This window comes from Physella acuta, unplaced genomic scaffold (assembly GCF_028476545.2).
Source record: "Physella acuta isolate Inbredline_101_S28 unplaced genomic scaffold, ASM2847654v3 ptg000585l, whole genome shotgun sequence".
Taxonomy (NCBI): Eukaryota; Metazoa; Mollusca; class Gastropoda; family Physidae; genus Physella; species Physella acuta.
The window spans coordinates 14357-86445 of NW_026732104.1; the positions used below are offsets into that span (position 1 = coordinate 14357).

At 38.0% G+C, this 72089-nt stretch overlaps 1 protein-coding gene across 1 annotated transcript; it reads right to left on the minus strand.

Moving 5' to 3' along the window:
- Positions 1–26501: 26501 nt before the first annotated feature.
- Positions 26502–28008, minus strand: LOC131947146 (uncharacterized). Its single transcript, XM_059308254.1, has 2 exons — positions 27974–28008; positions 26502–27714 (listed from the first exon to the last, which is right to left on the minus strand). Exons 1-2 carry the CDS (start codon positions 28006–28008, stop codon positions 26502–26504), a joined length of 1248 nt encoding a protein of 415 aa, XP_059164237.1.
- Between the last annotated feature and the right edge of the window lie 44081 nt (positions 28009–72089).

The following is a 72089-nucleotide window of genomic DNA, read 5'->3' on the forward strand; positions in this document are numbered from 1 at the left end:
ATGTGTCATAACATGGAACATGCAAACAATGTTATGTTTTGTTAGGAAAACAATAACATTAGACCTGATTCTATCTAGACAAGACGATGTATTGATTGTGTAAAATCAAGTTGCCATGTTTTGATTGTATCAGGTCAAGATGACGCATTCATCAACTTGTATTAACATTCTGTTAGGAAAATCGGTGATTAAAGTCTTAAAGTCTGAGACGCGTTAAAATAAAATCAAATGAGTTTATACGTTGGTTGCATAGAATTGTTACAAATTATCATTACTGAAGTCTTTTCGTCGATTCCATTATTTTCAAAAATAAATAAATAAATAATACCATATATAGATTAGGTTCATGCTACGGCTTAAAGATAAAATATTTATTCGTTTATAACTTAAGTGAAGACCTAGCTTAAATGTACGAGAATACACTGTATAGTCGCACTATGCAGCAATATGTTCGCTAAATATCTGAAGTAGACTCTAACCCGACTCAAACTTAATACTATCGCAAACATCAATGACACAATTATTGGTGGAACAGCTTCGAACCCAACACCTACGTAAATCTATGCTACTAACGAGGTCTAAAATAACCTCTAAATCCCCTAGTATTAACGCATTAAACAGTCACGAGCTTTGGCTAAAATAACCTCGTAAATTTAGCTACATCCCTAAATCTATGGCTAACGTCTGTTTTATACTCTCTTTCCACTGTCAACACGTAAGATAGCAATGTCCGCAAGTCACTTCTGCTTTCGTTTGTGGTAACCGTTATTAGGACGTGCCACTGACAAGGTCATTCTTGTGTCCGTCTATCTTCTATATATATAATTCTCTTCTTGGAGACGCTAGAAAACAAGCTGTAAACGCGCTCCCTACCACCCCCACCCCTACATGGTCTGGTGAGCTGTGGTTCACTCTAAATGTTTACAAACAGAGCCGGGTTTAGTGACGAATATTTGGGGCAGATAATTTAGTTTGAAACGATTTTAAACGAAGGGGGGGGGGGGGGGTAACTAAAAGGAGTTTACTTTAACGGAGGGGGGTGGGGGGGGGGGGGTTATCGCCCTTAACGAGCTACTTATAGTGTTTTAAAGAAATATTTTCAGTGGCGTATGATATGCCGCGGGTCAGCTCGTTTATAATATTCGGCGAAATAGTAGCAGTCAGTCTTGACAACGCCGATCTAGATACAGTAAATCCTATCCTCTGACAATCTCTCCCCACCCACAAACTCCTATGTATATATAAATAATATATATATATATATATAAATATATATATATATATATATATATATATATATATATATATATACGATTTACTTTGATCTATTTTACATATCAATGTGCGTCTAATAAATACAATTTACAAAATAAATTAGAGGGAAATAACTTTTTCAGAAGAGAGCTTTTCCCAGAATGAGGAAAAATCTAAAAAGGGAGATAAAAATAAAATGCATATTTCAAGTTGGGGTTGTCTGTACCGCAGTGAGTGACAATGGCGCCTACCAGATATTCATCTGCCGCACACATCTTTTCATTATCTGGCCTATTGTTAGTTTAAACTCTCATTTATGTAGGAAGGGAGGGGGTGTCATGCTGAGAAGATATTGAATGCATTGTGTCGAATAAGTCGACGCAAGTTTGACGTGATTTAATGTCTCGAGAAAGAAACAATAACATGAAGTCTTGACGCTTCAAAATGAATCAACATTACTCTTTAAGACGAGACGTTATACCTGGCAAGTGAAATAGAGTTAACGTTTCTCTGTCTTCGGAATATAAAGGGATATCTCTGTTAACACTGTGTCAAACCGCAATTGCTTGAACTGAATCAAGCCAGGTACCTATTTAAAATGGGTTGACTCAAGGAAATCAGTGGGACTCGTTCTAACGCGCGAAACTTTGGGTTAGTTATAATCAATCGTGTGCTCTACCACCAGTGTTTCTTCCAGACTTTTTTCTCCGAGGGGGGGGGGGGGCACTGGAAATTTTCGGGGGGGGGGGGGCGGTAGACTTCCTTCGGGGTGGGGGGGGGCGGACACTGTTAAAAATATATATTTTCTATATATAAATATATACATTCCATTTCGTTCGGGGGGGGGGGCGGTAGACTTTCTTCGGGGGGCAAAGCCCCCCCCCCCCCACCCCGCCCCGAAGAGATGCCTGGAAGAAACTCTGTTTACCACATATGAGTGTGTGTGCGCGCGTGTGTGTGTGTGTGTGTATGTGTGTGTGTCTTGGAAAAAAAAAATTTACTGCTATGTTCACTATTCGGGTCAATAAGAAGAGTATAACGTCAAAGTTTCGGTCACGCGGTGGAACTTATTTGACCAATCAAGACAAAAAAAAAGGTGACTGCATACAAATAATTCCCGTTGGTCACGCAGTGAGTGTATACGAAAGGGGCAATGAGATAGATGAACTCTACTACATCTTTTCTATGGGGCGCCAGCTTATACACATATTGTAAGCGCTACATTTTAGCTACAAGTTAATGTAGGCTTGTTTTGTTAACTTCTCCAATTTATAAGAAATCATCAGACGACTCATTAGATATTTGAAAATGATACCAAAGGGCAAAAAAATGTTTAAACTTATAAACTATCCGCAGAAATGATTCAGCTTCAAATACTAGCAGCCTCACCCAACACGTCTTCGGCTTAAAATATCTAAAATAAAACGTACAGGACTTAACAATAGAAAACATGGACCGCTGCCAATAGGATCGCAATTAAAAGAGAACCCTTTAATCGCAGAGAGAGGTGAAACGTCGGTGCAAGTCTGTAATTAAACAATCTTCTGATTTAAACTTTGGCTAGATTTTGATACGTCTGGTACAGGTACATATTGGCCAGCAGAAGATAGAGAAAATGTAAAAAAAAATCTATAGCCTACACCTTGTACAGGAGGCTTCTAATGTGAATATACACTGTGAAAGTGTAGACAAAATATTCATGAAAATGTAGACCAAAATGTACAAAAATAAAAGGTCGGAGTGGTCGAGTAGGTAAAGCTCATGGTTTCAAGGATAGAAAGCTTCAAAATCAAACAACTGCTGCCTTTTAGTTTGTTCTTGGTTGGATAAAGGCTATGGAAGCAAATCCAAAAAGAAAAGTAGGCTGAAATCGGAGTCAAAGGCCTCTATGGCGCATAACTTAATGCTTAATTGTGTCGGACGGGATCCCTTCCAACACTAAAATTAAGTACAAAGAAGTACAAAACTATACAAAAAAGAAAAAAGAAATGTACCAAAAATATATACAAAAATGTACACAAAAACGAACACAAAATAGCACGGTTCCTAGAGGCCCACCGAGGTGTTTTTCCTGTGGGTCTAGCAGGATTTTTTTTTCGGTAGACCAGCGAGCCAGCCAACACCTGCATACATAGTAGCCACACAGCAAAGTACACAGGCTGCACCACATATACACAAAGTCAGTGTTGTGAACAGAGGCGTAGCGAGGGGGGGGGGGGGGGGGGGCAGGGGGTGCGGACCGCACCGGGTGACACCATTTAGGGGGGGGGTGACACCAAGGCAAAAAAGAGTAAAATATATAGAGAAAAATAAGGGGCCGGGGTGCAAATCGAAAATTGAAAGTTTGTCCCCGGGAAGAGTCGCTACACCTCTGAGGGGGGGGGAGGGGTGACACCATTAAATGCCGCACCGGGTGACAACCGACCTCGCTACGCCACTGGTTGTGAATATCCTATAACCCTAAGATCTTTCAATGACGTGTGAATATCACATAGTCCTCAGATGTTTCATTGACGTGGTATCCCACATTGAGACAATGTGTTTGAAACATGCCCCAAATGAGTTCGTTCAGTCTAGGTTTGAAAATTGAAAGCATTAGATGGGATTCATTGAAATTTCTCTTTGGCAATTTGTAAATGGGTGCAGTTGCTATTCCGCAGCCGAGGGCTAATTAAGATAAATTTCTCGAGGGATTTGGCACATTTTTTACACACAGATAATTAATCAGTGTGGCATTTGTTTCTGCTTTGTTTTTAAATACTTGTAAATTGTTCTTAGCGTATTAAACAAACTGCTATAGATCGGTTTAGGAATGGAGAAAAATAAATGATTAATTTGAGATTCGAATCTTGTTTTTATGATATAAAAAAACAGAAAAAAAAACAGATTACAGTACCCTTATAATTCACTTTGCAATGCGATACTCGTATTGATTTCACGATATACACACTAACACATGAAGATATGTTTGCCCTATAGAATTGTTACAAGTTTCAACATAACAAAAAATATTTTGATTGAATGGCGTCTCTAAGTCTATACTTGTGTGATATGGTTAGTGTTACAGCTATAGCGAGGTAAAGATATACCTACATATTATAGAGTTTAGACATAAACATAACAGAATATGGCTAGCAGGACTCGATTCCACCACAACTAAAAGGCTATTGTTTGCACATATCGTATGTTATGTAAGTGTATATAAAATGGTTTACAACATAAGCTCACTAACGTCAACACTCTGAATTTTTTTTTTACTTCGTAAGCCCACTATCGTCCATACACTATGGTCAATACTCTGACGAAAAGGTTTACAACATAAGTCCACTAACACCCATACTCTGACAAGGTTTAAAACATAAGCCTACTATCGTCCATGCTCTGACAAATAGGTTTAAAAAATAAGCCCACTATCGTCCATACAATATGGTTTGCGTCATAAACCCACTATCCTCCATACTCTGAAAGAAAGGTTTACATACTCTTACAAAAGGGTTTACATCATAAGCCCACTATCTAATACTATAATGGGCCAAGTTCGCACATCTCTCTCTCTCTCTCTCTCTCTGTCCGCAAAAAATTTTCGCCGGACATCACGTCAGAAACGGCAGCGATATATGGAGAACTTTATACGGACTTTTGTTGAAAATAATATGCTAGATGTTTTAAATGTATAACCACAATTTTATTTAAAGAAGAAAAATATAAAATAAAGGCGTATTCGAATGTAGAGAAACAGTATTATTTATGCAACCGGAAAAGCATTAATATATGTGAAAAAGAACGCATAAAACTGTGACGTCACTATTGCTTATACATTAACTAATGACGTCATCTGCCGTGTTAAGAATGAAAAGAAATGAACTATTTCATTCAAATTTGATTTAGATCTACGTACACTATGAAATGTATACAATACAATTTTTCCGGCCTAAACTCATAAAATTTATTTTATGTATTTGGATTCTAGATCTAGAGATTCTAGATCTAGACTAAATCTAAATCTAAATCTACGCAATAACTAGATCTAGACGTAGACGCTAAGATCTAGATTTAGACTCTAACTTCTCTAAAATCAATTCCAAAAATAAATTTCTATATTAGGACTAAACTATTTCAAGACTTATTTATTTTATACAAAATCTTTGTTTGGAACTGGCTAATTTGGGATAAAAAATTAATTTGAAAGAATAGGGCATAGGCATATTCGCGTAAGTTAAGATTTTAAAATACGTGTTTCATTCTCCGTATTTTATAAGGTGCCTAAATAGCGGAGATGTTAGTGTACATTAAACCACGCAGGTGGTGCGGGTTCGAGACACAGCAAGTCAACTTGGTTAATGTATTCTTTTTTATTATGCTCGGGCTAAACTTAAAAAAAAAAATCTTTTAGGAATCTAGATCTAGATTGTCGGGTGTCCGATAGGGCACTTCCCGGCGCCGCAGGCGCTTCAAATTTGGCATGATCTTGCCTTGGTGCGACAGAACACGGGGGCCGGTTGGCCGAAAAGTCTACGATGTGGGGGTCAAAACTGACCTCGACTGACCGGTACCTTATATGAGCTATAAATCGAAAAAAAATGTCCACGGAGGAACCTCTTCATAACTCTTGAGGTCGTAGACCGACCTTCGGGCGAATTAATTAAGCATTCAAATTCTCAATGTTTTCGAAAGCCTAAGCGAAGCTGGGCAGCATGCCTAGTCGTCTATAGAAAAGGGCTCACATCTCAAGCCCACTATCGTCCATAGAAAAAGGTTTCCATCACAAGCCCACTATCGTCCATAGAAAAAGGTTTCCATCACAAGCCCACTATCGTCCATACCTAACAAAAATGTTTACAACATAAGCCCACTATCGTCCATACTTTAAACAGGTTTCATGTTCAACGAGCATTGATCGGGGTACATATTAAGTAACACACAACCGTATATTATTTCCATTATTGTGTAAGGATTAACGGACTAACTCCTCTCCACTAAACTAACAATACAGTCATGTAACATGTGGCATATTTTACACTGCATACACATAATACAGTCAGCATACATTTCAAAATAAAAATAACATTTGTTTTAAAGTATCACAATAATAAAATACCAATTTTTTTTTTCATTTTTTTTTTCATTTTGTATTTAATGGAGGTATTGGCATACTGTTACAAAATCATATTAAAACAACCTCTTATTGTGTAAATATATAACCTGTTTATAATTTCAACAACTGTTACCGGTGTAAGGTAAATTAGCAGTCTTTTCTACAGTAATCATTTCGCGGTCATTACATCTTTTTATTGCTAGCACGGAACTAAAAGATATTTTTGCGCTAAGCTTTTGAATCAGTGAACTGTATCAATAATGTAAGTCTGTTTAATGTATCAGCTTCTTATACTTATTTTTTAAACCACAGCTTCAGGATAAACTTTGTCATACATTCATCTCTATTTAAGTGCAGTATCGCTAAGGCATTTAATCAGAAGAGGTGTGGATTCATGACAGATATTTTAATTTAAAAAGGCTAAGCAAATACAGTTTATTTTACTTTGCTTTCTTCAAATGACGCGTTTGATGTATCGTATTTATATTTATATAAGCATGAAATTAACCGCATGTGTTTATAATTATACATTTGTTTTTGTGTAAACTTTAGCAGATGAAACTATTTAAAACTGGGCATATACAGTCCAAACGATCAAAAACATTGCCTCTTTCTACTTGTTTTTTCACATTTTTATCCCAACATTTGGTTTTAAATCAGTTACTTTTCTTATATAAGTTACTCCTTTTTTATCAGTTACTTCTCTGCATATCAGTTACTCCCCTCTCCATGCTCATATTAGTATATACATTTCTTCCCTTTATATTAGTTACTACCCTTATATCAGTTTTCCCTTACACCAATTACTTCCCTTAAATTATTTACAAACCTTTGTATCAGTTACTTCCCTTTCTATGAATTGATTACCTTTATATCAATTAATTCCCTTTATATTAGTTGCTTCCCTTTATATAAGTTACTTTCCTAATATTAATTACTCCCCTTTATATCAGTTTACTTCCTTTTATAACAATTAATTCAATTCCCTTCATAACAGTTACTTCCCCTTTCACGATCTTATCAATTTACTGTAATGAGTTACTTTCCATAACACGATCCGGTTATTTTACCGTAATGAGTTACTTTCGCATGTCGTGTACCTTTACATAATTATTTACTTTCGTGTTCAGCTTAAAGCACACACTCCATCCCACATTTATAAGCGAGCCCATTCTTCCAACTGAAGTTGTCCTATTCGTAACCTAAGCTACCTTAAATTTTCTACAACAAAAAGCTTACATCATTCCTACAAAAAAACCTGTTTAACCCCCTCCCTACAAGCTCACTCCAACCCTCACGTATAACCAAACGTAATTAGCCCTAATGATCATTAGGTGCACATCTCACTAATTAACGCATTAAATCTGTAACACCAAGTTTTTATTACCCATGATTCATCGTCTCTCTCGCCACAAACTTGCAGCATTGATTTCTCTAGCTCCGTCCTTACACCCTCAGACACAAGAACTCAGATTTAGAAAGTTTAAATAAAGCTGATTCATCTTCAGAAAATTTAAATAAAATTAATTTTATAGCAAATATTTTAAAAAATCAGCAAACCTGACGCAGAAATCGATTCACTTTAAAATAGTCAAACAAATAATTAAAATTGGAAAAAATAAAATTACATTTTTTTTTACAAATGAATGAATTACATTCCCTTTCTTTTAAATACTTGTAATTTAAAATACAATGTCACAAATTTAGGTTTCGTTTCTCATCATTGGTTTTTAAGCGACATCATAGTATTATAATGTTTGGTTTTATTTTGATGCATTTACTCTGTCATTAATTATTTCGAGGATTATTATTGAGGATTTTGTAAAATGTTTTGTAGTTTACGTATAATTTGATACATTTTAATATTGAAATAATATAGTACTTTAAGTTGATATTCAATTATTATACTATTTATATATATATATAATCGTATATAAGTAAAAGTAGCTACCAATCCCCCCCCCCTTCCCCCCCCCATCTCCCCCATCACTACAACCCGTCAAACCTTCTCATCGAATACTAGAAAAAAAGCCATGAAAAACAAATGACTAATGACCAAGGTCTTGCTCACCCGACCCACTGGTCATTGCTTCCTTTTCTAGAAAATTCCATGACCCGAGAAATAGCGGGTGGTGGGGAAGGGGTGGGGGTAACCATGCCATTTTAATTCCCATTCATCTCAAGAAAATGCCATCAAGGCTTAGATTCTCATCCAATGCAGCACGGCCAATTGCACTTTCTCTTTCTTCTACTTTCATTGCTTCTTTTTCTTCCATTCGTTTCATTCTTTTTATTTTGTTTTCGTTTCTTTCTTTCTCTACACATTTTGCGTTATTCCCCCTGAGTGTAACGTTTATTCTTAGTGTGGGATATTTAAATTGTGGCTTTTGTTCGTCGGCATTTAATTTGTTTTCGTTTCTTTTTTCCTACCACTGTTTTGGTTTGTCCGGTATTCTGCATTTAATTTTGTTTCGTTTGTTTTGTATAAATTTTTAAATTTAAATTGTGTAGTTGATTTTATTTTTTAACATTTAGAACTGAGATTGTTTCAAAGAAATATAGGTAACTAATCAAAAGTGTATGCATAATTATTACTTACAAATAGCCTTTGTTAAACTTTCCTATAGTAACTGTGAGTTTGTTTTACTTCTCGAAGTTTGTATTACTCTTACTGCTACTATTTTACTTATAAAAAGTTACTGCTACTATTTTACTTATCAAAGTTACTTTTACTATTTTACTTCTTAAAGTCCACGTTACTATTTTTCTTCTGAAAGTTAACGTTAATATTTTTTATCTCAAAGTTAACGTTTCTATTTTACTTCTTAAAGTCTACTTTACTATAACTCAGTGAGTTGAATCATTTTCATTTGAATCACTCAACAAATGTGTAATGACAACCTGCTTGCAAATGTCACTTAACATTAGAAGGTGCATAATGTGTATACCTGTTTCTAACTTTAAAATTACCTGTATATTTTATATTAATATACCAGCATCATTACAAGTAGGAATGCCCGTACAATATTCGCCTATTATTCTATTATCTTAACAATCGATCGGGTTGACAGAAATTTGAAACGTCCACGGGATGATTAGCTCAATGCACGCTAATGTTTGGATCGATGTGCGGTTGTATGACATGATTGTGTTATACAAACTAGTTGCATCTGCACTGTGCTTTTTATGCCAAAAGGCCTCGAATTTTTTTTATGTATTTTTTATTATAATGGTAAAAAATGGGAAAATGGTAGCTTAAAAAGAAATCTTAATTTGGATTTTTCAGGAGGTAGCTTGTAATGTATTACAATCTTTAGATTTGGTATCGGTCAAAGGAAATCCTATTATGCCACTCTAATGCAATAATTTAGATATAAATAGTTATACTCATAAACAAAGCAATATATATATATATATATATATATATATATATATATATATATATATATATATATTTATATATATATATATATATATATATATATATATATATATATATATATATATATATATATATATATATATATATATATATATATAATTTTATATATGTCTAAAAAAATAATATTTTATAATGACATGGAAAAAGTCAAATTAAATTTGCGAAAATTTTCCAGACACAACTTATAATTCCTCTAAAATATTTTAATGTAACTTCAACCTGGTTGAATATAATTACAGAAATCGATTTTCCATAAACTTCAATTTTTTTAAAAGCCGTGTATTCTTGAATGTGTGTGATAAATGAGACTTAGTTTCTTCTGGCGTCGAGAATTTATTTAAAATTCGCGCGACAATGTCTCAAAAATGACAAGTATTTTATTTAAATGACAGCTCTGTATCTTAAGAATGTCAAGTTTTTTTTTGTCAAAGAAAGACGCCTCAGTGTCTTCGAGTTGACAAGTGGTTACAGAAAATCTATTCCTCCCTGGGCAGGTGATTGTTCGACAAATCGATCAAGATAGTAAGATATCGATTTCAGGCGTCGTATGAAACGTGTCGTCTGTTACTCCGAAGACGTGATGGCGTTGCTATCAGGAGGTCGTTTTGACTCGGAGTAGCTGTTTTAACTCCACAGAGAATACGACAGCAACTTTAATTGCATCTTAAAGCACAGTACGGCTTCACACCAGATAGTCTATAGGGCAGAGGAAACAGAGTTCATCTGATCCTCTGATACCTTGACATTAGAAGAGATGTTAAGAGTTCAGGTATTTTTTAAGACGATACTATTGACCCCATCCAGAGATAGGTATCCATTAGAGCTGACAGCGCTCAGAAGCACGAGACAAAACTCGCCATTTGGGGATCAAACTCCACCCACGTTGACTGTAACTATATTTAAACCTGCTTCATCATCACCATCAGTCAACGTTGGAATCGGTGGTTGTGTTGGTATAGCTCAGGACTACTAATTAACTGGAGACAGCAACCCATCTAGGAGAGAAAACTTCTAAATTAAAAAAGAAAAAAACTGCTGTCATGCAGTTTGTTCTTGGTTGGACAAAGGCTATGGCAGTAAACCCAGAGAGAAAATCAGGCTGAAATAGGAGTCAACGGTCTATATGGTGCATAACAAGCTACACGTATTACTTGTGTGGGAGAAAATAGCTTCCAATTAAGAACGGAGAAGAAAGGGATCTCCCAAAGTTGGAATACAAGACCTCTCTCAACCAACACTTTCTCCATTGATCTTCTTCATGTTTCTTTTGGCCGTCTTAAGCTTTCTCATGTCCTGTCGTGGTGTACATCTGAGAGTAGCCCTAGCCAATGTGGCTGCTCTCATTCTTAGCATATGACCCTTAAATCTCTACCTTCTCTGTCTGGTAACTACAGTTTATGGGTCTTCTTCTTCTTAATCCCGTTAATGCCCAAGAAACATGGGGCAGATGAAGTAGAGTTCATTTGATTCCTTGACATCGGCATTTGAAGGGATAGTGTTGTCAGCACTATGTCCAGCCGCTTTTGCTTTCCTAACGTAAGTTAGGTACTCATCAGAGCTGAGTGGACTCAGGGACGTCCCACTAACTTGAACCCGGAATCAAACTCAAGACTCTCGGGTTACATTTTATTTGTGAATGGATGTAAAAAAACGGATTTAAACATTGATAAAAAAAATGTTTTGAAAATTTAACACAACTATAATTTTAAAAAGTAAATTAAACGACGAAATTTATTTGAGCCCAAAACCTATATGTTTATGTTCGTTTATAATAATACAAACATAATATGAACGAAAACGTTGCACTTCCCTTTCCAACCCTCATACAAATGTAATAAAAATATCGTATAAAACATCAACCTATCCTACAACGATGCCCAGTGGAATATCATACATCACAAGCGATCGAGTGGTTGACCGAGCCCTTCATTGGACCATGGAAATACATCACAGCGATCTCACACTCCGCTGTTCTTCTGTGATAGATTTCATTTACACCCAACTTTCTAAGCCCGTCTAAACTACCATGGCGTTTACCCTCACGACAGGCACGATACCACCGTTTGTATAGCTTTACCACATAAAGAGCACCATCAGTTGCATAGCCTTACCACAACTAAAGCACCATTTGTTTACAGCCTTAACATCCCATCATTTATTACGTCTTTATAAAGATAGAACCACCTTTAATTTAGCCTTATCTTAGAGGTAGAACCACCATTTATTTAGTCTTATCATGGAGTTAAAACCACGATTTATTAAGCCTTATCGTAGAGGGAACCACCGTTTATATAGCCTTATCATAGAGGTAGAACCACCATATATTTAGTCTTCTCATAGAGGTAGAACCACCATATATCTAGTCTTATCATGGGGGTAGAACCGCAATATATATAGTCTTAACAAAGGGGTAGAACCACTATTTAACTATCCTTACCACATAAACTGCACCAACGTTAGTATAGCCATACCAAAAATACAGCACCATCTCTTATACAGCTACACCTGAGACAGAGCAACACCGTTTGTATAAGCACACCACAAATACAGCACCGTTTGTTTTGCAACACCTTATAGCACTGCCGTGTGTATAACCTTAACACTTAAACACCAACACCACTTTGTATAATCCCACCACAGACACTGCACGTTTTATATAGCCTGTCTCATTTGTCTCCTTCCCTGTCTTTAGTGTCTTCATTCCCCGCTAGTATCGAGACACCACGGCCTGTCTCATTTGTCTCCTTCCCTGTCTTTAGTGTGTCTTCATTCCCCGCTCGTAACGACACACCGCGACCTGTCTCATTTGTCTCCTTCCCTGTCTTTAGTGTGTCTTCATTCCCCGCTTATACCGACACACCGCGACCTGTCTCATTTGTCTCCTTCCCTGTCTTTAGTGTGTCTTCATTCCCCGCTTATACCGACACACCTCGACCTGTCTTATTTGTCTCCTTCCCTGTCTTTAGTGTGTCTTCATTCCCCGCTAGTACCGACACACCTCGACCTGTCTCATTTGTCTCCTTCCCTGTCTTTAGTGTGTCTTCATTCCCCGCTTATACCGACACACCTCGACCTGTCTCATTTGTCTCCTTCCCTGTCTTTAGTGTGTCTTCATTCCCCGCTTATACCGACACACCTCGACCTGTCTCATTTGTCTCCTTCCCTGTCTTTAGTGTGTCTTCATTCCCCGCTTATACCGACACACCTCGACCTGTCTCATTTGTCTCCTTCCCTGTCTTTAGTGTGTCTTCATTCCCCGCTTATACCGACACACCTCGACCTGTCTCATTTGTCTCCTTCCCTGTCTTTAGTGTCTTCATTCCCCGCTAGTATCGACACACCACGGCCTGTCTCATTTGTCTCCTTCCCTGTCTTTAGTGTGCCTTCATTCCCCGCTTATACCGACACACCACGGCCTGTCTCATTTGTCTTCTGCCCTGTCTTTAGTGTGTCTTCATTCCCCGCTTATACCGACACACCGCGACCTGTCTCATTTGTCTCCTTCCCTGTCTTTAGTGTGTCTTCATTCCCCGCTTATACCGACACACCGCGACCTGTCTCATTTGTCTCCTTCCATGTCTTTAGTGTGTCTTCATTTGTCTCCTGCCCTGTCTTTAGTGTGTTCATTCCCCGCTAGTACCGACACACCACGACCTGTCTCATTTGTCTCCTTCCCTGTCTTTAGTGTGTCTTCATTCCCCGCTAGTACCGACACACCACGACCTGTCTCATTTGTCTCCTTCCCTGTCTTTAGTGTGTCTTCATTTGTCTCCTTCCCTGTCTTTAGTGTGTCTTCATTCCCCGCTTATACCGACACACCTCGACCTGTCTCATTTGTCTCCTTCCCTGTCTTTAGTGTGTCTTCATTCCACGCTTATACCGACACACCTCGACCTGTCTCATTTGTCTCCTTCCCTGTCTTTAGTGTGTCTTCATTCCCCGCTTATACCGACACACCTCGACCTGTCTCATTTGTCTCCTTCCCTGTCTTTAGTGTGTCTTCATTCCCCGCTTATACCGACACACCCGACCTGTCTCATTTGTCTCCTTCCCTGTCTTTAGTGTGTCTTCATTCCCCGCTTATACCGACACACCGCGACCTGTCTCATTTGTCTCCTTCCCTGTCTTTAGTGTGTCTTCATTCCCCGCTTATACCGACACACCGCGACCTGTCTCATTTGTCTCCTTCCCTGTCTTTAGTGTGTCTTCATTCCTCACTGGTTCCTAGACATCGCGGCTCTCCGAGATTGCCTGATTAGCGGTCATCAGGAAGACGGTCGTAAATTTACTCGCTAACCCCAGCACGACTGGCTACTACATATCCAATACTATTGTACGCAATCGATAACTTGTTTCCTCTGAACATTTTTTTAAGCAAAAAAGTTATATTACAAAGGGGAGGTAATCATTTAGTAAATAAAGGGGAGATAAATGTTGTTAATAAGGGGAGGTAATATTACATAAACTTTTGAAACGAATATATCTAGTAGATGAAAAGCAAAGTCTAGATTTATTATATATAATTAAGGTCGCCTAACGAGGAAGCTTCGTGAAATATCGAAGTTAGTGTATGATTTCAAAGCGTCTTTGTTTTCGTAATTATTATAAACTTTTTTTTTCATATTGACGAGTTTGTTATGTTCTTTGTTAGAATAAATATGCGATTTTTGCTTCTGTCCGAGTAATTTATGTTGTAGTGTAACAGACTGTATTTGGTGAATTGTATTTGGAGTGAAACGTGTGTGATAGTTGAATACCTGGCCTTTGCAAGTGAATGTGTGAGCGATTAACTACTGTATTTTCTATGTTATTTGCAGATCGGACACTTTCTGAAAAAGAGTGATTGTAGGGTTATTTAATCGGGGTAAATGAGATGTTCGAACGCCGCTAAAATGAATGTAATGAGAAGCTGTGTTACATGTAGGTTTTGTTGTTTTATTATAGAGGCCTCGTTTGTTTTGCAAAAACCTAAAACATGAGTTGCTACGTAATTTTAATTTGATATATGAAAAAAATAAAAATAGGAATGTTGGTTTATTTACTTTATAAACAACTATTGTGACCGAATAATTGATTGAAATACCGATATCTAATAGGTTGTGGTTCGAATCTACACAAATCATTCATCGACATTTCTCAGCTGCAGGAATTAGTAGCCTTGCAATTACAGATACACGAATGATATGTGTCAGATATTTCGTTTTTTAGCTTAACCTCAATCTAGATACGAGAGATATCTCCATTTTCTAATTTTGGTTTTCTTTTAGAGATTATTCTTAAGATAAAATTAGATCGAAAAGTCATTTTGTTTTGATTTATGAGGTACGTTAGGCTGTGTAATGGGTTTTCTATATTCAGATTGATGTTAAAATACTTTATTTACATTGGTTAACATCTTGGCATTTATGTCGCAATCATTACATTATTTAATTATAGAACAATAAGAAAAAGTAGTCATATATTAAACATATACATTTAAAAAAAAAACTTTTTTGCATCGTCAATACTAAAACATTACCTAAATTTATATTATTACATACACACACATGAGAAGAGAAATAAATAGGCAGTAAATGTATTTTGATATGGTTACTAACGTTTACAGTAAATACAAGTTTAATTCATGCGGGACCTTCAATATTTTAGCAGAAACTTCATATGAAACATTTCACACAAAAAATGATGCTGGCTGATTCTCTTAACCAACATGATCACTACAGTGGTCCATACAATCCCTCTTACCATTCAATTCTAAATCTTTAATCCCCATTCATTTTATTTTAACGCATCAACCCCCCCCCCCCCCCCCCCACCCCTCCCCCCCAGACCACCGTGACCCAGCAGGATGACCCGGCATTAGTTTGATCAGCTGAGCTGTGGCCCAACAAAGGACATCGGCGTGAGAAAAACGGCAACGCTTTAACCCCCCCCCCCCCCCCTCCTCCCCACCTACCCCCGGGATCCGTACATTAGCCGGCTCGCAGAGTTTACGAGACATCCAAAGCTCCGTGATTCCAAGCAAGCACCGGCGATATGGGGTGGGGGTGGGAGGGGGTGTTTTGATCCTAATCAATCTTTTCTTATTTAAATATCTAGCTTGAGTAATGGAGTTATCTGCTCATGAGAATCCGATCATTTTTACACAGAATAAATGCGATCCAGACCAACTCTATATAAAACTTGTGTTATACATCTTTCTTTAAGACAAAGCTAGTACACTGTATTTTATATAAATGTTTAAAAAACGCAAAGAACAGTGCGGTCGTGTAGTAGAGAGCACGTTTTTCAGAAACATGTATGTTATTTTCTTTCGTTAAAACTTAAAAATTTGGCTTTCAATCTGGCGAAGGAATTGATAAACGTCTTCATATACCAACAATAACAATTATCACTCAGTCTCTAATGCATCAGTTTATGACGCCTACTGAAGATCGATAATGTAACATAAATCACCGTACACAACGACAATGTAACAATACATATGCATGTTTACAGTTTTATTTTATCTCAAACGCTTTGTACTTCTAGCAAATACCTGTAAGTTCTTCAGATAATAAACTTGTATTGAGCTGAAGCAATACGAAAGATTACGTTTCAATACTACACTAGTTCGAACATAAGTAGTGTGGCAAATATGCTCTAGCGAGTCATACCGCACATAAATAAATATAGCCGCAGCTACAGAATGACCTGTTAGTCTAGGGTTTGTCTCGTTGGACAAGAGGTCCCTTAATAGTAATATTGAGTTTATTAATGTTGTATTATTATTATTAACTGATTGCCGATATTTGGCTCAGTGAAAAGGGTTAAAATTAGGATTGAATAATTAAATCAGTTTCCAATCCTTTAACTTTTATTAATTAATACATTAATAATTGACAACGTAATAACGATACAATTTAAAGTAGCCTGGAAGGGGCGACTGGTCTCCAGGGCGGCGTGGTTACACTTCCTCACACACAGACCTCTGTACTAAGTTTTAGCCCCAAGCTGGCCGGCTGTAAAATACATTAGACAACTTCCTAACATATGTGTGATATACACATTCATTCAGACACATACAAGTTTAAAATTGTTACCCAGATAATACATTTACATTAGCCTTACATAAGGCCTACAATAAACATTACTAGGAAATATGCTTTCATTCATACATTGTTTTATATTCATTCCATACTTATTAATTAATATTATAACGTTACAGCTAATAAAAGTAAGTGTTAATTACCTTCCAAAGAAGCCACACAATCCTCTACACACGTTGCCAAACGTACGTTTAATTTCTCCGAGGAGAACAAGTGCCGTAGCACCAAAATAATTATAATGTAATAATGGCTAGTGCCTAAGCACCAAAATAAACGTGTACCTCCGAAGAGGGGAGAAGGTAGAGTGACCGGACTGTAGCGTCCCTACCCTACAGGTCACATGACTCAGGCTCCGCCCTCACGACCGCAGTCTGAGGTCGAGGCCCGGTCAGCCTTACAATACCGCCGGACTCAGGTCCAGGTGTGTACTGTTACCTGTGGGGTAGCAAGAAGGGGGGAGAGGTGGAGACACCATGATAGATATTTATAATCTATCATAACAAGTAGTTTCTTTTTTTTTTTAATTTCTTATCTAATTGTTTAAACACCAGGTAAAAATATAATTTAAACCTATATTTACCTAGAACTAGCAACTCAAAAATCGAAAATCTTTGACACCATCAGCATTGGTACCCGCCAATTGGTATCCTTGCGCTGGTTTTGAATAATCTTGAAAACAAAAACATGGTTGGACACGGTGTACACAAAGTTAAAATAATTGATCTACAAAATATTTTTTTTATAAACGTATTAGTTTTACTGAGAGTGGGATTTCTGGGTGTACTCAAAAAATTAACAAAAAAAATTTGGAGTTGAATCAGATAAATCGGCAGATGATTTTACATATCAAAACCCACTCCGAAAATGAACATTTTTTAACAGCTAACCTTCTGTGTAACACGACAATTCCTAGTGGGAAAATAATTTTATTTTGTTAAGTGCTTTAAAAATTATAATGGATCTAGCTCAAAAAAATGTTTACAATTATCACACAATCTCGAACTTTTAAAGAAATAATTAATTTGGCCGCAATCTGTAAATTGCAATAACTATTTAACAAAAATTTCTCTAAATGTTTTTACACTCAGTTGAAAAAATAAAGATGGTGCTCCACTTAAAAATAATTTTAAAAAACCACAGTATTTAATTGTCCTTTAAGTATTCAAAAAAGTGCGAATCGGCAAAGAAATTAAAAACTTTAAAATCTTACGATGATTGCACGGTCTATTTTATTTGGGCATCCGGACAGAGAAAGCTACTATATGATATAAAATTTGTGATATAAAATTTGACAGTAAAATAAACTTCACTCCTTAACAAAGGTGAGGCTCTTCCTACTTTGTAAACCAATATAGACATTCCTACATCCCCAATCTCATTCAAACTATGACCTTCTAGACAACAGAAACCACACCAGCAATTATTGTCCGTGTATTTACTGCAATATATTATTCCCTATGTAAAAACAAATCCCCACGCACCATAGTGCCTGTTGACTAAAACACCTGTGTCTCAGTGATCACCAAACACAATTTCCTCCAGTTCTCTGATCTCCGAGAAATCGATGTAGAACGTCATTGATTACGTGGTCATTAGTACGTAACACCGTGTCCCTTAGAGAAGACGCCCTGGCTAAGTCGGTAATGTGTGAGACTCAAGTGTTCTTAAAGTGGCGTTAATGACCCGACTTGATTGGTTTGAGATGAGTTCGAAACGAGGTTTAGAAATTACTTTTTTTTTTCAATTCAGGTACTGACTTCTAGTTAAGTATGGTTTTAGTTGTGAATTCTTAGAGCACTTTGGTCTTTTGATGAGGTTCCGTTTTGGAACCTTAAGGTCAGTAAGGCAAGTGAAGTAGAGTTCCCCTGTTTCTGTAACCTCGACTTGGGAAGGTACATTGTGTTCAGCTTATGCGCAGCCAACTTTGCTTTCCCTAACGTGATACAGATAGGCCTACTTATCAGAGCTGCATCGACTCAGGGACTTGAACTCGGATTCGAGCTCGAGACTTTAGCTTTAGCAGTCTAGGGCTCTACCGTTAGGCCACGCCGTACACCAACCCTACGATTATAGCAGAAACATGAATCTTTTATTAACTCTGTTTCTTCTTTGTTCTTAATTTTAATGTTGGAAAGGATCCAACATAATAAGCATTACGTGTCAACTTGTTACGCACCATATAGGCCATTGACTCCAATTTCTGCCTGCTTATCTTTTTGGAGTTGCTTCCATGGCCTTTGTCCAACCAAAAATATAGCAAGGCAGCAGTTGATCGATTTTGGAGTTATTTCTCCAAGGTGGGTCGCTGTTCCCAGCTATCGAACCTCATATGCCCGGGGTTCAAACCATGAGCGTTGCCAACCCGACCATTCTGTTGGATATGATTTAATTTTTTGAAATACTTTTTCAATTCTTGAAAAGTTATTGTTGCAATATGTTTCGTTTTCCTTTATGGTAAACTATTAAAAAGTTGATAATTTCACCTTGATCGATGAAAATCTGCATTATCTTTTTTGACGGGGCGAGTCATTGCCCCTGAAATCTGGACGGCTGTGTTATTTATTCCCTCCCTTGTTTTGATTGAGAGTCGCTAAAAAAAATTTAAAAAATCTTTCTGTGTTTAAAGGATCCTATATTTGTAACGTGCTCATGTTTTCTACACTGAATACCAACCTTTTAAAAAGTGTCTCGCTTTGAGGTTTGTTTCTATTAATATTGTCTTTTTACGAGATATTGATTATTTACAGTGATAGTCCCAAACTATAAACTGGCAGTCAATAGATGCAACTAGAAAACATGTGCTTTAGCGCAGCTACTATCAGAAGGCGCTGCGACCATTCCAATGTCCGGGGTGAACTATCTATTTTGCGCACCCCTCCCCCCTTTATATATAGATATTCACGTTGGTAGAAAAAAGCGCCCCCCCCCCCCTGATATTTTCCCGCATTGGATGTAGAAAATAGATTTAAAAGTCCATATAACCAAGTAGCCGTTTATTTTCTTAATATTGACTGTAGATAATTTAGTAATGCTGCTTAAAACGAACTTTTAATATAGATTTCTTCCTACCCTCTCTTGCCTTACTTCTTGTAACTTTTGTAGTTTGCTGCTAACGACAATAACTATTTTACTACGTTTAAATAGCTCAACCTGTACATTCGTCTCTAACTATTATTCAGCTCTAAAACTTAAACTAGATCTAGTACCAAACATAACCCTAAAACTCCCTAACCCTAATCTCTTAACAAAACAAATCCCACACACTACGTACGGCTAAACTAGATTTAAGTTAGCTATAGGTGGGTACGTCTAATCGATGATAACCAATTCTGAGCCTTATCACGGCGATGATGGTCTCGTCCCCTGGGATTAAAGTCGATATTGCTGGCTTGATCAAGGTCTGACGCTGAAGAGTTGAGTTTATAATCAAACTCTCCGACCACGCTGCGTATGATACATACACACACAACCAAACATCGAACATCGTGGCTTAAAATAACCAATGTACCTAATTTGTTTTATTTTATATGAATCATGGTCATGTATCTCGACCTGTAGGTTTCTTTATTAATTTATCGTACAAGGAGAATATAGGAAGTTTTGCAATCGTGCACAAAAATCGAAATCGAGATTTTGACAAATCACAATGTTATAGGCCTACATCTTCGAAGTTGGAAACAAAATTAGCGTTTTTTTTCTATTTTTCTGTGTGTGTCTGTCTGTCTGTCTCTATGTGTGTGTGTGTGTGTGTGTGTGTGTGTGTGTTTGTGTACACGATAACTTAAATATTGTTAAAGTAAAGTTGACGAAATTTCATGTTACTATTATATAAAATAAAATGTGTAGTTTTTTAAATTAAATGTTGAGAGATTTTCGGTAAAAAGCCGAAAACCTTGGTACTATTTCAGTTAGTTGTACACAATTTTACAGAAAAGTATTTTATTTTATGCGCAGGTTTTAGACAATAATTTTTTAACATTACTTCACGCAATTAAACACGCTCATTTTATAACAGAAAACATACTAACTGCAATGGTACAAGACGGTTTATTGATCAAATGTCTTATCAGGTTAATTTGAAAAAAAATTAAAATGCAATCATAAATGCATTAGTGAAATTAATATGCGTTGTATCGATGCGTCACTGCAGCAATAATCGCAAGAATCTGTTTCAAAAAAATCACATCATTATATTTTATTAAACAGCAGCACACGTCATAGCAAAATCAGAGATAATTTTTCTCTAGTTTCTATACCTTGCCGTGGGCATTGAAAAACAAAATAATAAAAACAAATAACAGAGCGTACGTGTTTTATTACAAATCCATTACCGGAAATTTCCGATAAAATTCGCATTTCTAAATGGCGCTTGAAATTTTTTTTTATTATTTTATTTTTAAACTCAATCAAATCAGAGTTAAGTTAAAAGCGCAAAAATTCATTTGACAAAAAAAATTACACGCTCATTTTTAAATTGATTTTACAGATCAATTTAATTATCGAACTTCAAAAAATGCAACTGTATAACTATATAATTACTTTTTAATTGTCGCAATATCTAGAATAGCAAAAGGTCGGATAGCCATACATAAAGACACCGTAATTCATTAATTGTTTTTTTTTCTAGTACACAAAGCAATATTCTGATTGGACCAGATCTCCTCCGTACAACGCCCACTTCCGGTATCCGCTAGCTAATGGCCCAGTGTTCCTGTTGTTTGAAAATGATTGTTTTATGCGGCAAGGTGTTATCTGCCAGTTGTTGTTTTTACTGTAACCTTGACGTCATTGACACGTGACATTTTCAAATACTGTGGTTAAAAATAGCTTGCGGTGTCACGCGCGAATTCTAACAGGCGACTTCCAGACAAACTAACGATGCGGAAGAACAATTTTAAAACATTTTAAATTGCTGTGAATACGTTTTGTAACTACAAATTGGGATGTTGGTTAAAGGTGACGTAGACGGATAGTAGCATGATCAAATCTAATTAAACTATTAAAACAATAATATAATGGTTTTTTTTTGTTTTTTTTTCCTCTAAAACTCTGATAAATAAGAAAACATGCTATCTGATTTAGGTAACTGGGTGGGTTAACGATTTATCCCTCAACCTAATCATTCCTTTCTTATGACTGTGTTGCAAAGGGCTTCAGCCATACTTCTCATAAATTACTCAGTTTTGGCGGCTCTCTTTATTTTCGCCCATTTAAGCCCGGCAGTCCTTGCCTCAACTTCTCCAGTATTTTGTTGGCCGGCGGACTTTTCTCTTACGTTAAATATTCCAGTCTCATGTTTTCCTCGCAATGTTGTCCACTCCCTTCTCAGGGTAAGCCCTATCCATCTGAACATTACTCTAGAAAACCTGTGATGATTGCAAGAGACTCATCCGTCGTAGCGGTCATACCTCTACCCCGCCACCACAGCATCTTTGCTAATAGTACAATGGGTCGTCTAAACGATTGCTACAACAATGGGTACGGGATTGTAAAATTTGTTTTTCAATTAAATGAAATTAAACTTCTATCAAAGACTACGACATATTTGCTGTGTTGAAACTCCTATTAAGGTCAAGGTGTACTTCCTAAATGGATTCATTTTTCCGCCATTTTTTTCTGTATAGAAAATTCCTTAACAATATTTCTACTGTTTTCGCTTTTTATAACCTTTGTTATTTTCTTAATAATAATTAGAGTCTTCGTTTTAATAAAATTTCCGGCCACTTTTATTGCCCTTCTTCATTGTCTCTGTTGTAGTTTTATTATTTGCATTGTTCTTATTATCTCTCTTTTTTTGCTCTTCATAACTTAAATTAATTAATCATCATGACGCAAGCAGAGATTAATCTGTTAAATACTCTACACTAAAATGGTGCTATCTCTTTGAAAAAGGGCGATTAATACTAATGTATTTTCTAATTGATTACACTAAGTTAATGACGCATTAAAAAAAATAGAAATTTGGTTAACTTTCTCGGGTAGTGTGAAAAAAATTTAGCGGCACTGAAGAAGGAAACAATGTTTCCCGGCTGTTGAAGAAAGAATCCATGTTTCCCGGCTGTTGAAGAAGGAAACCGTTTCACGGCTGTTGAAGAAGGAAACTGTTTCCCGGCTGTTGAAGAAAGAATCCATGTTTCCCGGCTGTTGAAGAAGGAAATCATGTTTCCCGGCTGTTGAAGAAGAAATCCATGTTTCCCGGCTATTATAAAGTGATGCCGATGTCTTCTGTTACAAAAATGCACGTCAGGAAACAGAGTGGGGAATGGAATAGAGAAGACAGATAAACCACCGGGCGCTGGTGAATTTGCATAGTGCAACATTAGCTGCTGCTGTTTTTAGGGATGCGTTTGAATAGTTAGGTTAAAAATAGAGGTTCTATCAGACTGGTATTTTTCTTATAACGCGATACGGATTTATGTACCACATGCAACAGAAGTAGTTTTTTTTTTAAATATTTCATAGGCTATTACGCTCATTGTGCAATTGTAATTTAACTTTTCTTTTCGAACCTGACGGCCCAATGGGATGGTGAAGCAAATTTCACCTGTTTCTATGACCTCGACAGATAAAGGATTGTTGTGGCTAGAGCTATACCCAGGTACCTTTCAGAGTTGGGCGGACTCAGAGAAGTACTAAGACTCTAGCCAGGGATCCGAACTCGAAAATGTCTGTTTAGCAGTCGAATGCACTACCAGTTGTCTACGCCGTGCCTTATTTTGCCACGGAAAATATTACTTCCTTCTTGAACCTATCACTTTCAGACTACTAGCAGCAAGCTCTACTACCGACCACATTCTTCTCTAGTAGAACAACAATGGCAGAACAGCAAAAAAAAAAAACGAATTCGACTTTGGAGGTATTCCATACATGATGTCACGCTTTTATGACGATTTTTACCTCCCCCTTCCACCCGTCACACATCGTCACAAAAAGCCAGCCCCCCCCCCCCCCCCTAAAATGACCTCACACCTCAGCCTACTATCCCACACAAAATTGCATTGAATTTTACTTAAAACATCGATATTTTTTCCAAAATCTTGTCTGAACTCAATATATTTTAATCAATTTATATTAACAATTTATTAAAACAGTTATCTAAAACGCGAAATAATGGCTAACGCACGTTTTATAACATTGCTTTTTTTAGAATGCAAAAGTGTGATGTCACATCATCTGAATCTCCCCCCCCCCTTCCTCCTCCTCACACCTTCACAAAATTACGGACCCCCCCCCCCCTCCTCCCTACGAGTGTGACGTCATTTAAGGACGACCCCTTTATTTATAAATATGATATGAATAGATATAAATAAGTATGTATCTAGTTGTGTATGTGATGGATTTTATTTTATCTATTTCACCAAATGTACCTTTCCCAAAATTCTTCATTTGTTTTTGGTATAATCCTCTTACTAGCTCGAAACCGAAAGTAAAAAAAAATAAAATAAAAAGAAACCCCAGCAGATAACTGTTGCAGTCAAATATTTTAGGGTAGCCTCCCCTGTCAGACCCCGGGGGAAGATAGAAGTGCTGGTGACATGTGTCGTCTGCCTACTGCCAACGGAGAACTCTAACATTTAAGCCGCTTAAATTTAAATGGCTTTTTTTTTATCAACTTACAGACGGTTAAAGAAGATTTTAATTTATCACTAGTCAAATTCAGATCTTGAATTTTGTCTCTTTTTAGTCGTGATTTTTTTAAAACGTGCGCATGTTTTATAGGCTACATACTGTAGAGCGGTACAGAGATAGATTGCTAAACCAAAAGTTCGAATCCGAGTTCAAGTCAGTAGAACGTCCAAAAATCCACCCACGATAGGTAAAGTAAAGGCGGCTGAGCTTAGTGCTGACCACACTATACCTTTATATGCTGAGGTCATAGAAACATGTGAACTCTACTTCACTTGATCCATGGACCGTCAAGTTCAAAAAGAAAATTTACTTTTTTTTTAAATTTTGTCTGCAGTGTAGTCTTGCTATAAGCACACCCCTCCCCTCCCCCCCCCCCCCCCAAAAGATGCCTGAAAGAAACAGCGTTTAAGAACGAAGAAGAAGAAAAGTTACTGTTTCGACATTACCAAATTCATTATCCTTTGTTTTCAATATCCCAGCATTTTAGTCAAGCATTGTTTGTGTTATATTCTACTTTATCCTCTTTCTTTATTTTAAACATTGAAATCCTTCTCAATGATTCTATAAGAGCTGTGTTAATAAAATAAGTGAAATGGATATCCTCCGTGATGATGTCTGATAATGATTAATTTTAGTTTGGCTGTAAAAATATCAAAGAAAACACTATCAAGGAAAAGTATTGTTGTTTGTGAATTGTTTCGCTTGTAAACAAGGCATGTCTGATTTAGGTAACATTTCAACAACACATTAAAGGTTCTCCTTTCAGAACTAACTCTCCATAATTCTATGCCAATAGATTATAGATAGCGTGCTCAGCATGTTGCTAAGTCCCTTAACTTTACCTATCGTTACTTAGTTACCCAATAGGGCTGGGTGGACTTATGCATGCAGACTCAACTCCGGACATATTTTCGAACTCCGAAGTTTTGGATTAGTAGTCGAACCCTCTGCCCCCTCGACCACGCCGTCCCTACAACATTTTGTTAAAATTTAAGTTATTTAGATTCGCACACGTGGAACCCTGCCAGTGCAATATTTGAGGGCAGATTTTTAAAATGACAAAAACATTAAATAGAAATGTATTTACGTACTGTCTCAAAACCAACGGTTGCCATGGTGACGTTGTTTACCCATTACCATAAAACATTTACGACTTTATAGATTTTTTTTATGTGGAATAAAATGTAAGTCAAATGGTCCAACACTTAACCTCCAGGTGGCCTAAAAATAACTGGACTCAACGTAGTCTATTACCAATTGAACCCCATCTGGCTTAATAGGACTTGCATAATCTTTAATCTGAATACTGTATACCTTCACAGTCAGGTGTAAAATGTTTTTTTTCACCCGCGTTAAAAGCTGAAGATTATGAAGATAAATATTTCTAAACCCTTATTTTTAATATTGTTTTTTTTTTAATTATTATTTAGAAATTATTATTTTTTTTTAAAATGAAAATTCTATTAGTTTTTCATATTTCTTACTTTCATGTTATATGCATCTCAGGTAGGCCCTAGTTCAAGTCCGTGTTTATTATTAGCTCGTTTGTTAATCCCTTGTTATGTTTTAATGTTTTTAAAATAATTAATGCCATGTATTTTGATTTAAACTTTTACACACAACTTTAAAAGACAAACATGGTAAAAAAAATGAGATAGTGGGATCATTGTCACAAACTGAGAATGTGGGATCCTTGTCACAAACTGAGAATGTGGGATCCTTGTCACAAACTGAGAATGTGGGATCCTTGTCGCACTGAGATTGTGGGATCCTTGTCACAAACTGAGATTGTGGGATCCTTGTCACAAACTGAGATTGTGGGATCCTTGTCACAAACTGAGATTGTGGATTGTGGGATCCTTGTCACAAACTGAGATTGTGGGACCCTTGTCACAAACTGAGATTGTGGGATCGTTGTCACAAAATGAGATTGTGGGATCCTTGTCACAAACTGAGAATGTGGGATCCTTGTCACACTGAGATTGTGGGATCCTTGTCACACTGAGATTGTGGGATCCTTGTCACAAACTGAGATAGTGGGATCCTTGTCACTAACTGAGATTGTGGGATCCTCGTCACAAACTGAGATTGTGGGATCGTTGTCACAAAATGAGATTGTGGGATCCTTGTCACAATCTGAAATAGTGGGATCCTTGTCACAGATTGTGGGATCCTTGTCATAAAATGAGATTATGGGATCCTTGTCACAAATTGAGATTGTGGGATCCTTGTCACAAACTGAGATTGTGGGATCCTTGTCACAAACTGAGATTGTGGGATCGTTGTCACAAAATGAGATTGTGGGATCCTTGTCACTATCTGAAATAGTGGGATCCTTGTCACAGTTTGTGGGATCCTTGTCATAAAATGAGATTATGGGATCCTTGTCACAAATTGAGATTGTGGGATCCTTATCACAAACTGAGATTGTGGGATCCTTGTCACAAACTGAGATTGTGGGATCCTTGTCACAAAATGAGATTGTGGGATCCTTGTCACAATCTGAAATAGTGGGATCCTTGTCACAGATTGTGGGATCCTTGTCATAAAATGAGATTATGGGATCCTTGTCACAAATTGAGATTATGGGATCCTTGTCACAAATTGAGATTGTGGGATCCTTGTCACAAACTGAGATTGTGGGATCCTTGTCACAAACTGAGATTGTGGGATCCTCGTCACAAACTGAGATTGTGGGAACCTCGTCACAAACTGAGATTGTGGGATCCTTGTCACAAACTGAGATTGTGGGATCCTTGTCACAAACTGAGATTGTGGGATCCTTGTCACAAACTGAGATTGTGGGATCCTTGTCACAAACTGCGATTGTGGGATCGTTGTCACAAAATGAGATTGTGGGATCCTTGTCACAATCTGAAATAGTGGGATCATTGTCACAGATTGTGGGATCCTTGTCATAAAATGAGATTATGGGATCCTTGTCACAAATTGAGATTATGGGATCCTTGTCACAAATTGAGATTGTGGGATCCTTGTCACAAACTGAGATTGTGGGATCCTTGTCACAAACTGAGATTGTGGGATCCTCGTCACAAACTGAGATTGTGGGAACCTTGTCACAAACTGAGATTGTGGGATCCTTGTCACAAACTGAGATTGTGGGATCCTTGTCACAAACTGAGATTGTGGGATCCTTGTCACAAACTGAGATTGTGGGATCCTCGTCACAAACATGATTTTTAAACACTCTGTATTAAAAAAAAAAAAAAAAAAAACAAAAAAAAAAAACATCTAGATACTAATACTATGGTTTCCATTTTCTCACTTTAATCATAACGTTCAACCCGCTCGAGTAACCCAACACTAAAGCGACTAAAGTAACTTGATATTTTAACTCATCATTACCGCTAAAGATAATTAAAGTGGTAATTAGCCTGGCGGTCTACTGGGACATAGACCGATGACAAAAGCGCTCCAAGCAATATGATTCTAGCTAGTGATACTGACTTTATGTTGGGCGGAGAATATTGACCATTCGACATAATATGACGTCATTGTGAAACCATTCTATATTTAACTTTGTTACGTTTCTGTTGTGTGTGAGATAAAAACGTGGCTTGGTGGTCAAGTGACAAGATGGTTTAACAGAAAGTATCAGGTTCGAATCCTGGGACAAAAATTTGACTTGATTGTCAAATTTCAAGTGGGTTTAACATAAAGTATCGGGTTCGAATCCTGAAAAAATTGACTTGATTGTCAAGTGCCTAGTGGGTTTAACAGAAAGTATCGGGTTCGAATCCTGGAAAAAATTTGACTTGATGGTCAAGTGCCAAGTGGGTTTAACAGATTCGAAATGCTAACCAAAAGGATCGGGTTCGAATCCTTGAACAAAAATTTAACTTGTTGGTTAATGGGCCGATTGACTAAACATATTTAAATACTAACCCTAAAGTATCGAGTTCGAATCTTGGATCCGAACTGTAAGATCTTCCCGAGTCCACCCAGCTCTAGAGGATACCTGAACCAAATAAGGGACAGTATATACGGTTGGACGTTATGCCAAACACCCCTTTTTCTGTGTGGGTGGGTCGACGAATCTGACCAGCAGGTAAAAAAAATTATGTAACTTTGATAAGAATTAAATTGACCGTTAGATTTTGAGTAAGATTTAGTAACTTGTAGAGGTTGGGTCGAGGGTTAGGTTAGGGTTCGATCACTGCAACTTGTGTATACATTGCGTTCGTCTTTTCTTCATTATCTCATTAAAGATCACAATCCTTCTTTCAAGTGTCTTGCTACTCGATTTGAAGTTAAAATAAAATCAGCAGATGCTAAAAATAAATCGGACGTGCGTGGTTTCAAACTCAACCGTTTCAGTTCGAATTTAGCTCACAAGAAAATGCCCCCATAACCCCTAAGACTCCCACCCCCCTCCCTACTCCCTAATCCCCCCATTTCTTTTTTTATTTCTTGACATCACATTAAACACGGACTGTGGTCTGCCTAAGGGAGGTAACGTAAACATGGACGCAACAAAAGGGGAGACAAATATATCTATCAGCTTGCTTGGGTTAAACACTGTTCAAGCTTAATCGGTCGAGGAAGGGCGGATAACTCGTTAAAATGTTAAAAAGAACGATTGGAAAATGGAAATTAATTTTAACGTAAAAAGCATAAAGAGAAACATTATTTTAATGGGGTATTTTTATTTTTTTTTAATAAAATTAATTATTTAATTAAAAAATTGTTTCCTTAATGTGTGCATTTAATTAAAAGTTATAATTAATAGAACGCTGTAATTGACATAATTACATTTAATAAGTTTCTTGCGGGGTGGATGTCTAGACACGTCGCTATAAAATTTTAAAATGACTAAAAGAAAACTATTTTAAGGAAATGATTTCAATAAGATCTAATTTTTTTTACAAGAAATGCAAAATTATAAATTTTAAACGTATTATTTAAAACTATGTTGCAATTATTTATATAAGGAATGTATTTGGTAGAATGTACATGATATTCATATACGACATTTTAAAAGTGCAGTGAAAGCTAATTTTATATTGTGTACAGGATTTTAAAGAATAATAAAATACCGAAGTTACTCTCTCACAATGCTATAGTATATTAGTTTTGCGTTAATAAAATGTAATAAATTCTATGTAAAGATGAAATAATAAGGCTTTTTCAACACCGTGCCAGTTCTTTATAACATGAATCAACTTTGCTATGTACGTCTACATTTCTTCTCAAACTGTTTCACGTAAGTGGTGTCGTTCCTTATTTCTTCAGTGTACCATTGCACTACCTATGTATGTTTCTTCTTCTTTGGCATTATATTATTAAAATGTCACAATATGCGTATGCCTGTATTTGTTTATAATACTATCATCACGGCTGGTATGTAATGTTAATTTCGTCAATGCTGGTTCTCACCGTGTAGGTTACGCAGATCTTCCTTCTTTACACCTACTTTTTAGCACAATTTCCATACGGACAATTGCGATTATTAACTCGTCATTTCTGGATGTATGAATGGATGGATGGATGTGTGTCCGCAGCTTTAAGTCGTATCTCCTCCTCAACGAAGCAATATCGAGGACTAGTTCCAAAAGCAAATATGTTAAGCAAGTTCCAAGGATGATTGTGGGTCAAAAAGATTCCCGGAATTCCTTCCTGGATTTCCCGGAAAAGTCAAAAAACCTCGAACAAATGCAGTTTTTGGCCCATATCTCGTTTTTTTGCCTCGTACATGTAATTTACAGCGTCAGTTTATCTTGTCATGTACGCTTTAGTATTACAGTTTCACCCTCAGTTTGTGAGACTTAAACATATTTACAATAATAATACGTCTTTATGACAAACACTTTCATATAGTGAAAATGGTTTACGTCTAAAACAAAGTGTTGAGTATTTTATATGGTAGTGTGGCTAATCTATATAAACATATAACACATTTTGGTCTCATCAACCTACCAGAATGGAGAGTATACGAATACGGGTATTGTGATGACCAAGAACCAAATTGGTTAACTTATACATAACTAGCCGTCCCGGCCAGGCTCTGCTCTGGCTTCTGTGAAAAACCTTTCTGTTAAAGACCATTACCTGTGTGTTTAGTAATCATCATAAACCCGGCATTGCCCACCCAAACCACAACCAGCCAAAACAACAAAACGCAAACATAACGCTAACATAACTACAAATACAAACGAAAACAAAAACCTAACAACAAACCCAACCACAATCACAAACACCAATGCAAACAAAAAGAAAAAAACAAACAAAAAAACTAATGAAAACAAAAACCTAACAACAAACCCAACCACAACCACAAACACCATACGAACACAAAGAAAAAAACAAACGAAAAAGCAAACGAAAATAAACCAAATCCAAACGCAAAACCAACCACAAACACAAATACAAACACAAACCCAAAGAAAAAAACACAAACGAAAACGGAAAAAGAAAGAACAAAAACGAACCAAATCAAAACGCAGCCACTAACGCAAACCCAACCTAAACACAAAGAAAACACTAACGCGAACATAAACACAAAGTGCTCACAGACTAGCCCGGGGTAGAATCGCCTGTTTCAGCTTAATAATCGACTATAGTACCCCAACTTATTCATAGTCTTTTGCACTCACTTAAACGAACGTAGTTGCCAAACCAAACCAAATGAACAATTATAATACTCCAAGCTTATTCGTAAAATATCTACAACATTTGCACTTGATCAATCCCCGCTAATTATGTAATTATTTTTTCCGAACACCAAAACAAAGTAATAAAAAGTAAATTCTTTTCCACTAATGCAATGTTTTATAACGGGAAGTAATTGTGTTTTCCTAATTTATCAAAGGGAAGTAAGTGCTAAAGGTCTAAATATAAATAATTTTCAGACATAATTAGAATTTTTGTTATTTTTTTTTTAAATTGTGTTTAATGAACATGCCGACAATTATTACTATCAGTTTGAAAAATGAAAATTATTTCCCAATCCTTTCAATAGTAATTTTTTAACTCATAAATTTAGACTATGAGCACGATAATAGTCTAACACTTAAATCCATAGAAGTATGTCAACGACAAACAAACAAACTTACTTTTACATACAGAATTGAGCTTTATATATTAGATTCAAAACGTCTAATTCAATTTTTTTCATACCTGAAAATTTAAGAGCCTATATAACACTTGTCTTACACAGATTTTACTACATGTGTTTTCTTTTTTTTTTTAAATTTAAATTTAATACCCTTTGACAATCTGTCTAACGTCCATTAATTTTTTGACGTCCTTGATATTGAAGCGCTAGGTCGTAGTCCAGGAATGGAAAACGACGGAAAAGACCATTGCAATGGGTTGGAGCTTTCACGTTGAAAAAAAAAGAAATTAGCTCCCTTCTCTTAATGAGTTATCTTTCTTGGGCTCTTCCATGAGAATAAAAATTCACAAAAAGACAAAATGTGAATTAATTGGGTTGAAATTTTAGCTAACCTGATTAGCGTTAAATTTTACGGGTAGGCTATTTATTTCCTGATTTTTTTTTAATTTAAAAAAAAAATTGTAAAATATTTCTTTTCCTGGTAGAAAGCGAAGTGACTTTACGTATTTTCAATAAACGCCGTTAATGGGTATTCAATAAATAATTATAAAAATAGATCCTTACTCCACAATTTTTCAGAAAGACATTAACCAGAGATTAAACTATATCAGTATCTAGGATAATGGAATACTAGTAGATAACTGTCTTAACGTCAATCCTATTAACTGCCCTATGGTCGCCTACATCTCTACAGATTCTTACATTCCCCACACATTCCAGAATCATCCCTAATCCAGCAGATTATGTGCTCAATCCCCTAATCCCCCAACACAGAACTTGATTATCTGAAAAACGTGATTACAAATACAAAAATAAACACATTTTGAATCAGCTCCTGCGCTATTTTTTAAAGAGTTCAATTAATTTTTTTGTCGAATCATCGTCTTCGTTTCATCATATTTTCCTGTAATATTCTATCCCATAATTTGGCTGACTTCCGGTCTTGTGTGACCTTTGTCCGGCATGGTTTTATGAAAAGCCGGTTCTTCATTGACGAAGGTTTTTCTATCATAAATTTTGTTTCTTTTTTTCTATTTAATTTCAGATTACATTTCTACAAAAACCAAATGATTTAGGAGTATGAACTTTGTTGTTGCTTTTGCATGTCTTTTGTTGTATAAGTTGTTTAACCGTTTGTAATAAACTTATAAACTTCGACATAGCAAACACAATTTGTCTAAAATGAATAAACGAGGTTTCAAAAAATATGTTTGTGAAATTATTTACAAAATGGGTTTGTTTATATTTGCTTTTATAACAAAGAAGCTACTAGTCGGATGTTTTTACTTTCTCGTATATACGAAGTATAGAGAAAGTCTTGTAATCGTGCAAAAAAAAAATCGAGATTTTTGCAAATCTCGACGTTTTGCATCTCACTGATACGGAAAAACATAATTTTGCAATCTTGTCCGTATGTCTGTGTGTCTGTGTGTGTGTGTGTGTGTGTGTGTGTGTGTGTCCGTGTGTAAACACGATAACTTGAGTACCGTTACAGCTAGGTTGATGAAATTTCATATATAAGTATTTAATCAAAATCGTAGATCCGTATCAACTTTTGAGCGATTTCCGATAACCGGAAGTGGTACTTTTCTTACTTTGAATTTTTCAAAAGCCTATAACTTGAGTACTATTTCAGATAGATAAATGAAATTTCATACGTAAGTAAAAGATATAATTCTCTACCTTCTATTAAATTTTGAGTCATTTCCGTTGACTGGAAGTAGTACTTTACGCTACTTCCGATTTCTCAAAAAACTAATGTAAATTTTAAAAGTAATAATAATATTGCGCACTATTATGCGCTTTTTTATTTCGCTTTCACATGGTGTGCAATTAATTTGTCTACGAGATTTTATTCTATTTTTAAAACTTTAAGTATTTAAAATGGATTAAAAATCATGTCTATAGCCCGAGTTCCCATCCCCTGTTATTTTATATAAGAATATTCGAGAAAGTTTAGGGGAGATCACTCCCGGTTTATTGATCTACGTAATTTTTTGTAGATAATAAAGAACAGTGAACTTTTGCAACCAATAACATTTCTTTCTGCATTGATGAAACTCACGCATACAAAAAAAAACCCTTTAGAGTCATAACAAGCTTCTAAACAAATTCCTCATAACAAAAGAAATTTAAAAACAAATGTATTTGTTTTTTTTTCTTTCAAATTTTTTCTTCAAATCTTAGCGTTACCAGATCAATTTGTCTTACGTAACACGTCTTAGGTAGGTTGGTCTCAGGTATATTGGCACCTTTGAGTTCCAGCAGGTGTCCTATTTAGGGAGAGGGGGGGGGGGTGGTGGTGGTGGAATGTTATCTGATTGCAGGGAGAAAGTACATCCCTTTATCGTTTACAACTGTTTGTGTAGGAAATTTGGTAAATATGTGGATTATTTTAGCTATTGAATATCATATTAATTTTCGCGGGTTAATGCATGTATATCATGTGAAATGTTAGGTGGTAAGAGCACTTCTAAGGTGGTCAAACTGGTTTTTTAGATAGATATCAATTCGATTATTACAATATATATTTGTACTGGATAAGAAAAGCCAGCCACTTCACATTATTACACGTCAGTCATAGCTAAACCGTTTTGCGATCACATGATCGGGCTAGTCACGTGACCAAGCCTATGTGGCAGCTGCCTTGTTGGTGTCTGCTGACGTGTCAAAATGTGGTTGTTTCCCTTGCCGTCACCGGCCGCTGTAAAGGTCAAGACAGGGAGACAACCACAACAAATCGGATGATTGCCCGCGGTTTTCATGGCACTTTAATCGCGCTTTGTTTTCTATCCAAGGGCTATAACCAACACGGGGAGTTGTCTTTCTTGAGATGTTTAGATAATTAAAAAACATGTAGGATAACTAAGTAGAGAAATAATTCTACCTTGTAATTTATTTTTTAACCTTTTGTTTTTCGCCTTTTAAAAAGATAATACGCTAGTAGCTGTAACCTTTATACAGTGGTAGGGTGGTCAATTCTTGGGAAAAATGTATGCATTTGAACAAAGTTCACCGTGGTGTGTGGCACAACCGATATGTATATGTATATGCATATGTATATATATGTATATATATATATATATATATATATATATATATATATATATATATATATATATATATATATATCTATATATATAAAGCAAAGTGGTCAAGTGCCCGATAGGGCACTTCCCGGCGCCGCAGGCGCGTCAAATTTGGCACGATGGTGCCTTCGGGCGATAGAACACGAAGGCCGGTGACGGTTGGCCAAAAAGTCTACGGGGAGGGGGTCAAAACTGACCTCGACTGACCGGCGCCTTATATGGGCTATATTACGAAAAAAAATTTCCTCCGACGACCCCCCTTGAAATTTTGTGAGGTGGTAGGAGAACACCTCAGGATGTCACAAAAAATTCGCCATGTCCGGGAAAATTCGTTAAATGGGTCAAAACTGACCAGTCGTATTTCCCTATATAATCTTTGTATTTTATGGGAAAAACAGAGGGTGATTTCAAAACGGATTTTAGGGCACTTACCGTCTTAACATCTGGCTAATTTCTTGCATGCTCTTAGGTAAATGGCTTGACCTTTAGGGAAAACTGTCGGTTTCACTCAAAGCCCTCGACGAGGGCTAAAAAGTGACCGCGAGTGAAATTCTCTTTATATGAGCTCTGTTACGAAAAAAAAATTCCTCCGACGACCCCCCTTGAAATTTTGTGAGGTGGTAGGAGAACGCCTCGGGGTGTCACAAAAAACTCGCCATGTCCGGGAAAATTCGTTAAATGGGTCAAAACTGACCAGTCGTATTTCCCTATATAATCTTTGTATTTTATGGGAAAAATAGAGGGTGATTTCAAAACGGATTTTAGGGCACTTACCGTCTTAACATCTGGCTAATTTTTTGCATGCTCTTAGGTAAATGGCTTGACCTTTAGGGAAAACTGTCGGTTTCACTCAAAACCCTCGACGAGGGCTAAAAAGTGACCGCGAGTGAAATTCTCTTTATATGAGCTCTGTTACGAAAAAAAATTTCCTCCGACGACCCCCCTTGAAATTTTGTGAGGTGGTAGGAGAACGCCTCGGGGTGTCACAAAAAACTCGCCATGTCCGGGAAAATTCGTTAAATGGGTCAAAACTGACCAGTCGTATTTCCCTATATAATCTTTGTATTTTATGGGAAAAACAGAGGGTGATTTCAAAACGGATTTTAGGGCACTTACCGTCTTAACATCTGACTAATTTTTTGCATGCTCTTAGGTAAATGGCTTGACCTTTAGGGAAAACTGTCGGTTTCACTCAAAGTCCTCGACGAGGGCTAAAAAGTGACCGCGAGTGAAATTCTCTTTATATGAGCTCTGTTACGAAAAAAAATTTCCTCCGACGACCCCCCTTGAAATTTTGTGAGGTGGTAGGAGAACGCCTCGGGGTGTCACAAAAAACTCGCCATGTCCGGGAAAATTCGTTAAATTGGTCAAAACTGACCAGTCGTATTTCCCTATATAATCTTTGTATTTTATGCGAAAAACAGAGGGTGATTTCAAAACGGATTTTAGGGCACTTACCGTCTTAACATCTGACTAATTTTTTGCATGCTCTTAGGTAAATGGCTTGACCTTTAGGGAAAACTGTCGGTTTCACTCAAAGCCCTCGACGAGGGCTAAAAAGTGACCGCGAGTGAAATTCTCTTTATATGAGCTCTATTACGAAAAAAAATTTCCTCCGACGACCCCCCTTGAAATTTTGTGAGGTGGTATGAGAACGCCTCGGGGTGTAACAAAAAACCCGCCATGTCCGGGAAAATTCGTTAAATGGGTCAAAACTGACCAGTCGTATTTCCCTATATAATCTTTGTATTTTATGGGAAAAACAGAGGGTGATTTCAAAACGGATTTTAGGGCACTTACCGTCTTAACATCTGACTATTTTTTTGCATGCTCTTAGGTAAATGGCTTGACCTTTGGGGAAAACTGTCGGTTTCACTCAAAGCCCTCGACGAGGGCTAAAAAGTGACCGCGAGTGAAATTCTCTTCATATGAGCTCTATTACGAAAAAAAATTTCCTCCGACGACCCCCCTTGAAAGTTTGTGAGGTGGTAGGAGAACGCCTCGGGGTGTCACAAAAAACTCGCCATGTCCGGGAAAATTCGTTAAATGAGTCAAAACTGACCAGTCGTATTTCCCTATATAATCTTTGTATTTTATGCGAAAAACAGAGGGTGATTTCAAAACGGATTTGAGGGCACTTACCGTCTTTACATCTGGCTAATTTTTTGCATGCTCTTAGGTAAATGGCTTGACCTTTAGGGAAAACTGTCGGTTTCACTCAAAGCCCTCGACGAGGGCTAAAAAGTGACCGCGAGTGAAATTCTCTTTATATGAGCTCTGTTACGAAAAAAAATTTCCTCCGACGACCCCCCTTGAAATTTTGTGAGGTGGTAGGAGAACGCCTCGGGGTGTCACAAAAAACTCGCCATGTCCGTGAAAATTCGTTAAATGGGTCAAAACTGACCAGTCGTATTTCCCTATATAATCTTTGTATTTTATGGGAAAAACAGAGGGTAATTTCAAAACGGATTTTAGGGTACTTGCCGTCTTTACATCTGGCTAATGTTTCGCATGCTCTTAGGTAAATGGCTTGACCTTTAGGGAAAACGGTCAGTTTCACTCAAAGCCCTCGACGAGGGCTAAAAAGTGACCGCGAGTGAAATTCTCTTTATATGAGATCTATTACGAAAAAAAATTTCCTCCGACGACCCCCCTTGAAATTTTGTGAGGTGGTAGGAGAACGCCTTGGGGTGTCACAAAAAACTCGCCATGTCCGGGAAAATTCGTTAAATGGGTCAAAACTGACCAGTCGTATTTCCCTATATAATCTTTGTATTTTATGGGAAAAACAGTGTAATTTCAACACAATTTTTAGGTTACTTAACCTCTGTACATCATGCTAATGTTTTGCATACATTTCTATAGATGACTAGGCCGTATGAAAAAAACTGTTGGGCACACTCAAAGCCCTCGACGAGGGCTAAAAGATGACCGCGAGTGACATTCTTCTTATATGAGATGTATATAAATAAATTGACGAACGATCCACTTAATATTATTTGAGGTCGTAGACCGACCCTGGAGGGTAACAAAAAAAACTTTATTCCAGTCGGGAAAAGCCATTGTAGTCGTTAAATATGTTCATATATTGTATTTTCTACTATAAGCATTGCATCTGTTTGTTAAAAAAAAAGTAAACAATGACAGACGTCATTCGGGCCATTTTCAAGGGAGGTAACCTTTTTAAATAATTATTTTTCAATTAATTGTATACTATTTTAAACAGAAACAGAAAATGACAAAGTATAGCATTTGTTTTAGTAAAACATTAATTTCTTAATTAAGTTACATATCATAATTAAATAAAAAAATTAATTTTAAAAGTTACCGTAATATAAATTTTGAGATATACTGATCGTGGAACCTCTGTAGTTCTAATTTCATTTTAGTCATAAATTGCGTACTTTCAGTTATTTTCTCTAAAAGCGGATCGTAAACAACTTACAACAACATCCTCTCTCAAATTAGCATTACTGTTTAAAAGCACTCCACACCTCATCCATCACTAAATAATTAGTATTCAAATTATCAAATGTTTTTGACAACCTAAGCGAAGCTAGGCAGTATGCCTAGTATATATATAGATAGATAGATATAGATATAGATATAGATATAGATATAGATATAGATATAGATATAGATATAGATATAGATATAGATATAGATATAGATATAGATATAGATATAGATATAGATATAGATATAGATATAGATATAGATATAGATATAGATATAGATATAGATATAGATATAGATATAGATATAGATATAGATATAGATATAGATATAGATATAGATATAGATATAGATATAGATATAGATATAGATATAGATATAGATATAGATATAGATATAGATATAGATATAGATATAGATATAGATATATATATATATATATATATATATATATATATATATATATATATATATATATATATATATATATATATATATATATATATACATATATATATACATATATATATATACATATATATATATATATATATATATATATATATATATATATATATATATATATATATATATATATATATATATATATATATATATATATATATATACATATATATACTTAAATATATGTACATATATATACATATATGTAAAACATACACACATATATATAATATACATGTTTGTTTGTTTGTGTATTAGTAGCTTAGACATGTTTTAAATAATTTCTTAAAGATGGACCTCTTGTCTCTTTTTTCCTAAGTATGTGATTTTTGTGTGTGTGTTCAGTCGTTGTTATTCCTGTTGAGATCTATTTTAATCCTGTACCTATTCACACATTTTAAAAAACTTTCGTTAAAATGAAGCCAATTATAACATTTTTCAGATAGCTTTATTTTTTATGCAAGCATTTTTACGATTCCTTTTCTTAGCTAATTCAGAGCCTAACTTTTTTTCTTTTATCGACAAAGAAATTTATTTTAAACAGCGATGTTTAAATTAAACCTTAAAATCGCCAATTATGTGAATTACACAATTAGTTTTTTAAAAAATAATTAAATTCTATTTGGCAGATATCTTTGTATTAAAAACCTTCTTTTCATTTACGTGTATGTCAATTTGTGTTAATTTTGTTAGCCCTTTAATGTCGACATTTGCGTTCTCGATTATGTTTATGACAGTTGTTATGACAGTTGTTTATGATTGTGTTTATGATTGTGTTAATGATTGTGTTTATGATTGTGTTTATGATTGTGTTTATGATTGTGTTTATGATTGTGTTTATGATTGTGTTATGACTATGTTTGTGATTGTGTTTATGATTGTGTTTATGATTGTGTTTATGATTGTATTTATGATTGTATTTATGATTGTATTTATGATTGTGTTTATGATTGTGTTTATGATTGTGTTATGATTGTATTTATGATTTTATTTATGATTGTGTTTATGATTGTGTTATGATAGTGTTTATGATTGTGTTTATGATTGTGTTTATGATTGTGTTTATGAATGTGTTTTTAGGAATGTGTTTATGATTGTGTTTATGATTGTGTTTATGATTGTGTTTATGATTGTGTTTATGATTGTGTTTACGATTTTGTCCATGATATTGTTTATGATATTGGTGACGCTTTTTGTTGACATACTCAACAACATCGATCTCTTAAGACGTGGCATTTAATGACAGGTGAATATCGCGACCAGCGTGGATTGCTTATTACAGATAATGGTGACGTAATGCTTGAAATTAGAGACACTAAGACGCTGTCATACAATTCTTTTAATTGGCAAGCAGATCTGAATTATATTGCACCTCCTAAAAAGTGGCGCTTTCTGCAAAAAAAGTTCAGTTGTCATTACATTACAACTTCATATAAACCAAAATAAAGATATTTTGTAAATTTTTATTTGACTTTAATTAAGTCTATCTGCTCTTCAATACATTTTTCTGTGAAGAAAAACATTTCGAGGCAAATTTTTCTCTAGCTCATCAGCGCTTCAGTGTTATTTATTTATTCATTCCGTAAGAGTTCATCGTTAATGTGGTTTTGTTTACTGTTAAATCGAACAGGAACATATTTTTGTTTAACTGATTTCTTACACTTAGTTTAATTAACAGCAATTATAACATAACTTTCAAAGTTATAAGATTTTGAACTTTATAGAGCGCCAGGAAAACTTATGTAATATAAACCAAATCAACATCGAAATCAGAAATAAGTATTTTCTTTTAATTCTTCAATAATCTAAGAAATGTTTTAAATAGATATAAGAAAAGGCATAAACAAAAATTGTTAATGAAATGAGGGGCGGAATATAATTTCATCAGGAATTTTTCTTTACGGAAAATGTGATTTTAAAAAGTGCGATTATTAAACGCGTCTACGGGAAAAAAAAGAACCGAACGAAAAGAAATGGTAAAAACGTGCCAGAAAAACCACAAAATTGTTGTAGGCGAGGTTATGTGCGATAAAATTATCAGAGTAAACAGATAAGCATGGCTGTATCTTCCCGCTGTATATGAAAACCGCGACAGCAATTAGGTAAACTGTAAACCTGTTTTATATAAAAGCAGAAACTGTTAGAAAATATTGAGAATTTTTAACGGCTTTACGTGTTGGTTAATAAAAAGTATAATAAAGTAAGCTAAAAATAATACGAGGTTGATATTTTTTACACATGAACTAACCGAGCGTCTATAAAAATTAAAATATACGAGGTATGTGACAATTAACTGAAGATTTCTGCTATCGCGTTGATGTGTGATGGATGGGGTTGACACATGAGGTACGTTTAGGGGCTGTAGTTGGTAATGTAAGGTGATTTTCAGTGGCTATAATAGGGGTTGTGAGGTACGTTTAGGTGCTATATTGGGGTTGTGAGGTACGTTTAGGGACTATATTGGGGTTGTGAGGTACGTTTAGGGGCTATATTGGGGTTGTGATGTACGTTTAGGTGCTATATTGGGGTTGTGAGGTACGTTTAGGGACTATATTGGGGTTGTGAGGTACGTTTAGGGGCTATATTGGGGTTGTGAGGTACGTTTAGGGGCTATTGTTATGATGTGAGGGGATACTAGGGGCTATAGTTACGGCTGTTAGGGAATTTTTAGAGGTTTCAGTTGCGGGCGTGAGGTACGTTTGGGGGCTATAGTTGGTGTTGGGATCTTTGTGGGGTTTATTTTGTGGTTGGTAGTAATATTTTGTGGGCTATACTTGAAATGTAATTGTCTATTTATTGTATATTTATAGTTCGTGAAAAAAATCAGTTGTATTAAAACTTGCATTCCAACGATGTTGTTTATTTTACATACTGACTCAAAGTTAAACTTTTAATTTCTTTCTTTTTAATTTCCAAAACTAATTAACAGTGAAACATTCTAGAACTTTATTTTTAAACTATCCTACTAGACTCCATGTCAGCACGTACTCATCACGTGATCATTGTATACAACCTTTCACGTGACCTCAACCTTGACGCTCTCTGAAGAATTCACGTCCTGGAGGTATAAACTGTTTTTCTCTCTCTATTTTGGTGAACCGGATTAAAATGGATATCCCGACAAGTCTGGCCACTAATCCAGGGATTAAAACGGTTTTGTTAATCCGATGTTCAGGTGTCACGGATTCGCATTCAGCAGTTCTCTGAGCTATATTTTTTTTTGGAAACTATTGAATTTTTGAGGAAATTTTTTTTTTCTGGAGTTCTGCGGTTTTTTTCAAGAACTTGCCGGTAATTCGGTGACTTGACTGGTGGCTCAGGATGTGGTCGTCCCACTTGTGGTGGTGAGTACTTCACTCTCTCGGTATATTTCTTCACTCACTCTGTGAATAGTCCTCTTTTCCTTCAGTCCATCTGTGAATAGTCCTCTTTTTCTTCAGTCCATCTGTGAATAGTCCTCTTTACCTACAGTCCATCTGTGAATAGTCCTCTTTACCTACAGTCCATCTGTGAATAGTCCTCTTTACCTACAGTCCATCTGTGAATAGTCCTCTTTTCCTACAGTCGCTCTGTGAATAGTCCTCTTTTCCTTCAGTCCTTATGTGAATAGTCCTCTTTTATTCAGTAAATTTGTTAATAGTCCTCTTTTTATGAGTCCCTCTGTGAATAGTCCTCTTTCCTTAAATCCATCTGTGAAAAGTCCTCTTTTATTCAGTAAATTTGTGAATAATCCTCTTGTTCTCATTCCCTCTGTGAATAGTCATCTTTTCTTTTATAACTCGATTTGTAAACAGTACTCTTTTTTTTTTAAATAAAAACAAATCGTACATTTTTATCGACCCAATCAATATCTCTCATTTATGTGAATAGTATTCAGGTTGGTGTACTGTCATGTAGACTTAATGTGAATAGTAGGTTACACATGGGACCGCTACAGAAAGCTCTTTCCACTTTTGCAGGTCTCTGACAAATATCTTAGCAGTTCCCAGTGGCGTAGCGAGGTCGAGTGTCACCCGGTGCGGCACTTAATGGTGTCACCCCCCCCCCCCCCACCGAGAGGCGTAGCGACCCTTCCCGGGGACAAACTTGCAAGTTTTCGATTTGCACCCCCCCCCCCCTCAAACTTTCGATTTGCACCCCCCCCCCCCTCAAGTTTTTCTATATATATTTTGCTATTTTTTGCCTTGGTGTCACCCCCCTAAATGGTGTCACCCGTTACGGTCCGCACCTCCCGCACCCCCCCCCCTCGCTACGCCCCTGGCAGTTCCCACAAGATAGTTCTCTCTAGTTTACTTAGTGTGTATGGCCATTAAATTATATCCGCTCTTAAATAGTGTACATTTAATTTAATTAAATTAGGTATTTCCTACCAATATACCTGTTAGAAATAACTTTTTAAAAATGTCTTATTCCCCTTTTAATTAAAATGAGTCAGGTGTTTCCTACCAATATACCTGGTAGAAATAACTATTTTTAAAATTTCTCAAACAACAACATTCAAGGATTCTAATGGCCATAACGCCGCATTCAAGAAATGGAATGTTATGTGCTAGTGTTAATGTGCTGTGGTGTTGTGACGTACTTTCCCTGTGAAGTGACGTGCGCAGTGGCGTAGGCAGGGGGGGGGGGGGGTTAGGGGGGTCATACCCCCATAGACCCCTCGGTATATATATAAAAAGTATGATGGGGGGTGCAAATCGAAAGTTTGAGGGGGGGGGGGGGGTGCAAATCAAAAGTTTGAGGGGGGGGGGTGCAAAACGAAAGTTTGAGGGAGGGGTTTAAATCGAGAGTTTGTCCCCGGGTAAAAAATGGAACTCCACCCCCCCTTGAGACGATCCTGGCTACGCCACTGGACCTGGGTGTGTGATAACTTAAATGAGCTCACATGTCCTAGCTTAAGCTGTAACAGTAAGGACCTATTGTTTACACATGATGTCATATGTATGTCTTCTGGTGATATTTACCATGATATACTTAGATTTTCATGTGTCGATTATGCAATGAATTTAATATGCCAGATTCCTATTATAGGCTACTGTCACCATATGTGTGGTTTACGTACTGTGCTATTACCGTCGTGTGTTGTAATGTGCCATGAACTTTATGCACATAAATTACTCATAACTACACGTGTCATAATTTATTATGACTTTCACTTTCATAAAACACTATGACCATAATGTGCTAAACTCATATAGTACCCAGATATGCATGTGATACACCAGTGCTTTCGGCCCATTTGGATACACTCATCAATCTATTCTCCTTTTTTTGTGCCCAATACACACGTGTCTACCAAGTATAGCTCACTCCACTTTTGTCGGTCACCTCCAATTTTCCTGTCAGTCCCCCATAACAGTCCTGCCTCTGCCAGCTGCTTCCCCGCCGTGCGCCTCCACGTCTCCCTTGGCCTTTGATATACTCAAATGTGCTATCATATTCAAGTGATGTCATTTTCACTACTGGATAATTCACACACTGTTTAACAAAACTTCCCATGGGACAAACATCATTAATAACAATATCTCAAAGGTTAGATAAAACTTTAAGTCTCCGGTTCATATTTTAAACCCGTTTTTTTTTTTTAACTTTGTCCTTGAGATGATTTTCATCAAGTTTTTTTTTTAATTCTCTTTAAAATAAAATTCAAGATTTTAAGCAATATTTCGATTTCTGTTGCAGCGATAAGAATCGTTAAACCCATTATAATCAATTTAGCCTGTTAACCCTTGCTGTGCTGGAGCATTAACCCTGGCCATGCTACAGGCTACATCCCATCGCCCACCGGTCCAAGGGAGACAAAAATAAAACTTGTCTCGGGTTTCTTGATCCTGATTTCATCGGACGATATGAAACTGGCCAGAAATATTGGGTCGACATGACATCACAATTTTATTTTTAAGTTCCAATGTTTTTTCTCTTATTTTGCTTTTCTTAAATATTTTTCTGTACACATAAGGGGGGAAAAAGAAATTCGACATTTTGACATTTCGAGAAAAATGAATTACTTAAAAATGTTTCCTTACTCCCAAGAGAGTTCGATTCTCATCTCTCACTCGTAAGCACGCGTTAGAGCTAGATACCGAAACCAACCGAAATGTATCGAAATGTCTGTATAAGGTATACATTTAACTTCACAGTGTAAACGAAAAGCATTGACTAAAGATCAGCAAGAATTCGCGAAGTTGCGATATGAATATCGATTTTTTTTACTACTTTTCTGCTTAATTTGGATAAAATGTCGTCTGTTTTGTGTGCATGTGTTTGTAATTGTGATTTTTTTCAGTAACCACTATAAATATTTATAAACATATTGATTATTTTGATTACTTTTGCGGTTGGATATAAATATTTTTTTTCTTATAATTTTATTTTTAATATTATAATTCGAATAATTCAAAATGGTATAATCGAAAAAATAACGTAAATTAATGTTGTATTCGTAACAAGCAATACACGTACATAAATTCAATTGGCGGTATGATACATATCAGATGAGGCCAGGGATTCGCGGGGTGTTTAACCCTATCAGCTTTCAAATATTATTTTAAATCGATTTTCTATAAGGTACCTTTTTTAAAAAGTCTGTCGCTATTTCAATCCTGAACATATAATCAGAGACTGGTTCAGGAGAAAATATGGAGCCAACAGTTACAAATTCCCAAAGCAACGGTACAAATGGTCATGTACTATTACATTTTATTAATATGTAAATTAAACAAAAAGAATCATATTTAATAAACAGGAGTAAAGCTTATTCTGATTCTGTGCATTTCTTCATTTTTCACATGATAACGTTAATCCTTATTTTTTCTGTTTTGTAAGATAAACATAACCCATCCGGTTTTACTCAATACCCAGATTTCTGTGATTGTTTCTCTGTAACTATTTTTACTAAACAAACAGCTGTTACTTCTTTTTTTTCTGTAATTTTTTTAATTCTTCACCATCATTCTTTTATTCCAATTATAATCGAAGTGACTACTATGTCGTTTAGAAACTGGCCACGGTAAATTCATTAAACGTGAACACACATACACACACGTACATACGCACACGTACGAATTATCTCCCCTGATACACTGTTATGATGTCTACGTGGCTCACCCCGGGAGAAACGTAAACACGCGAGGCGCACCGCTATGGCACGAAGAAAACGGTGCTGGCTCAGATTACGTGCGGGTATTCCCGATTGAGGGTGCGCATATTTTTAACCACCTGTAGAGAGGATGAAAACTAAACGATGGGAATGTACGTTTTCACAGACTTTCTCTTGTGAATCTACTGATTTAACTAGTGTTTCAGCATCGCTTAAAAGACACTGGTACTGGTACAGATTTTATTCCTTAGCTGAAGAAGCTAAAATACTAAATACATGGATACATATACAGAACAATACACAAACACACACAAATACCCCCCACACACATGTGTATATTATATATCTATATATATATATATATATATATATATATATATATATATATATATATATATATATATATATAAGTATACATATATATATATATATATATATATATATATATATATATATATATATATATATATATAGATAGATAGATAGATATATAGATATATATATATATATATATATAAGTATACATATATATATATATATTTATCTATCTATCTATCTATCTATCTATCTATCTATCTATCTATCTATATATATATATATATATATATATATATATATATATATATATATATATATATATATATGTGTGTGCGTGTGCGTGTATGTGTGTGTCGTTTCCCTAGAACCTGACTGTTTTAAATCCATTTTTCCATAAATGTTTTAACGTTTCATTTTACTTAGCATTTCTACACTAAGTGCTTGGTGGAATTAAACGGTTGTGTATTAATGGCGAGGGATATTGTTACAAAATACTCTACATAAACTCACCAACGTATATGTAAATGAGAATGCAGCAAAAAGAACATAAAAAATGTTCTCTGTTAGATCAAAGTTTTGTATTGATTCAGTGACGCACATTGTTTAATTAGTTGATTACACTAATGCAGTCGTTCGTTACATCTTTGTTAAGATCTGAATGGTGATGTCCCTTTGTTTGATATTGATGGCTACTTCCATTAGCTACATCTTTGTTAACATCTCTACGATTACTCCTATTATTCACATATTTTTTACGATTGGCTAGTGTATATATAATTATTTCACCTTCATGCTGCGTGCATGAATTCTATCACTAGTTTCATCTTCGTTAGTAAGTAAAGTAGTTAAGTTTCTCTTTAGTCGTAGCGATTTGTTTGACAGATGAAGTAGAGTTCACATGTTTCTTGACCTCGGCATATGAAGGATGGCCTGGTCAGCGCTATGCCGAGCCGCCTTTATTTCCCCAACATAAGTCAAGTACCAATCACAGTTGGAAGGACTCAGGGAAGTCATACAGTCACAAGTCCGAACCTAGATCCAAACTCAGACTTTCGGGCTAGCAGCCAAACGCTCTACCATTTGACCACGCTTTGTTAGTTTCTCCCCAAATACACCATTTCATTACACCTTTGTTGGAATTTGATATACAAAGCTCATTTATTTAATTTGTTAAATTTCATTCTTGTCTTTGAAAATATCTTTGTTAATATCTCTAAAACCCACCCTAATGTATTACATATTTGTTTAGGTTTTTTTGAAACAACCAATACCAAAATAACATCTTATAAAGCATCTGTGTGAATGCTTCTACAACTCGCCATATCGTTACATCTTTGTTAAGATTTGTTCAAACAATTCTTTACATCACAACATAGAAAAAACATCTTTGTTCACACCCCTACTAACAGGAACTCCACCCCCACCCCCTCCACACACACACACTAGCCCCCCACCCCCTTCCCTCTCCCAGACGACACAGCACTAATACAATTTCTTCCGACACCCAACCAACGAATTCCGGTCTCAGCGATCTCCATCAGAAGGGGGCTACACTCCAGAGATCTGATCAGGTTCCGTTACTATTGTTTTGTTACGTCCCCTTAATACCCACTTTCTACGAGATCCATGATTGATTACAATTAATTCGGGCGTTTTTCCACTAATTAATCAGTGGGTTTTGTCAACAGTTAGAACGCGTCTACCACGTAAGATACAACACATAGCTCTCAGACTTAAAACAGGATACAACAGGATAAAACAAAAAAAATTAAACAATAATTACAAGTTGGTCCCAGCGAAACTAGTCCCACTCGTAGTAAAATTGTATGAGGAGCTCGCAAATGTGTTAACTCCATATGACCTGCTTGCTGAAGAATGTATATTATTGGTATATACACACACACACACACACATATATATATATATATATATATATATATATATGTAACTAGGGGAAGTTACCAGACATAAGAAAGCGGTACAGCGCTGTCAACTTTGACACGACTGATGTAATAACACAGGTGGTGGCTGATAACGATCAGAAAGCCAGGGCGTAGTATCTCGGGAAGCGATACGAAAGACGGTCTGTCAACTTTGATGTGACAGGATGCAGATGGCTTATTAAATCGGACTGTACAACAGAAGCGGCGTAATGCAACGATTACGATTACGAGTATGATAGGACCGAATATGATTACGGATATGAAGGGGATAAATAGGAAGGCGACGGCTGGAGTCTCTCTCTCTCGCTCGCTTTCGATCAGTGAGTCAGTGTGGCAGTATCAAGTTGGTTATAGAACGGGTTAGCCGTATTGTGTTCAGAAGGACGTTAGACATGTGTATTCAGTTAGATGAAGCCTAGTGAGGACTGTTGGGGGTCCGTTGATTCAGACTATTATTGTGAAACATCTCTCTTGATTCATTATATTATTGTGAAGCATTCTTTGATTCATGTAATAAAAGGATCAATAATGAACCTGCATCTTCGAGTATCTATGCTGTGGTCAATGTTGTGTGGAATGAGTGGTTAGACTCGGGAAGGTCACATTTGGCGTTGTCGGCAGGGTAGCCAGAGACTCGTTACATTTGGCGTTGTCGGCAGGATAGACTCGGGGACTCGTTACATTTGGCGCTGCGAGCAGGGTGAATTCAACGAGACTTGCCGCGTTAGGCACCCATAGTCAACCTAGTTCATAACTGTGTTTAGTGTGTGTGTGAATTCGGACATTCAGGAACAGTGAAAATTGAGGAACGAGGAAAATTTTTTCATACACACACGGTAAGAAAGAACTCTTTTTTAATTACTAAAGGAATAAAATGTCTACTCTGGACGAGAAGCAGACCCATATTGTGGTCCTGCCCAGAGAGTCCCACATTAACAAATTTTACGGGGACGGTGATCCAACTTTAACCAACAGGTTCAGTGAGGAGGTCAAAGCGGCCTGGGCCTCGAGACACATGTCACCAGAGGAAAGATTAAGACTGCTGATGGGCAGTATAGGAGAGACGGTTAGGGCAGAGGTCAAATGCCACGATAAAACCGTCCAATCAGATCCAGATAAGGTGCTGGATCTAATTATGGAGACCTTTGGGGAGAGACGGTCGGGATCGCAACTGCTATCGGGGTTCGTAGGCTTAACCCTTTGAGCCCGCCAGGCCGGTAAACCGGCTTCAACATTAGGCATATATGTCCGAAAAGCCGGTTTTCCGGCCCGATGATCTAGCGTCATATTCCTAGCGGCCGATATACCGTCTAATTAAATATAATTAGCGGAAGACTGACTAAAACTGCGCAAATGTCTTTTTAGTGCGTGATTATGATTCTAAAAATAGATTTTTAGGAAAAGTGAAAGTGTTTACATTTCGTAGCAATGCCGCCGAAACGAAAAGTTGAGCCACAGCCATCGACTTCAGCACATAAAGTTGGTGCAAAAGATGAAGCAAAAGACCGAAATATCAACAAAAGAAGTAGAATCACTGGATCTCAGGCAATACAACTACTTATTGATTCTGATGAAGAAGATAATATTCCTGGTCTATATTATGATGATAGTGACGTTGAATTTGAGACTGAACTCAGTGACATTGAAATTGACAGTGACAATGAAACTGTTCAAGTACGTTATGACAGACGTGGTGCCAAGGACATAGATTTGCCGAAACTAAATAAAAAACTGTTTACTGGTGCAAAACATGCTAAGTTTTTCTTTGCATCGGGTCCGGCAGTGATAACTGTTTTGAAAGTTATCACACAAAAGTGGACTTCTGGCGATGAACTAGTATGGCCAGGTATCAATAATAACAAAACAATTACTAAATGTAAATTTGTTTCTTCTATGTTCTATCAAAACAATAATTATGTGTTCGATTTATATACATTGTTCTGTTCATACATTGCAAACAAATAAAGAATTTCAGAATCTTTCTGCTTTGGGGTTTGATCCTGAGTCTGGATACCAAATTTGGCTTGATTATCTCAAACGGTTCAAAAGTTATAGGCAAAGTTAGAAGCATATAAGTAAAAATTGGTTTGGCCCTGGGAGCTCAGGAAATGGGAGAAACTAGGCCAAGGAGGCCAGGGCTCAAAGGGTTAAAGCAGAGAATGGCGGAGAGTGTGATGGAGTATTCACACCGAATAAACAGGGCCTTTGATTCGGTAAAGGGCAAAACACCTGACATTGATGTACGCCTACTGAGGGACCAGTTCATCGAGGGGCTAGCAACCCCGATCTTAAGGAGAGAGTTGAAAGAGGAGGTCCACAAAGACCCGCAGTTGACCTTCCTTCAGGTTAGGAACTCAGCGATCCGCAGGTCCGAGGATGAGGACCAATCGAACTGTTCGGTGGACAAAGTCTCTGTGCCGGAACAGAAACAATCCCCACCCACGGGGACCGGCACGGTGGAAACCATGATGGCTCAACTGTTGGCCCACCTGGATAAGGTTGACCAAAGATTGGAGAGGTTGGAAAGCAGGTCAACAGCTGAGAATCAGGAAAAGAACGGGACAAAACAGAGACAGGTTGGACGGCCGCGACCCGCCGGTCCATCGCTCCGGTGGACGGCTGACGGTCGACCAATTTGCTTGTCCTGTTCACAACCCGGACATATGGCACGGTACTGCCAGGGAAACGGTCGTCCTCTGTAAGGCAGGGCCAGGCTACAGAGGGGCGAGGTTATGGCCCAAGAAGCAAAATGATGGGAGTCTGTCCCGAAATGGTGATTACGATTGGGGACATCGCGGTGAAGGCGATTGTGGATACAGGCTCCCAGGTGACGACAATCACGGAAAATTTTTACACCAAATGGATGAAAGGAAAAGACCATAGGTTGAGGTCTGACACATGCATGCGCCTGACGGCAGCTAATGGACTAACCATTCCATACTGTGGTTATTTTCTGGCGGATGTCGTAGTGGCGGGACATAGGTTGAAGCAGGTTGGGGTGTTCGTTACGAAACACAACCTAGAGACAAATGTGTCAAATATACCTTGCCTGTTGGGCATGAATATTCTTGGCCAGTTGCCAGAATTTCTTACAAATATTGTCGGATCGACCACACCAGGTCGGGGATCCAAGTTGGCCAGGTTTGCCAAGACCAGAGGAAGGATATCAGTCCCGGCAAACACGGTCAAGGCAATCACATTACAAATTGGTGATAGAAGCGTGAATGGTGATGTGATGATAGAACCATGTGGCGCCGCACTGAGGGCAGGCGTCGTGTTACTGCGGACATACACATCAGCGGAAAATGGACTAGTTCAAGGATTAGTGGCAAATGTTTTGGATGAGGAAATTTTTATACCGCCTAATACTCTGGTAGGAGTACCACAGAACGTCGAGGTACAAAAGTCGGCACAGTGCATCGAACTGAGCAATACCAGCAGTAATGAAGTAACAATTAGGTCGGTCAATGTGACGGCCGAGGTGAAGAAAGAGGATGGCCGATCATATACATTCCCGGAAACTGAGGACCCAAAACTAAATGAATTGTTGAATAAGTACAGGGATATATTTGCCTCGTACGAGGGTGATTTGGGTTACACGGAAGTAATAAAACACCAGATACCCTTACTACAAGACAAGCCGGTGGCGCAACCTTATCGAAGATTACCACCGAGTCACTACTCTGCGGTGAAGGCACACCTGAACGATCTACTAAAAAAGGGAATTATTACAACCAGCACTAGCCCGTATGCGGCACCGATAGTAGTGGTAAAAAAGAAGTCAGGGGAGATAAGACTGTGTTGTGATTACCGGAAATTGAACAATATCACAAGAAGGGATGCATTCCCCTTGCCTCGTATTGATGAATGTCTTGATGCGTTGGGGGGAGCAAGATTTTTTTCTACCTTGGATTTGGCTAGTGGCTACCACCAAGTGGCCATGCACCCCAACGATCAACATAAAACTGCATTTATTTCTCCACTGGGACTGTACGAGTGGACCCGTATGCCGTTTGGTCTAACTAATGCACCTGCTACATTCCAGCGAGTAATGCAGAGTGCTATGAGTGACTTTCTATTTCAAATAATGTTGGTGTACTTGGATGATATACTAGTTTATTCAAAAACTTGGGAGGACCATCTAGAAAGATTAGAACAAGTGTTTCTCCGTCTTAGGGAGATAGGAGTAAAGCTGAACCCAGACAAATGCTGCTTCGGTCTGAAATCGGTACATTTTTTGGGTTACGTGATTTCGTCGGATGGCATCGCCACTGACCCAGATAAAATTGCAGCTGTTAAAGAATGGAAACAGCCAACAACTACGGTAGAGGTCAGATCATTCTTGGGCTTTGCTTCCTATTATAGAAAATTTGTGCCTGGTTTTGCAAAAATTGCCGCACCATTGCATGACTTGGTAAACAAAATGACAAAGAAACACAGTAAGGAGAAAAAGAAAGGTAAAACACAACTGATAGGTGAATTATGGACTGATGAATGCCTGAACTCGTTTAAGCTATTGAAAAAGGCTTTGACAGAGGCGCCGATATTAGGATACGCAGACTTTGACAAACCATTTCGGCTAGAAATTGACGCCAGCTCTAAAGGTCTGGGAGCTGTGCTATCACAACAACAAAAGCAAGGTTTCAGGGTTATTGCTTATGCCAGTCGAGCTCTGAAGGAATCAGAGAAGAACATGACAAATTACAGCGCCATGAAACTAGAACTTTTGACATTAAAATGGGCTGTGACGGAAAAATTCAGGGACTATCTATTAGGTGCTAAATGTGTGGTATACACTGACAATAACCCCTTGAGTCACCTAAAGACAGCAAAGTTGGGATCCATCGAACAGCGATGGGCAGCAGAATTGGCACTCTTTGACCTAGAGATAAAATATCGCCCGGGGCGGTCCAACGGCAATGCGGACGCCTTATCAAGGAATCCTTACGAGAGACCGGGCGATGAGGAAGAAACGCTGACAGGAATATGTGAGGTCAGAGCGTCAACAGATATCCCTCACGGGGTGCAAGTGAGGCAGAACGGACAGACCGGGGTGGAGCACATTTCCACAGAGCCCGGACATATGGACATTGGTGATTTTAGTTGCCTTAATCACAAAGAGATAAGAGATGCCCAGAGAACGGATAGTGGCTTACAGCCGCTGTTGAAACACGTACAGGAACAAAGATTCCCAGGAAGAAGGGAAAGAGAACAATTTGGTCGAGAAACAAAGAAAATACTGAGTCAGTGGGACCGTCTCAGTATACAGGATGGTGTTCTCATGCGGAGAATTCATGACCAAATTGATGGGACAATACACCAGGTGGTGGTGCCTGGACAATTACGAGAAGAAGTGCTAAGGTTGGCACATGACAGGGCAGGACACCAGGGTCAGGACAGGACGCACAAAATATTACGACGGAGGTGTTACTGGCCCAATATGGAAATGGAGGTCAAACGCCATTTTGAGGCTTGTGTGAGGTGTCAGCATGCGAAAATGCCAGTTGTCAAAATGAGACAGCCATCGGGACACCTATTAGCGACAAAACCACTAGAGATTGTGGCTATGGACTTTACGTCGTTGGAGCAATCATCGGATGGGACGGAACATGTGTTGGTAATGACTGATGTATTCACCAAATGGACTGTGGCGGTGCCCACACGAGATCAGACTGCCAAAACAGTGGCAAAGGTCTTAATAGAACATTGGTTCATCAAATATGGCATACCAAGACAATTACACTCTGACCAAGGAAGGGCCTTTGAGTCAGAAGTAATTAACCAACTGTGCAGCCACTACGGGATCAACAAATCTAGAACAACCACATTTAATCCGAAAGGAAACGGACAGTGCGAGCGGTTCAACCGCAGCATGCATGATTTGCTGCGTACCCTAGAACCTGAACAGAAAAAACGTTGGCCTGATTTTCTCCCAGAGTTGGTATATCTATACAACTGCACCCCGCATGCCACAACCGGCTTTTCGCCACACATGTTGCTGTTCGGACGGGAGGCTCGACTCCCCCTTGACTTGTTCCTAGGAAATAAGGAGAGTATGACTGGCTCATACACTGCACTGGAATATGTGAATGAACATATGAGACGAATTAGAGAAATGTACAGGGTAGTACAGGAAAGACTAGAACATGAAGCACGGCGAAGGGAACCGCCGGTACAGACAAAGGACCCGCCACTCAAACTGAACGACAGGGTATTACTGCGTAGCCACCCGTTAGGCAGAAACAAAATCCACGACCTCTGGGGACAGGAGATATGGCAAGTCGTGGAGATGCCTAAAGTAGCAGGTGGCCCCTTTAAGATAAGACCCATCGATCACACCAAACCGGATCGGTGGGCGAATATTGCTCAATTAAAGAAATATTGTCATAGTCAAGAAGAGCAGTTACACACAAGGAAATCCAAGACAATTAGGGAACCGGAAACTATAACGGAAATTCACATACCCATCCCGGAACCATGTCACCATCAACAGAACAACAGCGACACACAAGGGGAGGATACCGGCAACAAGGAGGATCCCGGTCCCTCCAAAAGCAGAGAGACAGTAGACCATCAGTTAAGTGGTCCGCGGAGAAGTTTGAGAAACAGAAAGAATACGAAATTTTTTGTCAGCAACCATCAATTCTTTCATGGTCGCGCTGGTATGAGAACAGACTGTTCAAAAAGTCATAAAAGTGAACTGGTGAAGGCACCAGACGAAAAAAGGTGGATGTGAATTCTAGAACTGTTTTGTGTCTGAGGAAGATGATGTAGACACATTTGATATGTGAAATAGGGATAACGGTCAATCTTATACGAATGTGACGACATTGACAGTGAGTGGAACAATGGATTTTTTTTACGGTGGTGCGAGGGACTTTGAAGGACTGCACCTGCCGGGCGTTGTTTGTGGTTGATAACACACAAAAAAAGGCAGGGGTGGATGTAACTAGGGGAAGTTACCAGACATAAGAAAGCGGTACAGCGCTGTCAACTTTGACACGACTGATGTAATAACACAGGTGGTGGCTGATAACGATCAGAAAGCCAGGGCGTAGTATCTCGGGAAGCGATACGAAAGACGGTCTGTCAACTTTGATGTGACAGGATGCAGATGGCTTATTAAATCGGACTGTACAACAGAAGCGGCGTAATGCAACGATTACGATTACGAGTATGATAGGACCGAATATGATTACGGATATGAAGGGGATAAATAGGAAGGCGACGGCTGGAGTCTCTCTCTCTCGCTCGCTTTCGATCAGTGAGTCAGTGTGGCAGTATCAAGTTGGTTATAGAACGGGTTAGCCGTATTGTGTTCAGAAGGACGTTAGACATGTGTATTCAGTTAGATGAAGCCTAGTGAGGACTGTTGGGGGTCCGTTGATTCAGACTATTATTGTGAAACATCTCTCTTGATTCATTATATTATTGTGAAGCATTCTTTGATTCATGTAATAAAAGGATCAATAATGAACCTGCATCTTCGAGTATCTATGCTGTGGTCAATGTTGTGTGGAATGAGTGGTTAGACTCGGGAAGGTCACATTTGGCGTTGTCGGCAGGGTAGCCAGAGACTCGTTACATTTGGCGTTGTCGGCAGGATAGACTCGGGGACTCGTTACATATATATATATATATATATATATATATATATATATATATATATATATATATATATATATATATGTATATATGTATATATGTATATATTATATATATATATATATATATATATATATATATATATATATATATATATATATATATATATATATATATAATGGATATTTCAATGTGCACACAATGGTTTGTCGAACTTTAAAACAACTCACAAGTAACTCCTAGCTTCAAGGTTTTGTGTGGATCTTTATTGCTTTCCAATTAGCCTCGTTTTCAACCAAGAAGAAACCTAGAATTACGCCTCCATAACCCGTGACTTTGGTATCGACAACGTGTACAGCTTTGATTCCCCCTCCCCCACACATTCCCACACTCCCCCTCCCCCACACATTCCCACACTCCCCCCTCCCTCACAATTAGCACTAAACAACCCCTGGATATCGATTTTATACTGCTGGTGAATGAGGCTCACCTAGACTAGTACACAACACGTGACCTAAAATTGTTTATACCTTGCGCAGTACGTTGTGTTGTGTGTAGCCGGGGTTGGGATTTGTTTATGTTAGTGTTAAGGTTTCAATGAAAGTAATAGGTGACCCAATCAGTATCACCATGTGGTGTTTATTTCAAGGTGGTTATAATCACCACTAACATACGTTTTGTGTCCCCGTAGTATTTAGTCGGGTTTAGCTTGATTTGATCCGGGATTATTTAATCCGGTTAAAGTTTATTTGATCCGGTTAAACATCATTTGATCCGGTTAAAGATTATTTAATCCGGTTAAAGTTTATTTGATCCGGCTGAAGTTTATTTCATCCGTTTATATGTGGTTTAGTTCGGTTTCAGATCATTTGATTATGTTTAATTTAATTTGATACGGTTAAAAATGGGTTGACCCGGTTAAAGTTGATTTGATCCGGTTGAAGTTGATATGATCCGGTTAAAGTTGATTTGATCCGGTTAAAGTTGATTTGATCCGGTTAAAGATTATTTGATCCGGTTAAAGATTATTTGATCCGGCTTAAGTTTATTTCATCCGTTTAAAGGTGGCTTAATTCAGTTTCAGATCATTTGATCATGTTTAATTTAATTTGATACGGTTAAAAATGATTCGGTCCGGTTGAAGTTGATTTAATCCTGTCAATTTTTTTTTTAATCCGGTTAAAGATGATAGATTCTGTTGTTTTAGGTTCATTTTCTCCTAATCTAACTTATCCGTTTGAAAATTTTGACTTCGAAGGCTAATTATGGCTAATTATGGCTAATTTAACATCGATCAATATTTGATCACCATTAACACTTGTCTTCACCACTGTGAGCTTCATTGGTAATGTGTGCCTAGCTTAATATATCGTTTCCTCTCACGCTTTATAAAGAGAGTAAAAATCTAAGAGACAGAACGATATGTCTAAAATGTATTAAGTTCACATGTATCATTGTAAAAAAAACAAAACATTACATAAATAACTCTAGAAATACCACAAGGGACTTAACCCTACTTGTAACTCTGTCTAATTCAAGCTCACCCAAAGTTATCGATTACAACAGACAACTCTACACTAGACAGACTAATTTTTAATCTCCCTTTAGTAGCTGCAGCGGGAAAATGAACGGAATTCACCACACAGTAGGCGGCAGCTGGTTGAAATTACCTCCCCTGGCAGGCGCCATTTTTGTACACGCTTGTTGTTTTGAAACTGCAGGTGGCATATTAAAAAGTTCGTTAAAAAAAAAAAAAAAACTTCGCTCACAACAAACTATTTCACCAGCGGTGAACAGCTAGAATGAACCAGTTTTTAAAACTGCGCAATTAATTGTAATGTTGAACATTTTCGTTGTAAAATAAATTTGCCAACACAATGTCGAGATTATATCAGTGGCGTAGCCAGTGGCGTAGCGAGGTCGGGTGTCACTCGGTGCGACACTTAATGGTGTCACCCCCCAGAGGCGTAGCGACCCTTCCCGGGGACAAATTTTCGATTTGCATCCCCCCCCCCCCCTCAAATTTTCGATTTGCACCCCTCCCTCAAGTTTTTCTCTATATATTTTGCTATTTTTTTGCCTTGGTGTCACCTCCCTAAATGGTGTCACCCGGTGCGGTCCGCCCCCCCCCCTCGCTACGCCCCTGGGCGTAGCTACCGTAAAGCTAGCGTAAGCAAGGCATAGGGGCCCAAGGCAAATAGGGGCCCTTTTTCGAAAGTTTGAGGGAGGGGGGGGGGGTGCAAATCGAAAGTCTGAGGGACGATGCAAATTGAAAGTTTGTCCCCGGTCGCCGGAAAGGGTCGCTACGCCTCTGAGGGGCCCACTAACACTTTTTGCATAGGGGCATTATATATGTGTGAAATTTTAACTAATAACTCCAATCAAACTGTTTAGGGTAATTTTACATCTGGATACTAGATCTTACTTTCACTTTTTAAAAAAATCACCAGTCTTTTCTTTTTATAAAGATTTAATGCAAGAGCATTATAAATATTAAGAATTTCCATTTCAAAATGTGGCCTTGTATGTGTATTTCAATATTTTTTCACAATCCCAAAAAATATTTCATTTACTAAAATCTTAATTTTAATCAAATTGTTTAAATGACTCTAATTAATGCTGCCGTAGAATTTATAATTAACTACAATACATGCTTGCTCATTCTCAAATTTAATAGGCCTCATTTTTTTAAAAAAATTAATTGCATCGTGATAGATTATGAACAAATGTGCTACAAAAACGAAAATAATCAATAACGATTACTGTTGCATTTCGTATTCTTTGTATATTTATTTTTAGATTTTTTAAAACGGCAACTTTAAAAAAAAGCGTTGGTCTTTGTGAATAACATACAATTATGTAGTGGTATTTATAACAAAGCTTTGAGAAAAGATAGGGAATTGCAGTAATTATACTACAACTTTTCTCTTTGCATTCGAGTTACCCACCTTGGCAGTTAAGTTACCTCTCTTGCTAACTATAAAAGTACATGTATGTTTGTTTTGAACCCCAGAGTTTTCTATCTTGCTGTATGTGTTTGTTCGTACTCTCCTCATGTTTGTATAAACTGATTATTTTTAGCACTGATGAAGACTGACTAAAGTCGAAACTTAGTTCTTCTTCATCGTTCATAATTGCAATGTTTGACGGGATTTCCTCAAAAAATATATTTCGATTCAAAACTATTTTCTTTCTGTTTTGTTGCTGAGTATTAGAGATTATTCTATACATACGGAATGTTATCAAATTATATAGTAATTTAAATTGGGGAATACCAGTAACTCCTGTTAATTGTACAATGGTATCGCTATAATAGGGCTGATTGACTATTATCTCTAGATCTAATTAAAGATAAGATCTATTGTACTAGCAGAGGCTGCACATGATTTTAATAGAGGAAGTATATATATATATATATATATATATATATATATATATATATATATATATATATATATATATGTAACGAGCGAACAGTTACCCTGCTCGCAACGCCAAATGTGACCTTCCCCGAGTCTATCCTGCCCGACAACGCCAATTGTAACGAGTTGAACCACTCATGCTACACAACATCGACTACAGTAGAAAGACTCGAAGATGCAGGTTCGCTATTGATCCTTTTATTACATGAATCAAGAAATGCTTCAATATAACACAATGAATCAACAGGAATGTTTCACAATAATAGTCTGAATCAACTGACCCCTAACAGTCCTCACTAGGCTTCATATAACTGAATCCACATGTCTATTGTCCTTCTTAACACAATATAACCAACTTGATATGTCACACAGACTGACTGATCTAAAGCGAGCGATGAAGAGGGAAGAGAACGAGTTCAGCCGTCCCCTCCTATTTATCCCTTGTATCCGTACTCGTCCTTGTACTTGTATTCCTCCGTAATCGATACTTGTACTCGATGTCTCCGACCACTAGTTGCGCAGTTCTAACGTACAGTCCGTGAAATAACATCTGCATCCTATCAATCAAAGTTGACAGGCTGTCTGAATCCCCTCGTACCGTTTCCCAAAATAGCACGCGTTGGCTTTGAGATTGTTATCAGTCCGATCCAATAAGCCACCTGCTATGTTGCGTCAGACTGTAATACTGCGTCTCGGCTTATCGTTCGTTATCAGATTTGTAACTAGTGGCTAGGCCTACCCTAGTCACATCCACCCCTGCCTTTTTTTGTGTGTTTTCAACCACAAACAACGCCTGGCAGGTGCACTCCTCCAAAGTCAATCGCACAATCGTAAAAAAAATTTTATTATTCCACTCACTGTCCACGACGTCCCATTCGTATACGATTGACAGTTATACCTATTTCACATATCAACTGTGTCTACATCATCTTCCTGAGACACAAAACAGTTCTAGAATTCACATCCACCCTTTTCGTTTGGTGCCTTCACCAGTTCACTTTTATAGCTTTTTGAACCGTCTGTTCTCATACCAGCGCGACCATGAAAGACTTGATGGTTGCTGACAAAAAATTTCGTCTTCCTTCTGTTCCTCAAACTTCTCCGCGGACCACTTATCTGATGGTCTACTGTTTCTCTGCTTCTGGAAGGAACGGGATCCTCTTTGTTGCCGTTATCCTCCACTTGTGTATCGCGGTTGTTCTGTTGATGGTGATATGGTTCCGGGATGGGTATGTGAATTTCCGTTATAGTTTCCGGTTCCCTAATTGTCTTGGATTTCCTTGTGTGTAACTGCTCTTCTTGCCTATTCCAATATTTCTTTAATTGAGCAATATTCGCCCACCGATCCGGTTTGGCGTGATCGATGGGTCTTATCTTAAAGGGGCCACCTGCTACTCTAGGCATCTCCACGACTTGCCATATCTCCTGTCCCCAGAGGTCGTGGATCTTATTTCTGCCTAACGGGTGGCTACGCAGTAATACCCTGTCATTCAGTTTGAGTGGCGGGTCCTTTGTCTGTACCGGCGGTTCCCTTCGCCGTGCTTCATGTTCTAGTCTTTCCTGTACTACCCTGTACATTTCTCTAATTCTTCTCATGTGTTCATTCACATATTCCAGTGCGGTGTATGAGCCAGTCATACTCTCCCTTTTTCCTAGGAACGAATCAAGGGGGAGTCGAGCCTCCCGTCCGAACAGCAACATGTATGGCGCAAAGCCGGTTGTGGCATGGGGTGTGCAGTTGTATAGATATACCAACTCTGGGAGAAAATCAGGCCAACGTCTTTTCTGTTCAGGTTCTAGCGTACGCAGCAAATCATGCATGCTGCGGTTGAACCGTTCACACTGTCCGTTTCCTTTCGGATTAAATGTGGTTGTTCTAGATTTGTTGATCCCGTAGTGGCTGCACAGTTGGTTAATTACTTCTGACTCGAAAGCCCTTCCTTGGTCAGAGTGTAATTGTCTTGGTATGCCATATTTGATGAACCAATGTTCTATTAAGACCTTTGCCACTGTTTTGGCAGTCTGATCTCGTGTGGGCACCGCCACAGTCCATTTGGTGAATACATCAGTCATTACCAACACATGTTCCGTCCCATCCGATGATTGCTCCAACGACGTAAAATCCATAGCCACAATCTCTAGTGGTTTTGTCGCTAGTAGGTGTCCTGATGGCTGTCTCAATTTGACAACTGGCATTTTCGCATGCTGACACCTCACACAAGCCTCACAATGGCGTTTGACCTCCATTTCCATATTGGGCCAGTAACACCTCCGTCGTAATATCTTGTGCGTCCTGTCCTGACCCTGGTGTCCTGCCCTGTCATGTGCCAACCTTAGCACTTCTTCTCGTAACTGTCCAGGCACCACCACCTGGTGTATTGTCCCATCAATTTGGTCATGAATTCTCCGCATGAGAACACCATCCTCTATACTGAGACGGTCCCACTGACTCAGTATTTTCTTTGTTTCTCGACCAAATTGTTCTCTTTCCCTTCTTCCTGGGAATTTCTGTTCCTGGACGTGTTTCAACAGCGGCTGTAAGCCACTATCCGTTCTCTGGGCATCTCTTATCTTTTTGTGATTAAGGCAATTAAAATCACTACTGTCCATATGTTCGGGCTCTGTGGATATGTGCTCCACCCCGGTCTGCCCGTTTTGCATCACTTGTACCCCATGAGGGATATCTGTTGACGCTCTGACCTCACATATTCCTGTCAGTGTTTCTTCCTCATCACCCGGTCTCTCGTAAGGATTCCTTGATAAGGCGTCCGCATTGCCATTGGACCGCCCCGGGCGATACTTTATCTCTAGGTCAAAGAGTGCCAATTCTGCTGCCCATCGCTGTTCGATGGATCCCAACTTTGCTGTCTTTAGGTGACTCAAGGGGTTATTGTCAGTGTATACCACACATTTAGCACCTAATAGATAGTCCCTGAATTTCTCAGTCACAGCCCATTTTAATGTCAAAAGTTCTAGTTTCATGGCGCTGTAATTTGTCATGTTCCTCTCTGATCCCTTCAGAGCTCGACTGGCATACGCAATAACCCTGAAACCTTGCTTTTGTTGTTGTGATAGCACAGCTCCCAGACCTTTAGAGCTGGCGTCAATTTCTAGCCGAAATGGTTTGTCAAAGTCCGCGTATCCCAATATCGGCGCCTCTGTCAAAGCCTTTTTCAATAGCTTAAACGAGTTCAGGCATTCATCAGTCCATAATTCACCTATCAGTTGTGTTTTACCTTTCTTTTTCTCCTTACTGTGTTTCTTTGTCATTTTGTTTACCAAGTCATGCAATGGTGCGGCAATTTTTGCAAAACCAGGCACAAATTTTCTATAATAGGAAGCAAAGCCCAAGAATGATCTGACCTCTACCGTAGTTGTTGGCTGTTTCCATTCTTTAACAGCTGCAATTTTATCTGGGTCAGTGGCGATGCCATCCGACGAAATCACGTAACCCAAAAAATGTACCGATTTCAGACCGAAGCAGCATTTGTCTGGGTTCAGCTTTACTCCTATCTCCCTAAGACGGAGAAACACTTGTTCTAATCTTTCTAGATGGTCCTCCCAAGTTTTTGAATAAACTAGTATATCATCCAAGTACACCAACATTATTTGAAATAGAAAGTCACTCATAGCACTCTGCATTACTCGCTGGAATGTAGCAGGTGCATTAGTTAGACCAAACGGCATACGGGTCCACTCGTACAGTCCCAGTGGAGAAATAAATGCAGTTTTATGTTGATCGTTGGGGTGCATGGCCACTTGGTGGTAGCCACTAGCCAAATCCAAGGTAGAAAAAAATCTTGCTCCCCCCAACGCATCAAGACATTCATCAATACGAGGCAAGGGGAATGCATCCCTTCTTGTGATATTGTTCAATTTCCGGTAATCACAACACAGTCTTATCTCCCCTGACTTCTTTTTTACCACTACTATCGGTGCCGCATACGGGCTCGTGCTGGTTGTAATAATTCCCTTTTTTAGTAGATCGTTCAGGTGTGCTTTCACCTCCGAGTAGTGACTCGGTGGTAATCTTCGATAAGGTTGCGCCACCGGCTTGTCTTGTAGTAAGGGTATCTGGTGTTTGATTACTTCCGTGTAACCCAAATCACCCTCGTACGAGGCAAATATATCCCTGTACTTATTCAACAATTCATTTAGTTTTGGGTCCTCAGTTTCCGGGAATGTATATGATCGGCCATCCTCTTTCTTCACCTCGGCCGTCACATTGACCGACCTAACTGTTACTTCATTACTGCTGGTATTGCTCAGTTCGATGCACTGTGCCGACCTTAGTACCTCGACGTTCTGTGGTACTCCTACCAGAGTATTAGGCGGTATAAAAATTTCCTCATCCAAAACATTTGCCACTAATCCTTGAACTAGTCCATTTTCCGCTGATGTGTATGTCCGCAGTAACACGACGCCTGCCCTCAGTGCGGCGCCACATGGTTCTATCATCACATCACCATTCACGCTTCTATCACCAATTTGTAATTTGATTGCCTTGACCGTGTTTGCCGGGACTGCTGTCCTTCCTTTGGTCTTGGCAAACCTGGCCAACTTGGATCCCCGACCTGGTGTGGTCGATCCGACAATATTTGGAAGACATTCTGGCAACTGGCCAAGAATATTCATGCCCAACAGGCAAGGTATATTTGACACATTTGTCTCTAGGTTGTGTTTCGTAACGAACACCCCAACCTGCTTCAACCTATGTCCTGCCACCACGACATCCGCCAGAAAATAACCACAGTATGGAATGGTTAGTCCATTAGCTGCCGTCAGGCGCATGCATGTGTCAGACCTCAACCTATGGTCTTTTCCTTTCATCCATTTGGTGTAAAAATTTTCCGTGATTGTCGTCACCTGGGAGCCTGTATCCACAATTGCCTTCACCGCGATGTCCCCAATCGTAATCACCATTTCTGGACAGACTCCCATCATTTTGCTTCTTGGGCCATACCCTCGCCCCTCTGTAGCCTGGCGTGATTGTCGTCACCTGGGAGCCTGTATCCACAATTGCCTTCACCGCGATGTCCCCAATCGTAATCACCATTTCTGGACAGACTCCCATCATTTTGCTTCTTGGGCCATACCCTCGCCCCTCTGTAGCCTGGCCCTGCCTTACAGAGGACGACCGTTTCCCTGGCAGTACCGTGCCATATGTCCGGGTTGTGAACAAGACAAACAAATTGGTCGACCGTCGGCCGTCCATTGGAGTGATGGCTTGGCAGGACGCGGCCGTCCAACCCGTCCCTGTTTTGTCCCGTTCTTTTCCTGATTCTCAGCTGTTGACCTGCTTTCTAACCTCTCCAAACGTTGGTCAACCTTATCTAGGTGGGCCAACAGTTGAGCCATCATGGTCTCCATCGTGTCGGCCCCTGTGGGTGGGGATTGTCTCTGCTCAGGCACCGAGACTTTGTCCACCGAACAGTTCGATTGGTCCTCATCCTCGGACCTGCGGATCGCTGAGTTCCTGACCTGAAGGAAGGTCCACTGCGGGTCTTTGTGGACCTCCTCTTTCAACTCTCTTCTTAGGATCGGGGTTGCCAGCCCCTCAATGAAATGGTCCCTCAGTAGGCGCACATCAATGTCAGGTGTTTTGACCTTTACCGAATCAAAGGCCCTGTTCATCCGGTGTGAGTACTCCATCACACTCTCCGCCATTCTCTGCCTTAAGCCTACGAACCCTGCCAGCAGTTGCGATCCCGACCGTCTCTCCCCAAAGGTCTCCATAATCAGATCCAGCACCTTATCCGGATCTGATTGGATGGTTTTATCGTGGCATTTGACCTCTGCCCTGACCGTCTCTCCTATACTGCCCATCAGCAGTCTTAATCTTTCCTCTGGTGACATGCCTCTCGAGGCCCAGGCCGCTTTGACCTCTTCACTGAACCTGTTGGTTAAAGTTGGATCCCCGTCCCCGTAAAATTTGTTAATGTGGGACTCTCTGGGTAGGACCACTATATGGGTCTGCTTCTCGTCCAGAGTAGACATTTTATCCCGTAAGTAAAACAAAAGAGTTCTTTCTTACCGTGTGTGTATGAAAAAATTTTCCTCAATTTTCACAGTTTCTGAATGTCCGAATTCACATACACACAAAACACAGTTATGCACAAGGTTGACTATGGGTGCCTCAACCGGCAAGTCTAGTTGAATTCATCCTGTCCGACGACGCCAATTGTAACGAGCGAACAGTTACCCTGCTCGCAACGCCAAATGTGACCTTCCCCGAGTCTATCCTGCCCGACAACGCCAATTGTAACGAGTTGAACCACTCATGCTACACAACATCGACTACAGTAGAAAGACTCGAAGATGCAGGTTCGCTATTGATCCTTTTATTACATGAATCAAGAAATGCTTCAATATAACACAATGAATCAACAGGAATGTTTCACAATAATAGTCTGAATCAACTGACCCCTAACAGTCCTCACTAGGCTTCATATAACTGAATCCACATGTCTATTGTCCTTCTTAACACAATATAACCAACTTGATATGTCACACAGACTGACTGATCTAAAGCGAGCGATGAAGAGGGAAGAGAACGAGTTCAGCCGTCCCCTCCTATTTATCCCTTGTATCCGTACTCGTCCTTGTACTTGTATTCCTCCGTAATCGATACTTGTACTCGATGTCTCCGACCACTAGTTGCGCAGTTCTAACGTACAGTCCGTGAAATAACATCTGCATCCTATCAATCAAAGTTGACAGGCTGTCTGAATCCCCTCGTACCGTTTCCCAAAATAGCACGCGTTGGCTTTGAGATTGTTATCAGTCCGATCCAATAAGCCACCTGCTATGTTGCGTCAGACTGTAATACTGCGTCTCGGCTTATCGTTCGTTATCAGATTTGTAACTAGTGGCTAGGCCTACCCTAGTCACATATATATATATATATATATATATATATATATATATATATATATATGGTGTGTTTCGGTTATTATAATCAAATACGCTCACTTGGAGGTAAGCAAGAAGCGGGGAATAAAATACGCTAATATGGAGTTTTACCGTAAAGATGACATTGAGAGGAGAATATTCCATTACAAAAAGAAAAAAAAACATTACAAAAAAAAGATAGACCTTTGTGTTGTTTAAAGAAAATTATCGGATTAATGTCCTTGCTTCGTACGTCATCCTAACAACATCCGGTTTTGTCTAGGGAAGGTAATTAGCAAAAAAAAAGTATTTTTTACCAAGACTTAATAGTTATTAATTCCCCTGATCTACGCGCCGGTGTGGATTGAGATTTAGCTCTCCTGTCTAGTAAGGGAAGGGGGATGGGATAAAATCCGAGGGGGGACTAATTTAGTTGATCACCGAGCGCGACACCGGAGCGTAGATTAATGGCGAGACTGGGCTGAGGGTGATCAGGGACCAGAGGCGTGACTAAAATCTTATTCAAAGTTTGCGTGTGTGTGCGGGGGTGGGGGGGGGGGGGGGGGTGGGGGTAGGAGACATGTCCATTGATGGTGGGTTAGGTACGGGGAGTTGAGGTAGGGAGTGTCTCTAGGAATTGGAAAGGGGGAGGGGGGGAGGTTGTGTGTATCAGACAAAGGTAATCAAACAATTTTAGACTTCATACCTTGTCAGAAGCGTAGCGAGGGCGGGGCGGTGGGTGCGGACCTCACCGGGTGACACCATTTAGGGGGGGGGGAATGACACCAAGGCAAAAAAAAGCATATACACATATATCTACGCGTATATGAGATATTTTTAAATTATAGGCCTATGTAGGTCGACACACACACACACACACATATATATATATATATATATATATATATATATATATATATATATATATATATATATATATATATATATATATATATATATACATATATATATATATATATATATATATATATATATGTAACTAGGGGAAGTTACCAGACATAAGAACGCGGTACAGCGCTGTCAGCTTTGACACGACTGATGTAATAACACAGGTGGTGGCTGATAACGATCAGAAAGCCAGGGCGTAGTATCTCGGGAAGCGATACGAAAGACGGTCTGTCAACTTTGATGTGACAGGATGCAGATGGCTTATTAAATCGGACTGTACAACAGAAGCGGCGTAATGCAACGATTACGATTACGAGTATGATAGGACCGAATATGATTACGATTACGAGGGGGAGATAAGGAAGGCGACGGCTGAGCTCGCAGTCAAGCAGTCAGTCAGTCGGTCGGTCAGGCAGTCAGTCTCTCTCAGTCAGTCAGTCAGTCAGTCCCTCTCTCAGTGAGTCAGTGTGGCAGTTGGTTATAGAACGGGCTAGCCGGATTGTGTTAAGAAGGACGTTAGACATGTGTATTCAGTTAGATGAAGCCTAGTGAGGACTGTTGGGGGTCCGTTGATTCAGACTATTATTGTGAAACATCTCTCTTGATTCATTATATTATTGTGAAGCATTCTTTGATTCATGTAATAAAAGGATCAATAATGAACCTGCATCTTCGAGTATCTATGCTGTGGTCAATGTTGTGTGGAATGAGTGGTTAGACTCGGGAAGGTCACATTTGGCGTTGTCGGCAGGGTAGCCAGAGACTCGTTACATTTGGCGCTGCGACCAGGATGAATTCAACGAGACTTGCCGCGTTAGGCACCCATAGTCAACCTAGTTCATAACTGTGTTTAGTGTGTGTGTGAATTCGGACATTCAGGAAAAGTGAAAATTGAGGAACGAGGAAAATTTTTTTTCATACACACACGGTAAGAAAGGTCTTTTTTTATTTGAAGGGAATAAATAAAAGGGAAGACTGAAATCAGAATTGAGGAAATTGAAAAGAACAGAGATGAGACACCTTTCATTATCATTCTGGCTTGGTGTCACATGCTCTTTTGCTGCTGCAAGCATGTGGCTCAGTATACCCCTAGTTGTAGCACCAGCCACCCTGGGGACAGCTATGGGACTGACCACCAGCATCCAGATAATTGGCATTGGTATCTCCAACTGGGTTGTTGGACAAATACTAGGCAAAGATGACAACCAAGAGATAGATGTAACCCTTAGACACTGGAAATGTGTCATGATCTCCCTTTTGGGCAACACTATCTGCTGCATAGCTGCAACATTTTTCCTTGGTGTGAGGGGCAGACGCGGGAGTGGTATTTTAGATATCGGAAAGGGACAGAGACACTTGCTGGCCCAACAATCTGAGCCAGATGAAGAAAGCCCAGAGATAGGCAACGGTGAAGATGACCCTTTGCCTCCAGAGGGACCAGGACAGAATTTGGACAAAAAGCCGATCCATATTGTGGTCCTGCCCAGTGAGTCCCACATCAACAAATTTTACGGGGACGGTAATCCAACTTTAACCAACAGGTTCAGTGAAGAGGTCAGGGCTGCCTGGGCCTCAAGATACATGTCACCAGAGGAAAGATTAAGACTGCTGATGGGCAGTATAGGAGAGACGGAATGTAACGAGTCCCCGAGTCTATCCTGCCGACAACGCCAAATGTAACGAGTCTCTGGCTACCCTGCCGACAACGCCAAATGTGACCTTCCCGAGTCTAACCACTCATTCCACACAACATTGACCACAGCATAGATACTCGAAGATGCAGGTTCATTATTGATCCTTTTATTACATGAATCAAAGAATGCTTCACAATAATATAATGAATCAAGAGAGATGTTTCACAATAATAGTCTGAATCAACGGACCCCCAACAGTCCTCACTAGGCTTCATCTAACTGAATACACATGTCTAACGTCCTTCTTAACACAATCCGGCTAGCCCGTTCTATAACCAACTGCCACACTGACTCACTGAGAGAGGGACTGACTGACTGACTGACTGAGAGAGACTGACTGCCTGACCGACCGACTGACTGACTGCTTGACTGCGAGCTCAGCCGTCGCCTTCCTTATCTCCCCCTCGTAATCGTAATCATATTCGGTCCTATCATACTCGTAATCGTAATCGTTGCATTACGCCGCTTCTGTTGTACAGTCCGATTTAATAAGCCATCTGCATCCTGTCACATCAAAGTTGACAGACCGTCTTTCGTATCGCTTCCCGAGATACTACGCCCTGGCTTTCTGATCGTTATCAGCCACCACCTGTGTTATTACATCAGTCGTGTCAAAGTTGACAGCGCTGTACCGCTTTCTTATGTCTGGTAACTTCCCCTAGTTACATATATATATATATATTTATTTATTTATTTATTTATTTATTTATATATTTATTTATTTATTTATATATATATACTTTGTTTCTTATGGGGGGGGGGGGGGGAGACGCCACTGTACCTTGTTACTCGAGTGTGATAGGGATTAGATTTTAGAATTGGATGAGGGGCTAATCGACCCATGTACTTTTCTCAACTTTATATAACTCAGTACTCCAGTAGAAAATTAACTTTAAATGAGCTTTTTCTTCAAAATTATAACACTGCCAGCCTCCCCCTCCCCCACCCGCGCTTCTAACTTAGCTAATTGTACTTACAATTGTTCTATTAAATAAGCATCAAGATAGTATACGATATCATAATCAAAGAAATTTGGAACCATCATAACGTTAAAAAATAGTTAGATATTTTTTTTTTAAATTTAATATCAATAATTAGTATTAACTTAATATGAATCTATTCTTTTTCAATTGACTGACATTATCTGAAATTCTTTATAGAAAGGGAAACCACCCACAATTGTGTTTGAAAAAAAAAGATTTTAAATATCTAAATACATTCAGCACAAACATAATTTTTAAAAGTATATTATGATTTTAGCCTTGAGTCCAACTAGTTTATTACACTATTCTAGTAATATTTGTTTATTTTTTTAATGAAAATTTGAGTTAATTTATAAATTAAATTTAGATTCTAAAACGTATTAAAACCAATACTTTTTTTAGATAATTAATATGTTGAAAGGAAAGAGTGAGGGGTCTGAAGGTTCAATTATTAATTTTTATCCGTTTCTTGGGAATATACTAGTTCCACCTATCTACACAAATTTGGTTGTGAAATTAAGTAAGTGTATATGATTTATTTGCTACATGTTTATTACTGTACATTCCATTATTTACCCAAGTGTATTTACAAATAAAAACATTCACCTTTGAAAAAAAAAAAAAGGTCCACCTATTTTCCCTTCACACTATCAGTAACTTACCGTTCAATGCCCATTGATCGAATTGATATGCTGACAGTTTGACAGTATATCTGCCAGTGTGACAGATCACTGACAGCGTATCTGTCTGTATGCCCGATCACTGACATGGCTTCTGTCAGTATGACCAATCACTAACATCATAAATGAGCACTGACACCGCATATGTCAGTAAGGCCAAACACATACGTCAGCGAAAAATTAAAAAAGAAATTATCTGATTTCGGTGCAAATTGAACACAAGTAATTTACTGTTGAAATACTATCAAAATTAATGTTGATGTAAACAGACATATATACCTTTACTTCGCGCTGATATTTGTATTCCATAAGTGGCCTTCAGCGCAAAGTACGTCTATTTTGTTAGTAACAAATATGGAGATGCTTTTATTAAAAGTTGATACTAGAGTTGGATCAATAATCATTTTAGTTTAGTCTAACAAATCCTAACTCTTAAGATGACGTTTTATTTTCAAACTTTAACTCCAACGTTACTATATCAATACGACTTTAAAAAACTGTTCCGAGAAAACTGCGCAAGGGAAAAACTGCGCAAACAAAAAAATTGCGCATATACAAACTAAGTCTACTAATACACTTTAATTTTGTCATATTTCTTGGAATATTGTTTCATTATGCTACATTCAATGTAGTTAATATTTCCTTGCGTCTTTAAATCAGCGATTAAAATAAAATAAATTATCTTTACGCTTATGCATCTTTCCGGTCACCATAAACATCATTAATTTTATCATCCTGACCAAAATATTAATCACAATAAAACTTATACCACCTAAATTATGTGTTGTGTATATCTCCCATACACTATACTATATTAAATCGAGTGTGGTAAATCTTACTTTACTCACATCAAAATCGCTATAGTATCTAAGCAATCAATTGTTAATGTGCGCGTGTAGATTGCTACTATGAAGATTACTTGTTATAATACTCGGGTCGGCCAGCTTAAATATATTGTCAATTAGCTAAGTTTTTGTTACATAATACACACCAAAATAAAAATAAGAGATATGTCATAGAAATGTATTATATAACATATATTATCAATTTTAGTAAGTGACTTATGTATCAATTTTATTGGTATTTACGTTAAATCAATGTTTTCCTTACATTTTTCTTTACCCTATAACATTTATTACTTTTCATTTAGCCGTGTTTTCTATTTACACATTAACGTTATGTAATCCGCCATTTTCTTTTCTTTAAATGCCTTGTTTTTCTTAAAGGACAGACACGTTTTATTATGATTACATCAATACCTTGTAGATTTATGCTAATGCTGTAGAGTTTTAAATAAAGTTAATTAATACTCAACAGTGGTGTGTTTGTTTTCTTTCTGTAGTGTAGAGCGTCTGTGTTTTCTTGAAGGATTGGATACCAACATAGATTTTTTTCGTTGTGTAGGATAACATGTGATTTACCACCGTATGCGGTTGATGTAGTGCGGGGAATAGTTGATGATGCGATTAAATATTCTTAACACCATCTGTGAATTGTGATAGTTGCGGTTGTTGTAAAATAATGTAGCATTTGAGGCTACTGTGTTGTATGTTTTGTTTAAAAGAAAACCATAATTTTCTTACAATTAATACGGTAAGCGATCTTTATGAGCTGTAGATTTGCTTAGATTTTTTATTGCTGTGTTTTGTCCCACCCTCATTTTGACGTCAAGTATACACAACTCATGTACATTATCACGTTTGTTTTCTGCATTATGATTTTCTTGTAAAATGTATATGGATTTGGTATCTTGAAAACAACATACTAGCTCCACGTACCCGATCAGTCAAAGCTTTTTTTTTCAAATGGGAAGTAACTGTGGGAACATAATAATAATTCAAAGCCATTCGACTAATCAATGGCTAGATGTAAATGAATGTTAAGTTTTTGTTTTTTTCTCTAACAATTAATACGGTAAACAATCTTTATGTGCTGTAGACTTGCTTAGATTTTAT

Excerpts from the sequence above, each read along its gene's own strand:
- LOC131947146 (XM_059308254.1), bottom strand. The coding sequence starts at position 28,008 with ATGTCGAATGGTCAATATTCTCCGCCCAACATAAA. Across the intron at positions 27,715-27,973 it reads TATTCTCCGCCCAACATAAA|AGTGTTTAAAAATCATGTTT; the intron begins GTCAGTATCACT and ends TTTTTAATACAG.